General features: G+C 49.9%; 1 protein-coding gene across 1 annotated transcript; it reads left to right on the plus strand.

The window, feature by feature from the left end:
- The first annotated feature begins 33943 nt into the window (after window positions 1-33943).
- On the plus strand, window positions 33944-58896 carry INCENP (inner centromere protein). Its single transcript, XM_016200462.2, has 18 exons — window positions 33944-34051; window positions 36944-37093; window positions 37496-37609; window positions 38511-39313; window positions 42179-42230; window positions 43095-43149; window positions 43524-43641; window positions 44685-44736; window positions 45165-45282; window positions 45354-45488; window positions 49314-49423; window positions 49494-49614; window positions 49992-50114; window positions 50980-51146; window positions 52897-52975; window positions 53156-53248; window positions 54657-54807; window positions 56244-58896. The coding sequence occupies exons 2-18, from the start codon at window positions 36954-36956 to the stop codon at window positions 56456-56458; spliced, it is 2646 nt and encodes an 881-aa protein (XP_016055948.2). The 5' UTR covers window positions 33944-34051; window positions 36944-36953; the 3' UTR covers window positions 56459-58896.
- Window positions 58897-60948: the final 2052 nt, after the last annotated feature.

Below are 60948 nucleotides of genomic sequence, written 5' to 3' on the forward strand. Positions count from 1 at the left end.
GGTTTTGGACTGGAGGTGCCGAGTTTCAGGGCCTCCAGGACGTCCAGGTGGACAGGGCCAGCATGAAGTCGGACCCACAGGAATGAGGCTGGTCTGTTGCAAAAAGGAGGCTTTATGAGTCAATGTTGGCTTCGCGCTTGGTTAAACAGCAGCTGCAGAGAACGTCGGGCAAAACTGAGGGACAGCCTGGGCTGTAGGTCACTGGGGGAGGCCGGCTGGGAAGAGTGAAAGGAAACTCTTGTGCTGGGGTGTGTGTGTGTGTATGTGTTTGCTTAGGCCATTCCCCACTTTCTGGGCACCCAGGGTGTCAGAACTGCCAACTCCAAGCTTCTAGAGTCTTCTGAAGCAAGGGCCTGGTCTTTGGACCTTTGTTGACCAGCGTTCAGCCTCCCTCCCCTCTGGCCCTAGCTCCTGGTGACTTTGAGGAGGCGGGAGTTTGGCCGGCCTCCAGGGATTGCAGCCTTGGTGGGAGGAGCCACAGGCTGGAGAAGAGCCTGAGGGATTGTTTCTGGAGGATCCGCTAGCTCAGGTCCGTGGGGGTTGTGGTGGAAGCTGCTGTCCCACCGTGACTCAGCACTCTGCTGGTATGGAGGGATTGGGCACAGGCTCCAAAAGTGCTTTGTCAAGGAGGGAGGGGGAAGGCTTGGAGGGCTGTGACTTCACTATAGTGTGAGGGAGGGAAAGCACACCCGTTTCCTCATGTGGCTGGCTGCCCAGGCTGGATCAGGAACAAAGGGGTCTAGGTCACCAAGCCAGGCCCCACACCGTTTTTCTGGAAAGGGGTGGGTGTCGCTTTCCTACCTATCTCTTCCTCAGTGCCTTCCAGCCTCTTAGGGAGTTCTCAACAGATGTTGGGGCTCTCCCTTCTAGGAATTGTTGCTGTGGGGTTACAGTTTAGAATTCCACCGCTGGAAACATCATAGACACTCAGGATGTCAAGGCTTAGGAAGGACTTTAGAGTTTCCAAATCACCGTGTTTTACAGATAAAGAGGTGGGAGCCCCACAGAAGGCCAGGGCTTGTCCAAGGCCATAGTCACTGGCAGAAACACAAGCTACAGTGTAGGACCAGGCACATAATGGAATATGGCATGGTTGTTAAAAACAATACATTTGTTTCTGGGGTGTGTATGTGAAATGTTACATGAAAAAGCAGAGCCCAAAATGTCATGCAAAGCTGACTACAATAAAGAAAAACCACAGGGCTGGAAACATAGATGAGAATTGGGAGGGAATGGACTGAGTAAAGTTTTAACTGAATAACTGATGTTTTAAATGTCTGGGGTTCCCCCCTGAAGTTAAGTAGAGGGAAGTGTATAAGGAATTAAAGTTTAGAAATTCCGAAATTGAGAAAAACAGTACTGAGTACGTTTCTGGATGATGTAACCATGATTCAGAGAGCTTGTCCTAAAGCCATTTCTTGAAAACCCCTGGAGCAATGTAGACTCAAAGTCTAGGTATACCGGGTCCCCTTTTCCAGGAGGTTAAAGTCAAGAGCCTTGACCTGGGATGTTGGACAATAATAGAGAATGGAAGGCCCATCCCTTTAAGGCAACTCGGGACTTGCTGCCTCTGTGGAGTTCCCGAGGGGAGAGCCCAGCTCGCCACACCCCTGCCAGACCTCACTCCCTGGGCCCTGGCTGTTGTTTGCTTGTCTGCCTTCCCACTAGACTTTGAGCTCCATTTCACCCTGTGTCGTAGACCCTAGAGCAGCCCGGGGGCCCCTCCAGCTCCACAGCTTGCAGCCCCACGGCCGTGCCCGGGGATCATTAAGCCCTCGTGCCCTCGTGCCCAGTGGAATATCTGGTGTTTACCTTCTGACAGGAGGCCCTGGGAGGTCAAGGATCCTGCCTTTGATTCTCCTGCTGTGTCCTTCCAAATGACCTCCTGGGTATCTGCCCACATTCTAGACACTTCAAAGAGGTCACCTGGCCTTTCTAAACTTTGATTCCTATATTTATTTACTGTACCTGGAGCCAGCCCTCCCCCATGTTACCGTGGGTGCCACCCCCCCACTTTGGGTGCCCTGGTCACCACAGTTCATGTTGAACTCCATGACCTAGTACCCAGACATGTGGCTTGACCATGTCACACAATCCATGCCCAGCCATGCTCACTCTGGCCACGTTAGGAGAGGCCCTGCTCGGCAAAGTGGCCTCAGAAAGAGGCTGATGCTCTTGCTTTGGCAGGCCCAGCAGCCAGGGGTGGGGAGTGCCTTCTCGTGGAAATGCCGGCTTGGATGGGCCTAAGCCTTTCATGGTGTGGACACTTACTCTGCCTACTCGGGGGAGGCTGTGCCAGCAAGCCCAGTTCCTTGTCTGCTGGTGAAAGAGGAGTTGAGGGAGAAGCTTGAGCATCAGGCTGCACACACAGAGTTTGGGGGCGGGGATCCTAGCTTCCTTGTGGGTGGTGAAGAAGTGGGGGGCAAGACAGAGAAGCTCATTAGGAATCCAAGAGGTCAGCAGCCCGGAGGCAGAGGGGAACAGGAACAAAGGGCAGCTTAGGGCTGACCACGCCTGGACGCAGCAGAATGAAGCGGTTGGAGTGAGCTGCCAAGTGACTTTTCTGCCTCTAATGAAGGTCGCTTACATGCAGCCTGGGCAAGTTACTTTTTCCAGCCAAGCCAGCTGATGGGGCCCAGTAGTCAGCAGAGGGGAGTCCTCAGTGTCCCACGAGAAGGTCAGGGCCCAGAAGACCTCATGGTTATTCTGGGAGAGGTCCCAGTCAACCTGTGGCTGCTACCAGCATGCCAAGCTCCTTACTTGCTGCCTGCCCTTCCCAGCACTGAGGAATGCAAAGGTTAGCCCTGCCTTAGGGATAAGAGTGTAATTCCATGCGGCCCAGGCCCTGCCCATCAGCCTGTCACACTCCTCTGGACTTCCTCTCCAGCCATTCAGTCCCTGCCCAACAGCGGTCCCCTCACACCTTGGAACCTGGCACAGCTGGTCCCTCTGCCCTGCTGCTCGGCCCTGACTTTTCTGCCTGAAAAATGACCCAGCTTTCAACACCCAGCTCACATAACCTGGGTGAGGCCCCCCTCACCCCGGCTGCAGACTTCAGGGTTTCCATTCTTTGTGCCCTCCAGCGCTGCAAGGTACTCGGCCACTGCAGCGACCTGTCATGTACCTGCCTCCCGCCCCGGGAGGGGGGCTTCTGCCCTATTCTCCTGGCAGTGCCTCTCCCTTCCCCAGTTCAGTACCCAGCAAAGCGCCAGGCCCCAGGCTGCTGAGAACCACGGGTCAGATTTCATTCCAGGCCCAGCCCTTACTCACCTTTCCTGTTACTGAGGATGGGCCTCCCCCCACCCCTTGCCTCCCGGGTTTGCTTTTCCACCTTTGCTTAAGTAGCACCGGCTCTTTCTACCTCCCCCATGGACCATGCGGAGGACAAGTGATTCTTTCTGGGGTCTGAGACCTGAGGACTCCGTGACCAGCTGGGCCGCAGGGATAGTGATGCCATGGTCACGGGCTCCTTGCTCTGAGGCCTGGTTCCCTTTGCCTGCTGCTGTGGCAAAGGGAATGCGTGGGAGGTCACGAGGGGCCAGGGAGGAAGTGTCGCTTTTATATCTGAATCTCCGTTCTCCCAGGCCTCAAATCTCAGTTCTCAGGGACACCTACCTAATTATTTAGGTACATTTTTTTCTCCATCACATGCATACACAATAGCCTGAGTAACAATCCCAGTACCACCACCAAATAATCATTATTGACAACAGCTTCAAGTTTTGCTTTTGTAGTTTCCTTCTTTAAGCAAACCCCACTAGGAAGATCCAGTCACATAAATTCATGCGTGTCAGCTCCTTGGACAGTCCCTTTCTGTGTGTTTATGCTACCAGCTCGTTCCTCAGGAGCATGTACTTTGCTTTGCTTTCGAGTTTTAGGAATTGCCTTCTAAAACTTAGTTTTATGATGATGTAAAATACATGCATGGTCAAAGTCAAATCTGTAAATCAGGATATGTTCACAGGGACCTAGCAGCTTTTCTTTCTTCTACCCCATTCCTCCTTTTTGTTCAAGCCACCAGCGTTTACGTTTTAATTGTGAAAAGTCTATTTGTATTTCATATTTCTTTCTTAGCTGGTACATTATGCACGCTTCGCTCTGCCTTGTGTTTTTCTTTGACAGTGGTGCTGAGGATCACGTTGTATTGGTGTGCAGAGACCTTCCTCCTTCCTCTTTAAATTGTGGTAAAATACACATAACATAAAACTTACCACTTACATTTTTAAGTGTACAGTGCAGGTGTATGAAGTACATTCGCGTTGTGGTGCTACCACCTCCAGGGCTCTTTGAACTGAAACTCTGCATGAAACACCAACTTCCAGCTTCTCTCACCTGGCCCCTGGCAACCACTGTTTTGCTTCCTGGCTCTAGGAATGTGACTAGTCTAGGGAACCTCGTGTAAGAGGAGTCATACAGTATTTGCCCTTTTGTGATGGGCTTATTTAATTTAACATAATGTCCTCCTGGCTCATCCACATGTTGCATGCTACAGGTTTTCCTTCCTTTTCAAGGCTGAATAATGTCCCATCGCCGACCCATTCATCCATCAGCGGACACTCGGGTTCTCCCATGGTTTGGCTGTTGTGCATAACACTGCTATGAACGTAGGTGTGCACATATCTGTCTCTTCAAGACCCTGCTTTCAGTTCTTTTTCGTGTATACCCAAAAGTGGAATCCTGGATCATTTGGTAATTCTATTTTTAATTTTTTTTTAATGTCTTTATTGACTTCAGAGAGAGGGAAGGAGAGGGAGAGAGAGGCAGAAACATCAATAATGAGTCATTGATCAGCTGCCTCCTGCACGCCCCTGACTGGGAATCAGGCCCAAAACTGGGCTGTGCCCTGAGCAGGAATCGAACCTCGATCTCTTGGATCCTAGGTCAATGCTCAGCCACTGAGCCACGCCTGGCTGAGCTATTTTTAATTTTTGGAGGAGCTTTCATCATTCTTTGCATAGCTGTGAAGTACTCCATTGTGTAGATGTCCTATTGTTTATTCTACTGAACCTTGTTGAGAGATATTTGATTTTTTCCCAGGCTTTGGCTATTATAAATAGAGCTGCAGTAAATAGTCTTGTCCTGTGTCCGTCTGTGTTGTTTGCGGTGTATCTTTAGTATAGATTCCTAGAAAGGGATTGCAAGTTCTAAAAGCAAATAGACATGTGGTTTTGCCAGGTATTGCCAAATGCCCTTCCATGGAGACTGTACCATTCTACATTCCCACCAGGAGAGTGTAAGAATGGCTGTTTTCTCACAGCCTGGACAAGAGACTATCTTGTTAAACTTTTACATTTTGGCCAATGTGATCAGTAAGAAATAGTTCCTTGGGGGCAGTTTGCCTTTCTTTAACTGTCACTGAGGTTGAGCACCTTTCATATAGTTTTGAAATACTTGCCTCTCTTTTTCTGTAAACTTCATATTTTTAGTGCTTTTTTTCTTGCAGGCTGTTGATCTTTTAATTTATATTAGAAGCTCTTTATATTCTAAGAATATTAACCCTTTGTCTGTGATGTAGGTTGTGAATTTATTTATTTTTACCAGTCTGCCATTTGTCTTTTTTATTTTACTTGTTTATTTAAATTAACTTTTATTTTTTTTGCCATATAAAACTTCAATTCCTTGATATTAATCTTTCCCCTGTTTGCTTATGGATGTTGACTCAGAATTAGGAAAGCTTTCCCCACTCCCCAAATATAGAAAAATGTACCTACGCTTCCCTTTAGTTCCTGGATGGCTTCATTTCTGCACTTACTTTCCAGTCCCTTTGCAATAATTATCCTGGTATGCAGGATGAACGCCCCCAATTGTTTCTGATTCCACAGGGTCTCCAGTTAGCCCAACACTAACTATTAAGTCACCCATTCTTTCCCCACAATTTGTGATGCTGCCTTTATGATCTACGAGCTTTCCTGGGCTGGAATGGGGGCTGATTCTGGATTTTGTACACTGTTGTCCAGGGGAGCTGCTTCATCTCACTCATCCTCTCAGGACCCTCCCTGGGGAGTCCCACCTGCCAGCAAAGCCACTGCTCGAGGCTGAGGTCAAGCTTCAGTGGCAAATGCTCCTGAGAGGGAGATCTGTGAGGGTTTATATGCATCCACAGTCAGTGTGTAAGGATGTGTTTCTGGAGAATCACCTCCAGCATGGCCCCTGCTGCCGGCAACCCCTCTGTTGAGATTTACTTTCATGGGAAGCTGGGCACCCTAAGGGGGGGTGTCCTCCCCTGAGTTGTGTGCAGAGTGAGGAGGTGCCCAGGTGGTCTGGTTCTAGTCCAGCCTGCCCCGAGTGCAGGCCTCATCCAGATCCACGACCAGGCTGGCGATGCTCACCTGCTCTCCTGGACTGTCCCCTTGGGCCAGGAGGACCAGAAGCTCATAGTGAGCAGGGCTGGGGACCGGCCACCTGAGGTAGCCCCTTCCTCTGCTGGGCTGCAGCAGAACTGGGCTGTTCTTCCTTAGAACAAAGTCACCTCTGCGCATTTCTCCAACTCTGGGGAGTCATACCATGTCACCTAAGTGTGCTCCACTTTGATCCCCTCCCACCCTGTGGACCGGGCACCTGCTTCCTTTGCCTTTGCCCCCTGTGCCATGATCTCTGGCATTCTCTGTCCTGGCTCCTCACCAGCCTCGCTCTCCTGCCTGCCCGAATGGTGCCTGGTGCTGAGAACAGAGGGACAGGCATCTCCCAGACGTGGGGTCTGGCCCTCTCCCTGCTGCCCACAGTGGCTGGTGAGGAATGGCTCCTGAAGGACCGTGAAGAGAAACAATCGGAAACCTCCATGGCATGATGCAACCAAGCGGACATCACCCTGAGACTTGCAGGGCTTTGCATGAGTCTCCCTCTCTCTCCCCGTACTTATTGTGATTATTTTCATAGAGAAAACCAAGCCTCCGGGATCAAATCTCACAGTCCTGGTGTCTGCCGAAGGAAAGAGCAGTTGACACTGGGGCTCGAAGTTCCTACGCTCATCTGTCCTACCATGGAGACCCTGGCATTTACCAATAAAGTCAAATAAACTGCTGTGAGCCAAGCTGGTGATCAGACAGCTCAGTGGCCAGTGGAGGAGGGAAGCGGCTTTGGCTGAGCTGAACCGTTAGGTAAGGGGGCCAAGGGACGGCCTGGCAGGGAGCCACTGGCAGGTTAATCAGTACCTTGTCTGGCTCCACGTCTCCTGGGAGAAGAGATCAAGGCCCTTGGCCCTCAGCCCTAAGAGGTGTTTTGTGCCTACGTTGCGAAGAGGACTGTTTGGGTTTGTAAGTTTTCAAGGCATTTGTGTCCAAAAAGAAGCACCCGGACAGGAAGTTGCACCATCTCCATCCCGAGCACGTGGGAGTCAGCAGTCTGTACAGAGTGACCAGGACATTTGGCTCCACAAGGCGCTGAAAGGGGAACAGCAGGCTGGCTGTCCTTCTGAAAGCTCTGGGTTCCTGTTGAAAACCTAGCAGCAAAGAGCTCTGCTCTGTCACAGAGACACTTGAGGTAAATGTGTATCTACTTCATGCGGATGGATGAGACTTCCTGCTTCCCTGATCCATCTCTCCGTGATCATTTCCTTTCCAGGCAACAGATCGCAGGAGATTCCCCAGTGATCTCCCTTGCTCTCCTGGTTCTGGCCATTCAGTGTACCTCAGGGCTTCCGTATTTGCTGTTCCCTCTGCCTGGATGCTCTGCCCCTAAGTCTTTGCTGGCCTGGTCTCTTCCCAGCACTGACGGCTTGGCTCCAGCATCAGCTCCCAGAGGCTGCCCCTGAGCCCTACTCCTAGTAGCTCCTCCCCTAAGCCTGAGTCTCTCTTAGCCACTGCTCCTTTTCCTTTGTAGTAGTTCATAGGATTTCTGTTTAATACACTTACTTTCTTTTCCCAGTGTCCACTGGCTAGATTGTGAACTCCCTGAGAGCCAGGCCTCACGGTGGTGATCCTTGGCCTCTCCCAGTACCTCAAACCGTGCCTGTCGCATGGGTGGGTGGCATTTGGATTTGATGGAGAAGGGAAAAATGATTTTGAGAAAAAAGTTGACATATCCGCTTCCTCTTTATATGCATCTTGAGGGGCCAATCATGTGAAGAGACTTCCCTCCAGTCTCTGTCCCTTTCAGCCACAAGGAGGCTGACAGACCCCCTGAGGTGGGGTCAGGCAGAGGGGGTCCCCCAACAGAGGTGTATGTGGGGCAGCAGGATTCATATTGGCTCCTGTTCTCTACCTAAATCCAAACACTTCCAGCCCCATGAGCAGATCCACTGGAATCTGTTGAAAATTCTTCTCAGTCCGTATGCGGCTGGAACCCTGGAGCTCATGCCGGGATAGTGGAGGTCCCTTTGACTTGCTGAACTGAGGTGACGCAGGTGGGAACAAGTTGCAGGAGCCAGGTTTCCGTCTGTGTGGTGTGCGTTCCAGCTCCAAGTTCTACCATCCAAGTCCCTTGAGCTCTGCCTCGTGCCGGCCCGAGCTGGATTGAGCTCCATGGAGGCGGAATCTGAGATGAGGGTTTCTGTGCAAATGATACCTTGAGGGAGAATTCTCAGCATGAAAACTGGTAAAGAAGGAAGGAAAAAGCTGGATGGGGCAGAGCTGTTTGCAGCTCAAGTCTGACCTCAGCCTGGCGCCCCCGGGCTCTAGAGCGTGAGTAGCAGCACAAAGCTGTTCCCCTTGATGAGGCCCGGCCTCTGTAACCCCGTCTCACACAGTCACTGGCTGCAGGTCACCCCCTGGCAGGTGTAATGACTGTGTGGCTCCTGCCAGCCAAAGGCAGTTCTCTGGAGAAGGGTACAGCTGCTGGGGGTGGGTTCACCTGCTGGGGATGGAGATCTGGGCAAGGCATCTACAGTGTCTCCTAGAGCCTCTGACCTTGCCCTCTGCTGCCCCAGAATGAACCACACCCCTCCCTGGGGCCTCTGCCTCTGCCACCTCCCCTGGCTTCAAGGCCCCTTTCCCTCGCCTCTTGAAAGTCCTCCTCAAGCACGGCCACCATGCCCTTTGATTCATACTGTGCTGTTGACTCCATTCATGGCCTTCTGAGCCCCTTATCCCATTCTGGTGTATGGGACTTGTCTCCACATGTTCTTGGTGGCCAAGGACACCCCCATCTTTCCCTCTGTGTCTCTTAAAGGACCTTGAACAGAGCCGGGCATCTATGAAGTGACTCAGAATGGACACAACAGAACTCAGGGGACCCTGAGCTCAGGAGGCCACGGCCCAGGCCCTGCCCTGGGTCTCTAGGCTGTAGGCAGAGCTGGGCTTAGAACCCATGATGCCCCTTGAATCCCTCTGCTGCCCAGTCCAGACAAGAGTACAGGTTTTCTAACTCACTCGCCTGGTCTCAGGGTTCTGTGTTTTGGGTGTTAACGTTGTCAGGATTGTATCCTCTGCTCTTCTGGGTTGGAGAGCTCTGTGTGTGTAATCTTAATGCAGTTGACCCACTGCTTGGAATACCCAAGAACCAAAACCCCCTGAAAACTTGGGACACACACATATTGCAGAAGGCCAGAGCTTAAGTGTGTGGGATTTCCAGAGGAAGTGAAAGCTTGACTTCAGCACCAGCTGGGACACCCAGACTAGCTAGCCACAGCCTGTCCCCACAGCTAGCGTTGCCTCACAACCCAGAACAAGCTGACTTCCCCTGAGCCAAAAGCTCACAACACCCCCAGTGGACAACAGAATAGCCTCTTGTCAGCACCAAGGCTACCGTGTGTCACAAAGACTGATGCCTGGCCATGGACTTTGCACTTAGAAAGCAAAGAGGGTCTCTCTCTCTCTCTCTTTCTCTCTCTTTCTCTCTCTCTCTTTCTCTCTCTCTCTCTCTCTCTCTCTCTCTCTCTCTCTCTCTCTCTCTCTCTCTCTCTCGTGAGCAGTTGCCCTAGGACCCAGCCCTAGGACAGCCAGGAATGGACAGGACAGACAAAAGGCAAGACATTCCTGGGCAACTTGGAGGCAGTGTTGTATCTGCTCTCTAACAGCTAAGAAAGGACGTGCCCATCGGTGATAATTTTGAACAAGTCAAGGCAGCAGCTGGGCTATGCCTTCAAACCAGTCTGGAGAAAGAAAATTGTGCAAAGAAAGATGGTATTGAGGCCACACACGGCCTCGCTCTCCTGCTCAGCCACCCCCTCGCTCTCCAAAATTCTTCCCGCCCTCTCCCTGAGCACCAGCCTTCCTGTCCCGAGGTTGGGGTGTGGGGGAACGGAGAAGGCCGCCGGCTCTGCCTGGCCGCCGGCTGCAAACTGTAGGTCATGGAGCACAAGGGGATCTGGGCTCAGAGCCGTGTTTGTTATGAGTGGCGCCATCTGGGAGAACGGGAGGCTAATGCTGAAAAGCTGGAACTCCCCGACGGCGCGTAGGTACAGGCCCTACAGGGGAAAATCACAAGACACCGTGGGTGAGGGATTCGGGTTGTGCTGGGAGCAAGTGGTCAGAGGTGAGGTGAGGGTGGTGAATCCTTTCTTTAGGCCTTGAGGACAGTTCTAAGGTCTGGTCCAGCATCCCTCTGTCTGGTTTCATGTAAAAGTAGCCAGGGGGTTGTTCCACCTTAGGGCTCAGGAGCAGAAACATATCTTAGGTCGAGATGTTATCTTTAGCCTGCAGAAGTCCTGACCATGGGACCATTAGTCAGGTCTGGGCTGCTGCCTTCTGATTATGGGGGGAAAGGCTAGATCTCTGAGGGGGACATATATATATATATATATATATATATAGAGAGAGAGAGAGAGAGAGAGAGAGAGAGAGAGAGAGAATGTTTAAAGTAGAGCTAGAATTTAAAACTAAATTTAATCAAGGCTGTAAGAACCCTTGGTTTCACCAGTTGGAGCCTTCTGCCCCTGGGCCAGGGGTGGAAAAATGGAGATTTTTAGACAAGGGGACTTTTTTGTTTTCTTCTTATTTATGTGTCCCGTAAATCACCTTTGTTTCCTGTTTTGTTAAAGAATGTTTTGTCCGTTGGACCAGGCAGGTGGCTGAGGGACCACTGATAGGCTGCCTGCGAATGACTGACGTTCCACAGAAGTCCAGCGGACACTCTGTATTCACCGGGAACTGGCTGTCCCAGGAGCCCTGGTCTCTGGGCCTCTTCTCAGAAACAGAAGTAATCCCAGGTGGTGAGGGCCCACACCCAGAGTCAGCCAGTAGTGCCATTCTGGGAACTTCCAACGTAACAGGTCCTTGGAAATGCAATCCGGAGACCCGCAGGGCTGAGAGCAGCTCAAGGTCACAGGGTGCAGTGGGAGTGGGGGGCTGGGGGGATTCAGGTGAATCGGAGGAAGATCCCGCCTTGAGCAGTGCAGAGGAAGGAAAGGATCCAAGTTCCTAGGCCCTGCTGAGCTGCAGCAGCTCCCACCAGCCTGCTCCGCGGGGCTGGGCCGGTGAGGAGGGGCCAGGCCGCTCGAGTGGTGAAGGGGCCGATAGATGGGAGGCTGGGAGGCTGCTTCAGGAAGAGCTTTGTTTTCTTTCAACTCCCTGGGAGGCTGAGCTGCTGGGAAGTTCCCACCACTTACGGGCCTCCTGGCTTTCCTGGCACCTCTGTAGAGCCAGCCAGGAAAGGATCTGCCCACAGGTGCCTGGAGCTATAAATCCCCTCTCCTCGCTGCACTGTGCTGCCACCTCTCCCCGGGGTGACCGCTTCAATGACAATAGCAACGGGCAGGAGTAGGACTGTGATTGAGGGGCTGCTTTCAGAGTCCCGAGCAATTCTTACCTCTTTATCTCACTTAGTTCTCTCAACAAGTCTAAGGGTTCTGTTGGTTTTATAGATGAAATAGGAGTAGAGAGGCTGAGTAACCTCCAAGAGGTCACACCAGCCAACAAGTGACAGGGCCACATTCCCTCTCGGCCTTATTGACCTCTCCCCTACTTCAGGCCGATAGCCCAGCCTCCCGGATGGTAAAATCCATGCTCTACACAGCACACAGGCTGTGGGATCTGCCCCCCCCCCAAAAAAATGTTCAGGTCCTTCCTTATCCCAGGACCTGTGACTATGTTACCTTACATGGCAAAAGGGACCTTGCAGATGTGATTGAGGATCTTGAGTTGGAGGGATTATCTGGGTGGGAGAGGCAGGAGCCTGGGAGTCAGGAGACAGGAAGATGGAAGCGGAAGTTGGGGTGATGTGATCACGAGTCAAGGAACGTGGGCAGCCCTGGGGTCTCCAGAAGGAGCGTGGCCTTGTTATCACCTTGCTAGCCCCTGCAGGACTCATTTCAGACCTCTGACCTCCAGAACTGCAAGATAATAAACCTGTGTGGTTTGAAGCTGCTAAGTTTGTGGCGATTTGTTGCAGCAGCCACAGAAAATGAACATAGGCATGGTCAGCAACCACGCCACTGGTGGTGACACGTTTTCTCAAAGTAGGAACAAGAGACCCAGGAAGGCAGAGCTGGCATCCCCGGGTCCTGAATCCCCAGTCACGGGCCTCCACTAGAGCCAGTTAGCTCTGTGACTTCAGCAGGAAAGCAAGGATGCGAAAGGCGCATGGAACCGAGAGCCCGACCTGCGCGGTCCACACAGACACCCTACCGAGGCCTCAAACACCCAGCTCCTCCTGGGCTCCCGGTGCCAAGGTCCAGGGTTCACTGCCTAGGCCTTCTGTTCTGGGGGCGTCTGAGGTTCCACACTTACTGATCCAGTTACTTGTCACGGCAGCATTCTCAGCCGTGGGGTTCCTGCCAGAGATTTGAGAGGGAAAGGACAGAATGAGCAGAGGCAGGAAGGTGTTGACAGAAAAGGTGTCCACGGTTACGAGGGGTCAGGAGGGGCTGGCGTAGCTGTTGAGGGAGGCCAGGTTTTGTGTTGGGAAATAATCTCTGTTCCATTAAATTAAACCCATGACAACCCCACATGTCCCTTTAATGGCATGTCGGTGTCCCTCTCGTACCTGTTCAGCCTTCCCTGGGAAGTCTGTTGGGGCAATGGGGAGCAGGGGCTCAGAGTGTTTGTCTAGGGCAGGCGCCCTGAAAGACAAGGTAAGGAGGGAACAGCTGACAGGGTAGGAGGGCCTTGTAATTAAATGTGCTCAGAAATATGTGGGTCGGGGAGCAGGATGAGTTGAAGTGACAGGTTAACCGGAAGAGCCGAGGGAGGCAGCTCGTTCCCGGGAAATGAAAGACGCCAACAAGGATTCAGCGCGGCCGCCTTCCCCCGAGACAGAGACATGATGGGACCTCAGCAGGAGCAGTGGGGACTATTTGTTGCTCACATGCAGATCTGACCAAAGGACAATTTAGAGCCACTTTCGCATAGCCAGAGGGGGCTGCCCCCTCCCTTGTTCCCTGGTGGAAGGTAGGAAGCGGGTAAAGCAGGGGGGCTGCCCCCGGAGGGGCTGAGCCTTCGTGGAGGACTGGGTGGAGGAGAAGGGGGGACAGGGAGGGAAGGAACAGTGACATTGCACAGAGCCAGCTCCAACACGGCTTTAGAATGGATGGTCGGAGAGAAAAGGGCGAGAAAGGACAGTTGGATACGGTGTCATTGAACATGAGACGGCAAAAGGTAGAGAGGGGAGAGAAAAGCTGGAGGCGAGGGGGGAGGAGGGGAAACATGACGATTAGGAGTAGCCGAGATGGGGTGAAAACAAGATGATCACGCAGAAAGCAAAGGAGCTGAGAACAGCGGGTCACGGGAGACAACAAAGGCCCCCAAGCCAGCCGGGGCTCCGGGAAGCCGTCCCCAGGATTTGGTTACACAATGGGGACTAAGAACATCTGCCAAGCACAGTGACAAGCGCCCTGTGTCTGGCGGGGCTGGGAGACGGGCTGCACAGTCAACCAGCTGTTCACTGCATGCAGCGCCCTCGCACCGCGAGCCTTAATGAATTAGGTGGCTTTCGTCGCAGAGTGAGATGGCCAGGGTGTTTCACGTGAGCAGGGACGGAGGTAGCCGGGCCACCGAGATGACTGCAGGTCTCCATCGAGGCAGTTCTGGAGGCTGGAAAGTCAAATGGCAGCATCTGAGACAGCAGCACGGAATAAAAGTCAGAGCCTAGTTCAGTTACCTGTATTGTATCCTCTCTGATAGTTGTGCCTGACCGGACGGCAGTGTACCTTAAAGGGACAGTATCACGTGCAGGCTCCATGCTCTGCTGGCCTGGGTTCACATATCTGCTCTGCTACTAGTAAGGAGAACCCTGGCCTCGATTTTATGATCTGCAAAATGGGTACAATAATTATATAATACACACCTCATAGGGTTGTTGTGAATATTAAATGAGTGTGTACATGGTAAGAGCTTAGAACAGTGCCTGGTGTGTAGACAGTGTTCACTCCAGGGTAGTAATTATGATTTAATAAAGATCATAAGCACAGGAAGTAGATGGAGGCCCCTAAGATGTGGGAGAAGTTACTTTTGAGTCAGCTGCGTGTGTGACCTACATGGTGTCAGGGTTGGAGGCATGGGAAGGGGCTGCCTACTGAAGCTGGGGTTTGGGTGTGACCCTCCCTGGGGTCTGATAGCATTTCAGGTTGAACTAAGTCCAAGAGACCAAACCAAGAGCCTTGTCCGTTCACTAAGTAATTAACAATGCCTTCTCTGGGTGAATCATGCGAGGGGCCCTGGTTTGATAGCTCCCCTTCCCTGGAGATCTGTAATGCAGTCCAGCGACTTGACATTTGAAGAAACAAAATCAGATTTGTGTCCTGCCACTTCTAGCACTGTGACCTTCTTTGCCCTGTTTCCTCTGGTAGCTCAGAGAGCTGATATGAAGGTCCAGTGAGTACAGTGAGCAAAGGCAAACAAAGCTGGGTCCCTGATAACACCGTTTACGAAGCTGTTTGTGGATGGACCACAGCCCTGACGTGAAACGTGACCTCTGGAGGTCATAGAAAAACATCTGTAAGGTAACATATTTACGAACTAGAGGTGAAGGACTTCATAAAAAACTTCAGAAGCACAATCCAAAGGTCAATGTGAGCGGGATCCCTCCAAACAAAGGATGTCTTTAAAACAAAGGACACAGTATAATGAACAGGTAACAGATTGGGAAAAGATACTGCAATATCTGACGCCCAAAAGAGGCTAAGATCTGAAATCTGCAGGAACTCCTGTGTTCCAACAAGGCAGGGAGAAGAACCCAGTGGGAAAATGGGCAAAAAGTATGGACAGTTAAGTTTCAGATTAAGAAACCTAAAGGCCTAAGCAGATATGTGGAGAGATGTTTATTGGTTACAAGGAAACTGCAAATTAAGCCAACGAGGTATTACTTTCTACCTATTTGGCAAATATTTTAAAGCTGAATAAAGCCAAGTGGGTCAGGTAGGGGCTATAAGCTCCCTACACTACTGGTGGTAATAGGTGGGTGGTACAGACATCCTGCAGGTTTCATCTTATCCATCCATCCATCCTGCAGTCTCTCACGAAGTGGCCTCAGGACACATGCGTGAGAGTGGTCGTCATAGCACAGGGTTGCTTGTGGAAACAGGAAACAATATGAGCAGGCCTTCAATGGGGGAATGGACGGGTAAACACGGTGGCCGCATTCTGGATTGTCGCACGGCCGTGAGAAGGGGGTAGATACGCAAAGCCACACAGGCGGATCTCCCTAACACAGGCTGGAAGAAAAGGGCAGCGTGCTAATGTACATGAACATATCTGACATGAGTATAAATTAGAATAGCTGCATAGCAAACAACAACCTGAACTTGCCCAAACAGTCAAGAACATACGTGAAACACGTGAGGATGGGTTTTTTTTAAAAGATGGAAATAGCTATTTTAATAAGGGGTGCAAACCAAGGGTTTAGCACAGAAACTGGTGCGCAGTAAGCACCCCCTAAGTCTTAGCTATTATGAGGTAATTAGAATAGTCCATGAACGCTGTTGCCCAAGTAATGTAAGCTCCTTGAGGATGGGGCCCACCTAAAATTAAAAACTTCTACTCTGTGGGAAACAGTATCTAAAGAACAAGAAGACAAGCCACAAACTGGGAGGAAATATTTGCAACAGGCACATCTGATGAAGGACTGTGTCCAAAATACACAATCTTAAAACTCAACAGTAAGAAAACAAAAAAATTGATTAAAAAATGGACCGAAGACCGTACCAGATACCTCACCAGAAAAGATACACAGATGGCAAAGAAGCACATGAAAAGATGCTTCACATCATATGTCATCAGGGACATGCACATAAAACAACAGCGAGATACCGCCTTTCAGAATGGCTGGAACCCAGAACACTGACAGCACCAAATGCTGGCAAGGATGTGGAGCGACAGGAACTCTCGCTCGTTGCTGGTGGGAGTGCCAAAGGGTGCAGCTGTGGGTTTCTTACAAAATTAAAACACTCTAACCATACAATCCAGCAATTGCACTCCATGGTATTTACCCAAAGGAACTGAAAACTTGTCCACAGAAAAACCTGCACACAGACGTTTATGACAGCTTTATTCCTAATTGCCCAAACTTGGAAACAACCAAAATGTCCTTTAGTAGGTGAATGGATACATAAACTGTGGTCCATCCAGACACTGGGATATTATTCAGTGCTAAAAAGAAAGACTTGGAGGTGTCTTAAATGAATATTATAATGAAAGAAGTCGATCTGAAGAGGCTGTAGAGTATATGGTATGATTCTAGCTATATGACATTTTAGAAAAGGCAAAACTGTGATGATCAGTGGGTCCCAGGGGGAGGGTAAGGGGGAGATGAACAGACTGAGTGCAGAGGATTTTAGGGTGAAATGACTCTGTGAAACCATAATGGTGACTACATGTCATTACACATTTATCCAAGCGCGTACATAAAATGTATACCAGCAGGAGTGAACCCTGAGGTAAATTATGGACTTCAGGTGACTGATGTGTCAGTGTAGTTTCATTATTGGTAAACCTATCATTCTGGCGAGTGATGTTGATAATGGGGGTGCCTGCATGTGTGGGAGCAGGGGATGTTTTGGGAAATCTCTGTATCTTCCCCTCAATTTTGTTGTAAACCTAAAACTGCTCTAAACAGATAAAATCTTAGAAAATAAGAGACGGGCAGGATTCACCAGTCTCGCCTTGGCCATTTTTCAGGAGTCTAGAACAGGGTCTGGTGAGGAACGTGTCTTGAATGACCGAACAAAAGCTGGTTAGAGTCAGAGTGACCCAGCAGCAGTGGGTCACTGCACAAGTGCAAGAAACATTCTGGTCCCTCCTCAGGTATGAGTTAGGCTCGACCACCTCTCCTTCCTACAAAGATCTCGAAGCCCTAAATGTCACCTAGCTATCTATACGACACCCCCTTCCCCTACCACCCAGCAGTGGGAGAGTTGAAACTAGAATTCAACTGTTAAATTAGAATAACAACTCTAGGGTTAAAACTGGAAGTTTCCACCCCGTTTCTTGAACCCTGGAAGGGGAGGTGCCCTCGGGGTTTGATCATCCAGGAAGCAGGAGCATTCTGTAACCTGGGGGAAGTGAGTCAGCACCTTGCCACACGCGGATTTCAAAACAAGGGACAGCTGACCTCACGGAGTGAAGGAGCCCATCTGACAGCCTCATCATGACTTCAGGAGAGCTGCAGTCAGCAGACACCCACAGGATGTGTCAGGGTTTGTTGTGACCACACCCTTCCGAGCCATTCCAGACAAGTCAAAGGGGAAAGCCCGGACACCGTGACTGGCAGAAAAGTGACCATCTGGGGGGAGTATTGTATGTTTCACAAAACCATGTTTTCAGTGCATAAGGCAGGGCCTTCACGTCACTCTGTGTGCAAAGATCAAAACTGTGTCAGCTCAATGGCCCTGCCCCTGAGAGACAACCAGGCACCACCCGGCACACAACTGTCCCTTGTGAAGCCACCACTCTGTTGCTTCCTTGGCTCTGCTGTTTGGGCCTCTGCTGCAGCTCCTCCTTCAATAACAAGGCCACAGTCCTATTTGAACCTTAGAGCTGAGGTGCTGAACCTTAGTTGCACATTACAATGACCAGAGAGCTTTTAAAAATCCTAATCCCGCCCTGTGGTTAGAGCCTTGGCCCTGGAACTGAAGGGTTCCAGGTTCGATTCCAGACACGGGTGCGTACCTCAGTTGCAAGCTCAGTCTCCAGCCCCTGTCAGGGTGCGTGAGGGAGGCAACCAATGGATGTGTCTCTCTCACATTGATGTTTCTCTCTCTCTCTCTCCCTTCCACTCTCTCTGAAAAGCTATGGAAAAAATATCCTTTGGTGAGGATTTTAAAAAAATCCCAATCCCTGGTCGCACCCAGACAGATTAAACCAGAACTTTTCTGAGTCGGTGCGACATCCGCACCATTTTTCAAATGAAGAAACTGAGGCACAGAGAGGTAAAGTGGCTTGCCTGAGTAGTCAGCTAACAAGGGATGCAGTCTGGAGTCAACCCTGCATCTAGTGTCTAGGACCACTAGTTGGGACTCAGCTACTGTGTGTCCAAATTATTTCACAAATAGTAAACTGAGGACTTAAGGTGTTAAACAACTTGTCCCATAACTGTGGAGACCATATTATCTGAGCCTCCCAATCAAGATGTGTATGTAGTTTGATAGTTTTCATATTTCTTGGTAAAAAAAAAAGTCAAGTTGAGAGGTGAAATTTAAAAGCACCCCAAAAGGCAAGTGATAATAGATGATCTTGAGGGTTTAAAAGGGGGTCTCCCAGAGAGAGCTTTCTAAATAAGCATTGTTATTTTGGAGATCTCAGGCCTATCCCTCCTGTCCCTCAAGCTGTCAGGGAAGTCTTCATTCAGAGATTCACCAAACTTGGCTAAGTGAGTCTTTTGAGACTGACGTTACATTAGGAAGATGGCAGATTTCTGCTCCTTCATGACCTGGGACACAGCTTCCATCAGCCTGGTCACAGCCTGGCTCTGGGCCCTGACTGGTCTTATCATTTTCTGCCTTTGTGCACGAGGAGACTGGGGATGAGAGGGAATGTGAAATTAGCCCAACCATTACCCTCTATGGAAAGGACAGCACACACTCTCCCCTTGCCAGAGAGGACAAGGACATGCTCATTTAAAGGATTCCCACCTTCAGGTTTTACCCTGTTTTACAGTTTGCAAAGAGCTTCCATTTCCATTGCAACAGCCTCCTGGTAATTCCTCCTTTGGTTCCTGACAGCTAATTCATTTCGCACCTTGCTACCAGATAGCTCCTGGTCATGCCACTCTCATTCTCAGACACCCACAGTGGCTCCCCATTGCCTGCAGACCGTAAGCACAAATACCCCTGGCATTACACGTCCCCCATTATGGAGCCCCACATTTCCTTTCCAGCCTCACCCTCTGCCTTCTCCCTACATTCTAGGTAAGACACTTCACGTGCTGCCCAGCCGGGCCCACCTCGATGCCTTTGCTCTTGGCTCTCCCACTAAGTCCACTCCCTAAAAGCTTCCTCCTTTGTACACCCTTCCCTGTATAAAGGAGCCCTTCCCTGCTCCTTCTGGTCAGAATTAGCCATTCCTTCCTTGATGCCATTGGCGCAAACAGCTGCTGAGTTGGCTCAGCCCTCCTGACGCCCTGCCTTGGATTCCTATGAGGTGTTTGTAGTCCTTCCCCTATAGACAATAAGTTCCTCAAGGGCACTGACCATGAATTCACCTTTGTGTAGGGCAGAAACCCAAACTCTTCTATTTATAGGCAATATGATATCCTCTCTGGGTATAACATCCTTTCCTAGCCTTTTTTTTTTTTTTTTTATAACAATGTTTCTTAAAATGAGATGGGAGGAAGGTGGCATCAGTTGAAAGTCACCCTGTGCTGAACACTGCAGCTGCTGATGTTGCGAGGTACTCACCTAGTGTAGAACAGAGCAGGGAAAATGGTTAAGAACCACTGCTTGGCAGTCACACTGCTTGCAAAATCAGCCCTGTTTGGTCTCCTATTGGCTCAACTCAATGCAGATGGGATGTGGGACCTACAGAGCCACCAAAATTCCTTTCTCTAAGGTGATCTCCCAAGATCAAAGCCCAGCACGTTGTTCGGCTCTCGACACTGTTGGGAGAATTGGCCTTGTTGGGTTTAAATTCTCTCCTTTCTTGCCCTCCCCTCCTTCCCCTCTGCTGGTCCCTGTCTAAATCCCCTGTACTTTATTATATTTTGAGCCCAATTCACATTAGTGATGTTCTTGCTCCATCTGGGGACACTGTCCCCAGACAATTCACTTGTGGGGCATCAGTTGCTACCTAAATGCAAAGAGCCAAACCCTGGTCTATACTCGAGAAATTTCTGAGTTCTAGATCAGAATTTATGACTCCTAGCTAGCTGGGTGCCACTGCAGTGGAAGAACAAACTTTCTTCTATCCTCAAGGTTCTTTCCAGCTGGTTTAATAATTAAATAGAGAGGAGGCAGATTAGCAAGAGAAAATAACCAAATTTAATACATATGTATGTATGGGAACCCTTCACACATGGAGACAGACCCCCACATGCACGAGAGGTTCAGAGACAGAAAGGGAACATGGGTATATAAAACATTCTGAGCTAGGGATTAGTAGAGTGGCTTGGGGGCTTCAAAGGGTCATTGCAGAATGATAACAAGAGCAGATATTTAGTAAATAGGTCAGAAGAGGCCATCTCTTATTACGGATAAGGCCCCTAATTCAAGTTCTTCTAGGTAGTTAAGGGAGGGGCAGAAATTTCTCTTGCATTCACAGCCAAAGCTGCCTTTAGCTCATGAGACTGACAGGAGCCGGGGCCAAGCTGCCTAACCAGGCCCTGTCCTCCAGCAACATCATCGGCTTCTCCTCCTCAGGCTGCCGCAGCTCCACCACCGTGAACCTGAGCAAGTCTCTGAGCCTCCCACTCTCTTCCCCTTGCTCACCCCGCACCCCATTTCTGCAGTCCCCTCCCGTGACCCAGTGAGCACAGTTCAGACATCCTGCCCACCGCGAGTCCTTCCCTGGCTGACACCACCCCCCGGGCTCCCCCAGCAGACAACTAGGTGGCCCCACTTCATCTGATTTAATAATCAACGTGATACATACCCTAAATCTGTTTCCTCAATGAATTTTAGGCAACTCTTACCTTTGGGTTTTTTCTCTGGGGTGGTCCTGCCTACCACAGGTCATCGAGGGGGCATTGAAGGAAAGGCCAAGGAACTATTGGGCCCCTGCCGTGGGAGTCAGCAGGGCAGACACGAGCCTCAGTGTGGTAGTCAGGAAACTGAGGACACGAGGCTGAGCCCACAGGCAGGATCACCGGGAAAGACGGTTGGCCAAGCGGCCAAGCCAGAACTGGAAACCACAGGGTACGTGGGCTCCTCAAAAGAGTGAGGAAAGGCAGAGATGAGGTGAAGTGGTTTCCAGAGTACCTGGCACCCATGCTGTGCCAGAGGGGCAAAGCTAGAGGCTCCCGGGGCACCATCCTCCCTAGAATGGAAGCTGGGAACATGCCTTACTGTTGCTTAACAAAGAATAAGCCTCTGTTATCTCTCCTTCTGCCATGTTAGAGGTTGTTACAGCCACCTCTGCCCCAAGATAGGACCGGAGGCACTGTTCCTACTCAGTCTGAGTTCTTGGCTCTGTTCCTCCCTGTCCTCCAGATAAGTTGCAACACAGAGAGATAAACTGACTCAAAGAAAAGGTCAAGCCCTGGCCGGATGGCTCAGCTGGTTGGGGCATCGTCCCTGGTTAGGGTGTGCACCGGAGGCAACTGATCAATGTTTTTCCCGCTCTCTCTCCCTCCCTCTCTCCCCCTCTCTCTCTCTCAAGTCAATAAACATATCCTCAGGTGAGAATTTAAAAAAAGGCCAAACCATCCAGTTAATTCACTATTGAGATTCTAGGGGAAGAGAAAGGGAGTCTAGAAAGAGAAGAGAAAGGAGAAAGTAGAGCTGGGCCAAGGGAGGGGGGAGAGAATTAATTATAAACTAGTTTTTTATATTATTTTAAATAGTAAAGAATGTGTTTTATTAAAACAGCAAATTATCTCAAGGTGGGCTAGGCCATTGCTACGCAGCCTGTAGCCAGGGACAGGGACTGACTCGGACTGTGTACCAGTCCAAGAGGAAACACGCACAGAAGCTGAGAGACATTTTGTAGGAAGTTTCATAGCAATTTGAGGGAATAATTGTCTGACTGCTGAGTCTAATAATGAAAACAGGACTTGTATTTCGTCTTTAAAAAATTGTTTTTTTTCTAGTGTAAGGGAGACAAATTTTACCTCTACCCTCCTAGGGTTTGGGGGCTGGGCCTGAGAACTAAATTGACTCAAGACGGATTAACAGGAGAAAATCGTACACATTTATTTAATGCAGGTTTTAGGGAACACAGGAACCCTCATAAGGAAATGAAGACCTCAAGACCTGACAAAACCGAAATGTTTTTACACTGGGCTGAACAAAGAGAGGGGATTATAGAAAAGTAACTAGAACATATGGGGGCTCAAGGAAGATAATTTTTATTTTAATAAGGCCTGTTTGTATAGAATTCTCTCGGCTTCTACTTCGTGTCCCGATGATAAGAATGTTACTTTCCTCCTGGTGAGGCAAGATAGTAAGAAGGTAGGAAAATCCCTTGGCAAGTGGAATGGGGAAACTGAGACAGATAGCTGAACAAACTGGCTGAGCAATTTACAGCCAGATACAGAAGGTCACCAGGCAGAAAGCCCTGGGTGCCTAGCAATAGGCAAAACTGGTGCCGGGCCTTGCCCCCATGGTGGCCTTTCCTGCCCTGGCATATCGCAGGTCATGCGGTTTAGACCCCTGACCTTTCATATTGCTGGTCATTCTGTTTAGACCCCTGACCTTTCCTCCCTAGAGATAACATCTAGGCCTCAGTGGTATTTCAGCTCCAGGCCCAGAAAAGCAGCAAAACAAGGCAGGTGATGCCAGGACAAGCTGTGATGACTAAGGACCTCCTGCCCTGACCCCGACCCATCAGTGGAGAGCAGGACCTAAAAGGGTACACCTGGAAAAGCTGATGAATATTCTATTGAGATACTCCCCTGGAACCTCCCCTAAACTCTCCACCCTTAAAAGCTCTTAGGAGGGAGGACCCAATGAGCTCTCCCTCCCGGGAGCACCCCAGTGCAGTTCCCTTCCTCCAATTCTTCCCCCACAGGCATGCATCTCCTAAACTCTAAGGGTCCCCACAAGATTGGCAACTAGGGGAGCAGTGGGCAATGGCAGCTTCTCCAGGGCTAACCCCCCAAACCTGTCTCCAAGGCTCCCTTTTCTCTGGTTTTCCAGTGAGCTGACAGCAACCCCACCTAGTCTCTCTCCTGTTGCTTCTTCTACCTGAAGCCGTTCCTTTGTCTCACTGTCCCCCGATTTAATAAACACTCCCAAAATCACCTGGACTGGTGTAGTGAAGTCTTTCCTGCGCGAAGTCAAGAACCCACACCCCTACAGACAACTCCCGACCCAGCGCCTGTCCAGTGAAACTGGTGTTGGAGGACATCTTCCATCAGGGGGTTTTATCTCTTGCTTTTAGGGAAAAAAAGGTGAAGGTCAGAGCACCCTTCTCATACCTGCTGCTTTTTAAGTGTCTTAAGTTCAAAAGAATCCTTATCTCAAGGTAATTTCTAACATTCTGCAGAGGCATTGATTTGTGACATGTTGCAGTAAAGAAAAACTACCTGGTTCTTCAGCCCAGGGACTTTGAGAGGCACTGAGCCCAGCCGAGGAGGTGGTAGGGGGCAGAGCCCGGGCCTCAGGGGACTGTGCAGGGACAGACCCCTCACGGTCCTTTGAAGAACCTAGAACCGTGTCCCCCTGGCTGAGAACCGTGTCCCTGGAGAAGCAGGGGTGTGGGCTCTTAAAAGAGAGGAAAGGCCAGTGTTGGACAGAGAAGCAGTCACAAGCATGGATGAGGGGCTGTTACAAAGAACAAAGACGGGACAGGTCGCCACGGGCAGTCACAGAGAAGCTTGGAGCCCCGTTCTCAACACCACACCGAAAGGACAAGCCCAAGGGGCTGACACCCCCCGCCCCCTCCGCGCACCTCCACTGTGCCTGCGAACCCAACTACCTTGTGGGCGGGGCTGAGAGGAGACTGCACTCAGATGAGACTGAAGTTCTTAAGTATGACAAGTCTTAGTAACCTTAGTAGTCTAAGTGTGACTCTCAGCGCGGGTTCACTCGTGGGCCACATTGCCCCAAGACCTGAATGCCCTCTGAGACACTGTCAACATCTCCACGGTGTCGCAGCTGCTGAAGTCCGTTCAAAACGCCCTGCGTGGTGCTGGGGAGATTCTGCTGCCTGAGGCTCCCGTCTCTATGTTTTGCACAGGAGGCTGTCTTGACCCCAAATCCGACGAGGCCCTGTGAAGGAATCAAGCTTGGCGGTCTCTGCACACCTGCCTCTGCAGGCGAGGAAAAGCAATGAGTCATCCGGGAGCCCTGAACCCAGCCAGCGAGGGGACAAGGTGCTGAAAGCGTCCAACAACACGGTGACGCTGGACGCAGACCCCGTGCAACAGGTTTCTGGGAGCAGCACATGCTCTGTGTTCAAATTAAAGAGAGAAATCACTGTGTAAAGAGAGGCTCCTTTAAGACTGAGCGGGGTTGGAAGGCTGGTAGAAGTTTAATCGAGTTGTTTGTTTCGCTTTTTGGCTGGAAGGCGAAGGAAAGACCGCAACAGTGCAGGACTGGCCAGAATGACAAAGGGCTTCTTGGGTAATGAACGCACATTGATGGCTCAGGCCTATATCTCAGAGTTGTTTACGCCCCAAAGGGTTATAAAACCAGACTCAAAGAGCACCCTCGGTGTTGCCCATAATTGCGTAAATTGCGATAAGGACGTCACATTATAATCATGAGGATCAGGTAACCGGGTGATAACATCGCTGGTTACAACTAGCGGAGAAGCAGGAACCTCTGCATGCCCAAGGAGAACGGTGAGTGTCATCCTGACATAACACAAGACAGGCAGTTCCCCGTCTGGAATGTGGGGGCCGCCCCCATCTGTAGGTCAGCATGACCTGCCTTGCCTCCTGCACCAAGTGCTCCCGGCGTAGTCCCAGCTGGGAGGGAATGTGGGCGGCTGGGAGGCAGAGCTGGATTCTGTGCCCCCCAGAGAGGCCCCAGAGCAGAACCTCTGCAGCTGCCTGCCAAGTGGACCTGAGCATTGTTACATCACCTGATTTCTTTCTAGAACACTCCCTTGCATCCCTCTGTTCATATGCTAGAACTCTTTTTCTGGGGGGAAATCTAGGTGGTTTGCATTTTCAGAAACCCTCAAGGAGCAAAACCTACATATAAGGCCTAGAGGGGAGACAAACCAGATGCTCCGCCAGCTCCCTCCGGCTCCGCCCTCAGCCTGGGCCAGTCCCACGGGAGGCTCAGAGAGCTCTTGGTGGACCCTGCTACCCTGTGTCCTCTGCCTGCTCATTTAGTAGACATCAGTGTGGTGTCAGCAGAGCTGACGCTCCAGAGAGCTTCTGTCACCCAGTTCATCGCCTTCCTCCTGACTGGCCTGACTTCCTACATTCTCTGCCTTACCCAGACCAGGGGCCCAGAGTCCTTCTGGAATCTTCCTTCTCTTTTGTTCTCCTCCCCTCATCACCATCCCTGCTCCCCCACCATCTAATCAATCATCAATTCCTCTCAATCTCATCTTCTACAACCTCCAGTGTCAATCGTTGCTAACTGATGAATGTGGGTGCTGGGTGTATGGAGGGTCACACTACCCTCTCTGCTTGTGGGTGAGTCTGAATGTTTCTAAAACAGGAAGTGAAATTTAACAAAAGATAAATAACATTTCTCAACTGGATCCCTCTGCTCTGCTACTTCTGAATCCAGACTCTTACCGTCTCTTGCCAGGATGACTTCTTTGCAATCTCTTTGCCTCCCGGTCTTGCCCTGCTCAGCTCCGCGTCTCCATCTGCTCCTACCAACCACCCTTAGTTTGACAGACCTTCCTTCAGTGCTGAATGTAGATGGTGGCAGAGTTTCCTCCCGCTAGACAATAGTTTAAATTGCTTTTGTCCGGCCTGCGTGGCTCAGCAGTTCATTCTCCGTCAGAGCACATGGCCAGGTTGTGGGTTCGATCTTCAGTGGGGGGCATGCAGGAGGCAGCAGATCAATGACTCTCATCATTAATGTTTCTATCTCTCTCTCTCCCTCTCTCCTCCTCTCTTTGAAATCAATAAAGACATATTTTTTTAAAAATAAAGTGCTTTTAATTAAAGGAGTTATAAGATGTAAGACATAGATAAGCACTCTGCCAGGCATGTTGTACGCCAGGGCTGGGGGATCATACCTGGGTTCTAGTCCTAGCGCAGCCATCAGTCAGGCAGGAGGACAAGTCTGTGAGAATAAAATACACAAAGACAGCACTAGCCCTTGGCCAGTGCTTTCCCTTTCAGAGATTTGAAGAACATGATCATCTTGTTTGAACCTCAAAACAGACCCATGGGGAAGGTAGGGCATGTTTTAAGGTTATTTCGCCCAGTTCTTGCACAGGTGTGAATGAGCACCTTCCCCCGACTCCCTCCCCAGAGGAAGGCTGACACACGTCTGGCTCAAGCAAATTACCCACCTCATCTCAACCGACTCACTTGTCTGAAACACGTTCAAATGCCAGAGCCAACAGAGATAAGCAGCTTTGTCAGAAGAAAAGCAGACACATATGTCAACTTAATAAGATGTATTTTTAAAGACGTGTCTTTTTAACCATGCAACAGAAAAGAACTGATTCTTCGGCAGACCAACCTGAAGTTCACAGAGGTGACCTGATCTGCCCAAAGTGATTCTTGGTAATACTAGCAGTGTAAGAGTAAGTAGTAATAATAGCAGCAAAAAATACTTATTCTATATCTGGGGCAGCAAAAAGAGCCTTTCTCATTCAGTCCTTACAATGACCCTGTGATATGAATAGCATGTTCTTTGTATAGATGAGGAAACAGATTCAAAGTATCCTAAGTCCCGGAAATAGGAATGATCACTGCTCCGATGGACTCCATGGCCTATGGCCCATGGCCCTGTGACCAGTGCATTATGTGTCCCCTGGCTGAGCCACATTGTTTTCCAGTTGCTGTAAGAGCTGGGAAGACACTCAGGTCCCCGAACAGGGGCCTTTTCCGTTACACCCACCACCATCCTCTCAAATGGTAGGCAGGGGCCTTCCCAGCACTGGGAGAGCATGACCAGCAGAACCCAAACTGTGGGAAACTCTTCAGGTCTGCCATAGAGAAACTGTAGGGAAATCCATAAATTAAGGAGGCCTGAAAGACACACCCAATTAAAAAATGAATAAGACTAAATAAACGTTTTTAAAAAAATTATAATGACTGCCTTGACCGGACAGGTCAGTTGTTCAGAGTGTCTTCCTGATATGCCAAGGTTTCGGGTTCTATCCTTGGTCAGGGCATATACAGGAAGCAACCAATGATGCGTACATAAGTGGAGCAACAAATCAGTGTTTCTCTCTCTCCTCCTTCCTCTCTCTCTCTGTAAAATCAATCAATAAAAAATTTTTTAAATTGTAATTTGCATAAAACTTACCATTTAAACAATTTTTAAGTGTACAGTTTGGTGGCATTAAGTACATCCATCCAGAATGTTGTGCGATCATCACCACTATCCACTTCCAGAACATTTTTGGGTTTATGTTTTGCTCACTGAACCCCTCAACTGTTCATCAGACTCTGTGGAAAGCAGAGCACGGAGACTGCCTCCGCAGTCAGAGCCCCTGCACAGAAAGCCCACCTGGTGAGGGGGGAAGTTTTTTGTATTTTGTTTTAAATATATGTTTATTGATTTCAGAGAGAGAGGAAGGGAGAGAGAGAGGCATAGAAACACCAATGATGAGAGAGTCATTGATCAGCTGCCTCCTGCACACCCCCAACTGGGGATCGAGCCTGCAACCTGGGCATGCGCCCTGACCAGGAATCACACCTCCATCTCCTGGATCCTCGGTCGATGCTCAACCGCTGAACCACGCCAGCGGGGCGAGGGGGGAAGTTCTTCATTAGCACCTGCCCGGGATTTTTCCTAGGCTTTGCTGAGGCAAAATGAAAAGAAAAAGATGACATGCTGTCACGTTCCGGTGCCAGGAAGCCGAGTGGGAACAATTGGAGCTAGCCCTCCAACTAGAGGTGGGACATTTCAACAGTAGTAGAAAAGGTCCTAAGATTATACTTTGGAATCTTTGAATGTGTGAATCTCTTTTTTTAGGGGCCTTCAATTAATAACCTCATACATAACTGCTTTCTCATCTTCACTGACCACAGAAGGAATCAGGCAGAAAACTAACGAGTCTGTTTCACAGGTAGATGAGTTGAATGTCACATATAAGTGCTGACCCAAGTTAAAACCACACAGGGAAGGAACAGGGGAGGGAGTTCTAGTCTTTCATTTTAAAACAACATTTATAATTATATTTCAAATAGTATGTTTGATAATTATAATTATGTATTTTAGCCCTCTCTGCTGCATTCCCTGTGGAATGCTCCCCCTTTGAACACTTACTGCTAATCTCTAAATCATGGGTGGGGAACCTTTTTTCTGCCAAGGGCCACTTGGATATTTATAACATCATTTGAAGGCCATACAAAATTATCAGCTTAAAAATTAGCTATGAAAAAACTCATAGATTTATTGAATTTCAAGTCCCGCCTGCCTTGGCAGGGCCAGGCCAAATGATTTCTCGGGCCTTACACGGCCCTCGTTCCGGACATTCCCCACCCCTGCTTTAAATGGTCATCGATGGGAAACATCATTCCAATTGGTTCTGCCTAAAAGACTTTACCAAGAGGTCACCAAAATAGAAGGCACAACCAAAAGAATATGGAAGAGTGTTCATTTCCGCTGGGAACCAAATAAATGCATATTGAACATGAGCTACTATTTGTATCTATTTAATTAGTAAAGATTTTGAAGCATAACAATGGTTGCAATAGGCACTGTTGTGGCAAATATACACTTTCATAGATTTCCAGTGGGTAACAGCAACAAAAACCAAAACCTTAGTATCCTCAAACTCAACAAGGCATATTTAACTAAAATGTGCCACCCACAAGAAGGAAGTTCATAGGCAGTAGAAGTGAGACTCACAGAGTGGTAACATGGTAAAATATACACACACAAGTGTTCGGATACCATGATGACAGCTGTTCATAAAAAAAATACCCAGGAAGAGCTAAGTAATAGAAGGAAGTGGAGCGACAGTGGAATCCAGTGCTGAGATTATGGTGACCACTTTCTACTTCTGTTTTCCCCAGAGTTTCTTTAACAAGGATGTTATTTTAGTATTTTCTTTTATATGTTAAAAAATGTTTGAATTATGTAAAAATCTAGTGCTCAAACATCTCAGCTCTTAAGGTGACAAGAGCCTAAGTTGCAGGGACAGCTGAACCGTCCACAACTTTCTAGAAGATTCCAGAACATCCACCAGGGCTACGCATCCTACCCGGGTGAACAGGCTAGACCTGTCTTTGGGAAAAACTGTACTAAGCCACCAGAGCTTCAATCTTCTAGCAGAGACCTTATGATCCTAAACAACTTTTCTTCTTATTTCAACTTCTTCCCCCTTTTCAGCCCACCCAGAATGTTTCCTTTCAGCTTCTCTGAGGCAATGAGATCTTTGGGCATAATATCAAGTTCAAGAGAGAGGTTGTGGCAAGAGCGCCTGTACATTTCAAGCAGTTATGGTTTCCTGTTTTCCTGTAGGGAGATCAGAAGCACACAGTGCAGGGAGAGCCCTGAATGCCCCTATTATCCAGGAAGAGACCCAGAGCGATGTTTACCTATTAGAAGGGAGGCAGCGTGCTGTAAGGGACAGCAAAGCACAGCATTATCTATCAATCACACAGGACATGGGTCCAGTCTTATGACTGAAAAAATCATAGGAATTATTATTCCCTGACTTGTATACACCCAGTACATTCCATGAAGGGGTGAAGGTGGTTTTAAAGCATCTTTTCTCAGGCAATATATGTAAGACACAGATAAAGTGAAGTGCAGGCACCACGGTGAGGAACATGCAGTCCGTCAAAACTGATATTGTTTAAAAAGAAGTTCCAGCATAGTCCTAGCAGACATTGCTAATACTTGTATGGTGTCCTGCAAAGCTGGAGACTGGGAGTAGGCAGTTTGCCAAAAAGCCACTGAATAAATAAAAGCAGGAGTTCTGGTTTCTCAGTTTCTCTTTGGGATTATTACCCTCTCCCTTCGCCACCTTTTCTGCATTTGCCGAATGTGAGTGTTGTGCGGGGCCCACGCGACGACGGTCTCCACCATGGACCTAGCACTTAACCTACATTTTACTGTTTTACTGGTCCCACGTGTTTGCATTCACAGAAGAAAACCCCCCACCCCCGTTCTACTTTTAGTGCATTTTAGGCCTCAAGAATGTACTATAGGAATAGAAGTTCGAGTCTTCTCCCAGGAAGTTCGGCTTTAAATGACACACTTTCCATCGCTCACTGTTTTCTGACCCAGCCTGGAAATCTTCAGCCTCCATACTCTCCTGAAAGGAGCCATTCACGGGCAGAAGAGCTCTCTTGTGGAGGAACTTGGGTAACTCTGCCCAGTTCCTTAAAACAGTGGTGCCCTGGCGGATCTGTAGGCTGGATTCAGTGGGTGACCAAGATTTTACTGATTTGTACAAAGTGAGAAAAACAAGAACAATGCAAGTTTTTCATTAAGAAATTTATCTTGCTGTGATATATTCTGAGATTGTGTACTCTCTACTTTTTGAGTAAAAATGTCTTCTTTTATAATAGTAGGATCATAAAAAGTGATGTTTAAAATAAAAACATGAAAAAAAACACCAAAAAAGCCACACAATAAAATTAACCCAGTGCAGATGCCCAAACATTTTTGTTAATTTTATTGCTTTGTGAAATCCTGAAGTACAGAGAACCACCGTTTTAATGGATTTAATCAGAGATTTAATTTGAGCCAATGGATTTAACAATGTGGGGGTTCAGAACAAGTCACCCCAAGATGTACCACTTTGGCATGTGAAATACTTTGAGCTTAAGGCAACCAAGACCCTGCAGGCTCATGAGAAACTTTTCCCTCTCCCTTAAAGAATTTAAATTAGGGGCCTCGCCCACAATAAGAGTTATCACCAGAAATAACTTTTGATAACCAATCTATAGGGCAGAGCGAACTTCTTATCACTGAGCATCTGCTCTTTGTACCGTCCTGCAATACCTTCCTCCCCTCTGAAGCCCAGGGCACCCTATCCCATCCTTAGCTCAGGATTTCCTTTTTGTCTTTGAACCTCTCATGTTTGGAGTCCCTGATTCTGTCATGTATGTGGGGTTCCCATATATAGTATGTAATTGATTTGGTCTATTTGATTATTAAACTAGTCGAAAGAACCTCGAGGATAAAGAAAAGTTTCTTTCTCCCCCCCACAATAAGATTTAATCGAATCTCATTCTGATGAGGAAGGTTTTGAGTAATCCATTTCTGCACATACAAAACACCAACCTCCTTGGAAGCAACCAAGATGTCCTTCAGTAGGTGAATGGAATCAATAAACTGTAGGCCATCCAGACTGGGAAATACTGTTCAACACTAAAAAGAAATGAGCCATCAAGCCTTGAGAAGACAGGAAGGGAATCTAAATGCATTTGCTAAGTGAAAGAAGTCAATCTGAAAAGGCTGTATGCTGTATGAATCCAACTATATGACATTCTGGAAATGGTAAAACTTTAGAGGCAGTGAAAAGATCGGTGGTTGCCAGATGTTGGGAGGAGGGAGGGATGAACAGGCAGAGCACAGAGGGTTTTTACGGCAGCGGAACAGTATTCTGTATGATGCTATAATGGTAGATACATATCATTATAAATTTATCTAAATCCATAGCATGTACAATGCCAAGAGTGAAGCCTAACGTAAGCTATAGACTCTGGGTGATAATGAGGTTTCAGTGTAAGTCCATCAACTGTAATAAATGTACCACTCTGGTTGGGGATGTTCACAAAGGGAAGGCTATGAATGTATGGGGGCAGGGGGTATATGGGAAATCCCCGTACCTTCCATTTAATTTTGCTGTGTACCTAAAAATGCTCTAAAAAATTAAATCTATTTTTAAAATGTCACTTGGGGTGGTGAACACACAATACAGTGCACATATGATATGTTGTAGAATTGTGCACCTGAAACCTGTATAATTTTGTTAACCAATGTCACCCCAATACATTCAATAAAAGGGGAAAAATAAAGCATTCTAGAATTTTGACAATTAAAAAAAACCTCAGCCAGATGTAATATTTTTTTGATGACTTTGCAGACAAATCAGAATTCCAAATGCTTCAGGTCCACCTTTCTGAGCATCAGTGTTCCTTGAACAGTACAGTTGATGCAGAAGGTAAGAGTGACTTGGTTAAATCTGGAGCAGCCCATGACATTCCCTGGGTTGTATTTTAAAATAAAACCCTAAAAGTTGTTCTTCCCCCTCCCCAAAAGGTCAATCCACCAAGCAAACAATGCTTTGTTACAACCACCATGGGGGAGCAGAGATCACTGGTCAGATATAACTGAGACCAGAACATCAGACTGTTAGGCCTCAAAGAACTTCAGAGATTGCCTCTCATTATGGAACTGAGAAACTGCCTTGGAAGGTTTCTGGTCCTGGGCTCCCACTCACTTGCCCTGTGACCTTGAACTAGCCACTCACTACTCTGGTCTGCTTCCTCAACTGCAAAGAGCCCTTCTAGGCCTGAAATTTTGTGACAATGATGCCCAAGTTCAACATAGTAGGAAAAAGTGATGGTTTCTCATGGGTAAAGGGTTAAATCTGGGGAAATTCAGACTGATGCAGAAAGCAACCAAACACTCATTTTTTTCTTATTGCCCGAAATGGACATGACTTATAAGTTATTAGTCTACAGTAGCTTAGTATTTGGGGGGAAAACTGAGAAGAGATTCCTAATCTCCCCTCTGCCCCCTCCCCCCCCTTTCCCCTCACATGAACTGGCATCTCCTAAGGCGAGGCTTCTGCTCAAAGGGCAGTGGATCCAAACGCAGACAGTTACTGCCTCCCAGTGGGCACAGCACGGGGCTCATTTCCAGAGTCAGCGCTGATAACAGGATTTCCCAGGTGCTGCAAGAACTCATCTTTAGAGCTGCAGGGACCTTAGAGAAGCCACCTGTTTCACTTCCTTCACTTTGCAGATGGGGATGTTGACGCTCAAAGTCACACACTGGGGTGCAGGGGCCATCTGTCCCAAGTCTGGGGCCATTCCGCTACGTGGCACTGCGGCGTCACAGGCTGCACGGACTCCACCTGTCTCCGCAGACTTCCTGAGTGCTGGGAACTGCTATTACCTGTGGCAGCGAAAGGAGGATGCCAGCCCTTGTCGAGAACTTTGGCAGCGGGAGGCCGCCCTGGGCACAGCCACGAGGCCTAACCGGGCGAGCACACGGGAACGCCTGGGGACGTGAAGGAAGAGCTCGGTATCGGAGCAAACCGCCGTAAGACCGGACAGCGGCATGGAACAGGCGTTCCCTCGCAGCTCTCAGAAGGGACCAACCCTGACCACGCCTTGATCTCGGACTTCTGTCCTCAGAACTGTGAGACAACACGATTCTGTCACTGAGGCCACTCTTTGTGACACTTTGCTACAGCAGCCCTAGCAAACTAATAGAGATTTTGTAGAGCTTTCCCTGTCAAACACCTTCCAGTTGTCAGTCACACTTCCCGTACGGAAGGCAAAGTGGAAGACTCCCTGGTCTAGCGCGACCTCCGAGGTCCACAGGTGTCGCCTCACTGAGACTCCAGGCGCGACGCCCACGCCCAGCCGGGCTTTCGCAGTGCACGCTGGGGCTTGTAGTTCCGGCGTGCGGAGCCCTGCGCGCGCAGCCGCAACCGCGGGGCGACATCCTCTTCCGGCCTCGGGCCGCGGCTCCCGGAAGTTGAGCAAGTTAAAGTTTCAACGCTTCCTTTCCCCGCCTCTTAGACCCACAGATGCCAATCCAAGTAGCCAATAGGCCGCCTGACTGGCGCTTTCTGTTACCTGATTGGCTGAGAGTTTTGCTTCCGCCCAGACAAACTTGCCGGGGATTGGTGGAGCCTTCAGTTTTGAAAATCGTAGGTTTCGCCCGCGCTGCAAGGCTCCATTGCTTCCCCGGTGCCGTAAGCCTGAGAGTCCGGCAGCTCAGGGTCTGGGCGGGCCGGGGGGGCTCGTGTAGGGGAGGCCGCGGGACTTGGATCTGAGGAGCACTTAGGAGACGCGGTGCAACCGAGTGAGTGCCCGGGACGGCCGGTGGAGGAGTGGGGTGGTTAGCCATTTATTATTCCTTCCGCCAACTCCGGGCCGGGGGCGTGACTCTCTGTCCCCTTTCGGCCTGGGAATGGACTGGTCACCTCTTCCACGTGGGAGATGACCTTCTTTGGTCCCGGGGCCTGAGATGACCCCCCCCCGCCCCCCTTCCATCTAGGCCACCGGGGTCCGAGAAAATAACCCTGTCCCCTCCCGGTGCCTCGCACCCTTGCGTGTCTTGGAGGCCGTTTTATTGACCTGGACGCGGAGGAAGCGCACAGCGACCGGGTCGTGTGACAGAATTATGCCAGATGGCGTTTCTGTACAGTTAACCTTCGCCCAACACCTCCGCCCTCAGCTGAGCAACATTTTAAACTAACCATTTCCGATGCCGGTGCCGCCCCTTATTACTTCCCAGGCACGTTCGCCGTCAGGGGTTCAGTTCTATCCAGACTCCGTGGCCTTAGATTGCGGGTGCCCCGAGCCCAAACTGGACGCCGGCCTTTCAGAGGCTGAAATCGAGTAGGCGGCGTAGCTTGTGCTTTAGAGCACAGTTGAAATCCAGGCCCCAAGGTGACGGAGTTAATTTCTCTTTGCCTCAGTTTCCTCATTCGCACATGGGAAGCCTTGAGGTTGAGGTGAGAATCAAATGAGACAGATGATGCCTGACCGGGGCATGGAGTAGGGCTCGGTAGATGGGAGCAGCTCCCTAACTTCTTGCACTCTCAAAAGAACAGGCATTGCAAAGGAGGGCGGTGGGGGCTCTGCTCTGGTGTGTGGTGTGAGGGAAGTACTGGAAGGGAAAGATGAGCCCTCTTCTCTATCCGTGGGATGCGGGGTGCTCTGGGTTTGTGCACAGGTTTTGACAGGGGCTGAAGACATTTTTGCTGCTCTTCCCAGGAGCCTCATTCTTGGTACACTGATTCCTCCTTTTTCTCAGGGTCACCTTTGTTCTAACTTATGGTGACCCCTTTTAAAGCTGAGGACTGCCAAAAACAAACTTCCCCATGGAAGAAGCCCAAACACTTTTTTGTACTTGTGAAAGAAGCTGTCACCCACTCTCCGATTTTGAACAAATACTTAAAAAAACCCCACAACACATAGCAAGTTGTTGCCTTTGTTTTGGTTTTGGCATCCTTAAACAATTATCTCTTTCCTGGCCTGGAACTGGGGTCTTGCCCTTTGCCAGGGCTGAGCTCTGGGACAGAGAGGGGGCAGGAGGGAGCCAGAGGGATGGCAATGGAGAGGCCATGATTGGCTGGCTGCAGAGCTGTCTCTGTGCAAAGCCTCTGTGATCCTGCCCAATTGGCCCTGCCCTGATTAGTGCTGCTTTTGGCATCTAGGAACAGGAACTTTGGATATGGCATGCCCAAACCTGTGCAGAATGAGCTTATTTGGTGTCCCTGTGGGGGGTAGGGTGGGAAGTGAACCTGTAGGGTGTTTATTTCAAGGTGTTGAGTTGATAGGTGGATTCATTCTTTCAACAAGTATTTCTCTCATGCCAGGCACTGGGCTGGGCTCTGGACTTTAAGCTATAAGTGAAACAAAAGGGCTTGCCCTCAGGGAACCATGTTTAGTGGGCAGAGAGAGTCAGTAAGCAAACAAATATACAGTCACCCAAGTGCCATGCAGAGAATTGAAATTGAGGGATGGGATCATGGCTGGTGGTCAGCTCTTCCCTGAGTTGCTGAGATCCAAATGATGACGAGAGAGCTGTACAAATATAGGAGACAGAGGTTCCAGACAGAGGGCAGGGTTTGTTTGAGGAATAAAGGCTGTGTGCCCTGGAAATCAGATCCCAGGAAGTCCCATGAGGCTGCAGCATGACCTGCTGTTAAGCTCAGTTGAGTGTTAAGGGTTGACTTAGCCTAGACCCTTCTTCTAGGAGTTTCTATCTTAGGTGGGAGGCTGAACTTTGCGTGGTTCTTGGTTTTGAAGGTATAGATCAGGGTGGTGGGTCACTGCCATGGCATGAGACATGCGGTCATTATTATAACTTCTGACCTTCACCCATTCACTTGTTCTTTCATTCACCCAGTCGGAATATTTACTGAGCCCCTGCTTCCTTGCCTGGGACTTTGGTGATGATATTATAACCTAGTCTTGAGGATACCTGAGCTGCTGGTTTTTAAGAAATTAAGAGAAAACTGGTTTTGTATTTCTCCCCTGCCCAGTATTTCTACACAACTTACTGCTTATCTGCTCCCCTCATGCTTCCTTATCCATTTCTAGGGCATTTCAGCTTAAGAGAGAGAGAAGGTGTGGGGGCCTCTTGGAGAAAAGCAGCCTGCCCCCTACTTTCTTATTGACTCCTTTGGAACGCAGAACCCCTTCCATTCACTGGCCTCTTGAAGAGGCAGTTGGATTCAATATTCTTTGGCTTGAGGCCTGGGGTCAGCTCGTGTCGCTCAGGGTGACTGTGTCTGAGCCCTTGCTCACCCACAGGGAGGAAGAGGAGAGCCCACAGGAGAGTAAGAGCAAGGCTGTGTTTGGGCAAGTAGACAGGGTACCCATGGTGGCCATAGTTTCTCCCTGATTCAGGAAGGCAGTTGGCTATGCCTTGTCATTTTAAGCCCCAGAAAAGGCCAAAAGGAGGACTGTTGAAACCAGAATTAGCTTGGAAGTGTGGACTTATGGAGACAGGCTGTTAATGGGTGGGTAGAGGGAAGGTGCTAGAAGAGTGTGAGTAGGACGGGCCCTTCCTTTTGCAAAAATGACGCTAGTGGATTGGCACTTGGAATTCTGGACCTCTGGCTAATAGCTATTAGCAAGGAGGGGCTCTGGTTCAGGCACTTGGTGTCTTGTGGTGGTTAGGGGATGGGGAAGGTTCTAGTCCCTAGCCCTGAGCCCCTGTGCCTCTTGTCTTTTTCATCAGACAGAACACCATGGGGACGACAGCTCCAGGGCCCATTCACCTGCTGGAGCTATGTGACCAGAAGCTCATGGAGTTTGTCTGCAATGTGGACAATAAGGACTTGGTGTGGCTTGAGGAGATCAAGGAGGAGGCCAAGCGCATGTTCACCAGGTGAGGGTGGGGGCTGCCTGGCTGCTACAGTGTGGGGGCATAGCAACCCAGTGAGGACTGGCCAGGCCAGATGGACAGGCTGCCAGGGGTCTCTCCTGAGTGCCCAGTTTGCTGGGGGCCCGACCTAGTATATTGGGAAGAGGAAGGAGAAGTATTGGGCTGGGTCTCAAGTGATGCAGCTGCACATGTTAGCCTGGCAACCTTGCTCCCCTGCCACATCCCTGCGAGGAAGCCCCAAGTGCCTGGCAGGGGACTTGCACATGGCCTTGAAGAGCTCACTAGGTACTGGTCACCCCAGCTTGACCTGTCACTGCCAGGAAATGGGTAGGGGCTGGGCTGGGGAGGGGAGGGGGCCAGTGGTTTCCAGGCATCCACAAATATCACCCTTCTTGTACCAAATAGAGAATTCAGCAAAGAGCCTGAGCTAATGCCCAAAACACCTTCTCAGAAGAACCGACGGAAGAAGAAACGGATTTCTTATGTTCAGGATGAAAACAGAGATCCCATCCGGAAAAGGTAGGAGGGGTCGGGGGCTGCCACTAGCCAGGGGAGGGTCAACTGGGCAGGGTCTGGAAGCTTGGTACTCTCTAGGAGAGTATGATTTCCAGGTGGTAATTGGGAGCAGAGGCCTGTAGGAGTGGTGGTGGGTGCCATGTGGGCCATGCTGAAGGGTGAAATATCAAAGGAAAACAAAGCATGACCCAAGGCCATGGAGTCCAGAGGGTGTGTGTCTGTGTGTGTTGGGCTAGGGGTGTTTGATCTGGGCCTTGGACGATGGGAAGGGTTTCCAGAGGTGGGAGAAGAAAATTCAATTTTCTGCTTGGGGGAGAGCTGCTAGAGTTGTGGACCAGAGGGTCTGTTGCTTAGTCCCTGTGCTCTGCTTCATATGCTACCCATGGAAATACCGTGGGCGGCAGACTATCAGCAAAGGAGGCTGGGTCTTGGGGTCAGGAGGTCCTGGGCACATACCCCAGTTCTTCCCCTTAGTAGCTATATGTCCTATGTTAATTTTCCATCTCTCTCAGCCTGTTTCCTCAAATCTAGAGTGAGAATGGTCCCTGCCTCTCAGGACCTTCTTGTGGATTAAGTGATAACATGAGCAAAGCCTGTAGCAGGGTGATTGGCACAGTGTGAGCTCAGTCAGCTAGAGGTTTCTATGCATTTAATCTTCCCAGTGGTGCAGTGAAGACTGGCATTATCCCCAATTTATAGGTTGGGAGACTAAGGCTCAGAGAGGGTGGCCCAGGGTCTCATGGCAAGGAGTGGACTAGAACTCTGGTCTTCTGCCTTCAAGCCTTTCTCTTTATACGCCACCTGAGCCAGCAGCTCCTGGGGAGGCTGGTGCCCCCACTCAAATTTTAGGGTGCCTCCCTGCCCTGCTGGGTCTTCTCAGCTTCTGCGCTGTGGCCTTTGGCAGGTTGTCCCGCAGAAAGACTCGGAGCAGCCGGTTGAGCTCCCGGCACCTGCACAGCAAAGACAAGGTGGAGCAGCTGGCCATGGTGGTCGGGGAGAATGACTCCATCCCGCGGAGGGTGACACGTGCAGCGGCTGCAGCTGCAGCAGCCACCATGGCCTCTGCTTCGCCCACCTCCGAGTCACCCACAGTGCTGACCAGGAAGCCCAAGAATAGTGTTGCCCAGGGCCAGCTGGTGCCGGTGGTGGAGATAGGCGTCAGTGAGCGCTGCAGTGCTGAGCAGTGCCTCAGCCAGCTCAGTTCTGCTCGGGCTCTGTCCCCGGCTCCATCCCCAACCCTGGCTCCAGCCACAGCTCCCACCTCCCAGATCATCTTGACATGGGATGAGGAATCAACACTCAAGAAGTCAGAGGCCGGGAGACAGGAGTCTGTCGCCATAAGCTCCTTGATGGCTACACCCCAGGACCCCAAGGGCCGAGGGGTCAAAGCAGACCGGTCTGTCTCCAAGCTCAGGATTGCACGGACCTCCCCAGTCCGGCAGGACTCACCTGGCTCTCCAGCCTCCCCATGGCAGGCGCAGGTGCTGGCTCCCATCCTGCCGGATAACTTCTCCACGCCCAAGGGCTCCCTTGTGGACCGGCAGTCAGTGCGGCGCAGCTTCATTGCCCCGTCCTCCCCGGGTCCCCAGAACTCTGTGGCCCAGAAGTACTCCATGGTGGCCAAAACGGAGAGCGCCGTCCGCAGGTCAAGCAGAAGAATTGCCAAGAAGGCCACCACAGAGCCGGCTGCCTCTGCCCGCATCATCTGTGAGTCTGGGGGCTCAGTAGTGGGTGAGGTGGTGGGGGGTTCCTTGGTGCCCAGCTTAGCCAGAGGGGTTCTGGGGGACCATCTAATATTCTAGCAAAGAGCTGTCCATAGACCTTTCTGTGGTGATGTAAATGTCCATATTTGCTAGCCACAAAATGTACCTGCTGTGATTGAGGAACTGAATTTTTACTTTTATTACATTTTACTTAGTTTAGATTTAAATAGCCTCACTTAGCTATTGTTTATTATATTATATTGGACAGTGCAGATCTTAGCCAACCCTCTTGTTTTAGTGGAAACTGAGGTCCAGGGAGGTTGACCATGTGTCCCTGTGGTAATGCCACTCTGAGACTCAAACCCACGCTCTTTACCCAGGCCAGGGTGTTCTGCTTTCCTCCTGCAGAGGCTCTCTTAGGTTCACCACATTCGTGGACCGTTCCTGGTAGTGAAACTGTTTAGTCTGAAGATACTGAGGTGAAGAGATGTGAATAGTCACCGGAGCCGACTCATTCTGGGAGGGACAGATAAGTGGATTTGCGTGCCAGTTCACGCATTTACCTCCCCTGTGACCTTGGGCAGGTTACAGGAACTTCTTTATGGGCCTCAGTTCCTCATCTGTCAGCTGGGCTGATATTAGCATCAGCTGAAAGGGTTGGGGTTTCTATAGTTAACCCACGGAGGGTGCTTAGAAAGGTGTTTACCATGTACAAAGGGCCCTGTAACTTTAGCAGTTTTTATCATCATTGGATCCCAGCTCAGAGGACTGTTGTCCCAGTGGGAGCCACAGAGGAGCACAGGCAGCTCTAAGAGTCAGGGCTGGCTACAAGGAGGAGGTGGGGTCCTGCCAGGTGAAACAAATGTGGGGAAAGGTATTCCTGGCAGAGGGAACAGCTTGTGCGAAGACCCTGAGGCATGAAATGGCAAGAAATGGCTGGGCCTCATGTGCCACACAGAGGTTTGGGCTTGATCCCACTAAAGTGGAGGATGTGGCCCTTGATGTTTATTGGGAGGTTCCTGGCACTGTATAAAATGACCAAGAGGAGGGAGGGAAGGACGCAGGGAGGTCAGGCAGGAGGCTGCTACAAGGGTCCAGCCAGAGGACAGAGAGGGAGATGGATTGATGGAGAGGACAGGCTAGGTTTTATATTAATGTGCATTAAAATTATAGTTGACATCTGCCTGGCACTTTAAGATTTATAAAACTCAAGGTTACCTCATTTGGTTCCCACAACAGCTCTGTTAGCCTGTTAGAATTTCCCCATTTCACAGAGAAGGAAACAGGCTTAATGAGGTCACTGAGTCTATAAACTGGCCAGCAACCGCTTGCTGAGGAGGCCTGGTGGAAAGCCCCAGGGTAGGGCTCAGTTAGGCAGGTGAAGGTACCTCACCTTGCCAGGTTTCTTCCCCACCTGGGGAAAGGCTTGATCTGAGCCATGGGGCTTGGGGATACTAAATCTGGGACACATGCAGGTGTGTGGTCTGACCCACGGTCTGTTTTCGGATCTTCAGAAGGGCCCAGGTGGTGACCTGCCTTGGAGATTTCCTCAGGCCTGAATTGGATTCTAGCAAGAGGCCCCATGGGGCTGGCAAGCCTGGAGCTCCAGGGAGAGAGTGGGAGAGACTCTAGAGCTCGTTCTTACCTTTGGATCTGAATCCAGATCCCTAGCACTTAAGCCATTCCAATTGCTCCTCCCCCTCAGCCTTCTCATTTGATTTGCATTTGGCTCAAGCCTGTCTGACTCCTCTCCACCTTGTTGTGGAAGGAAGAAAGTCAAGAAGACAGTTCTGGTCTCATCAGAAAAATCTTTAGGTATTAGGAAGCTATGAAGCTCATGGTGGCAGATATCCTTTTTCCAAAATTCTATTTGTGGCTTTCTTTTGGCTCAATTTTTTAGTATTGACAACAAATACTGTTAGTTGTTTTAAGTGACTGTATCACTTTGTTCATTTTTAAGAAAATGTCTGCCAAATACCCAAGCTTGAATAACCACAGTTTGTCAGTTGTTCCTTCAGTTAAAAACAGTGTTTCGTGAGAAGAGTGACTAGTTTAGCTGGGAATTCACACATGAGTGCTCTTCACAAAAACTTGGGCATTCTACGAGCTTCCTGTTTTACCACAGAGAATCTTATTATTATTATTTAACATATATTGATTTTAGAGAGAGGAAGGGAGAAGGAAAGAAAGAAAGAGAAACATCAATGATGAGAGAGTCATTGATCAGCTGCCCCTGGCACCCCCCCCACTGGGGGTGGAGCCCACAATCCGGGCATGTGCCCTGACCAGAAATCGAACCACAACCTCCTGGATCATAGGTTGATGCTCAACTGCTGAGCCACACCAGCAGGGCACCACACAAAATCTTACAAAGATGTGTACTTCAGTTTAAATTTATTAAAGTGACTATTTCTACTCCTTCATCAAGGACATTCTTAAGTGAAATGACATTTCTGTTCTGTGAGTATGGAGAGGGTCTATCTGGTGAAGAGAGGAGTCTCTGAGGTGGGGAGGGCCTGGCTTCAGTCTAGGAGTGGCCAAGCTCCCACCCGCCTGGTTTCGGACATCTCAGAGTGGCACCTGGCTGGGGGTTTTTTGTGTGTTTTTTAAAAATATGTTTTTATTGGTTTCAGAGAGAGGAAAGGAGAGGGAGAGAGAGAGAGAAACATCAATGATGTGAGAGTCATTGATCGGCTGCCTCCTGCACGCCCCCTACCGGGAATCGAGCCCACAACCCGGGCATGTGCTGTGACTGAGAATTGAACAGTGATCTCCTGGTTCATGGATTGATGTTCAACCACTGTGAAATGTTGGCCTGGCACCTGGACAGTTTCTGAGGTCATCTTTTGTTACTTTGTTTTTCCATCAGGTCACAGTTACCTGGAGAGGCTCCTGAATGTTGAGGTGCCGCAGAAAGTCAGGTGAGTCAGGGTTGGGCAGGGTACTCTGGAACCAGGTTGTCTTGGTGCACCCCAGGATTGGAAGCATTTCCTATGCCTGACCCTTCCCTCCTCCTGGGGGCTGCCTACTGCTGCAGCCCTGCTCCTGCTCCAGTCTAACCAGGAAGCAAGTGGCATGGTGTCAAGTCTTCTTACGTTGCTTGTCAGTATCACTTGTCAGGTCTGGTGTTGCCTGGACCCCTCGAAGCCTTATTCTGGGATGTGGACTCCATAGGTTGTCAGATCCAAAGGTCTGTAGATAAGCTAGTGCAGCCATGAGGAACCACATTCAAATTGGGGTGGGTAGAATGGTAGCAGCATGGGGGCTGTGCTGCTCCCTGCTCCAGGATTACACCCCAGCACTGCTTTGGGCCATCGCTTCCTGTCCTAGAGGCTACATCCTGCCATCACTAAAACTAGGCCTGCACCCTTGCTTTGGAACAGAGGGTCAGTGCTAGGGAGGTGAGATGGTAACTGTGCAGAGCTGCTGGCTCTGCTGGCCCCGTGGTGAATGGAGAGCAGGCCTCAAAAGAGGTGTGGCTTATCCAGGCCCAAGGGATTGAGGCAGAGCTGGGAAAGGGCTCACAGCCTGAATCAAAGCCGCGATGGGGGTGAGATGAAGCCAAATTCAGAAGCTGACATCCCTCATCTACTGAGGCAGCAGACACACCAGGGAGCCACTGGCTCTGGCTGTTGTCCTCCCATCCTGCCTGGGACTGTGGGTTTGTGGCCCAGGCCAGGCTATCTGCCATGCACCTTTTGTGGTCTCTACCCCAGGGGTCAGGGGCAGAGCTCGTGTGGGGACGATTTGGACTGGGTGGGTCTCACAAGGTCTCCTGCTTTCAGCCCCGAGGAGGACCCCAGCAAGGTGACTGAGCCTGTGGAGGGAGCTGAGCTGGAGGTAAGGTAGACAGGCGAGGGGCAGGGGGGCTACAGGGCCTTGAGCTTGTACTCTGTGCTGTTAGTTCCAGGTGCAGACCCTTAAAGTCTTTTTTATTTTATTTTTAAATTTTATTTTATTTTATTTTATTCTATTTGAGAGGACATTTGTTAAAGCTGGGGACAGTGAAACAAGGAAGGGCCTAGGTTAACAGAAGAGAGACTACACGTGGAAATGAGCCTGAGCTGGGCTGCTTTGGCTCACTAAGAAGTCAGAGGAAAGGGGGACTTGGGGACAGGGTCAGGGGGTTTGCCTGGGACAAACTGCCACTGCCTATTGCTGCCCTGGTTGCAGACCTCATGGGCAGACCCTTAAAATCTTGGTTCTTCCCCCAGGTCCCTAAGAATGAAGGAAGTACCTTGTTATCCTGCAGTGCCACTAAGATTGCCATTAGCACGCCCGGCTTGCAGCCTGTGGCCGGTGGCCAGGAAACGCCTTCTGTAGGGCAGCGAGGTGAGTCTTCTTGACCTGCCATGTGCAGATACCCAGGCCATGCAGGCCTTGGGGGCCTCGGCCTTTCTCTCTGGGGAGAGGGAAGCCACATTTTCTGGGCTGATAGGCTGAAGGCACATGAGACCCAGGGCTACACAGATCTCCTTTGAGTCTGCAGTTTTCATTTCCCACCTTTTGGTTGGAGCTCCTGCCAAGTGTCATGTGAGTGGCCATAGCTAGTTGGTGTAGGAAACAGGGAGAGGTGGGGGGAAGACCTGAATTGGGTCACGGCCTTGAACTCTACTCCAGGGGGCAGCAGGAGGAACTGTATGCTGGGGTCTTGTTTTATCCTTGGTTCTGGCTCATTTCTCACCTCTGGGGGTCCCTATCTACTGAGATTGGTAGTGCCATAGGCCCTGAACTCTGGCATCCCCAGTCTGCCAGAGAGGCCCTGGGTCCAGCTCATGTCTCCCTGGTGGGAAGAGCCACGGTACTTGTCAGGTCTTGAACATGGCTCCCCCAGTGACGGTGGGTCAGGGACAATGGCCATGCCAGCCCCATAGCCACCTGGGGGGCTGCAAGGACTTGCTGGAATAAAGGGCGGGGAGAGGTCAGCAGTGAAACAAAATGGACTGACCCCCTCCCCCATGTGGACCCTGTATAGGAGCCCTCCCCTCCTCCTGTCACATTGGCTCCAGCTGAAAGGACCAGGAGGAGTGGGATTTCCAAGCTTATCAATGGGTCAGTTAGAGCTTGCACCTTCCATAGGCTTTCACTCCTGAAAGGTACCCTCTAGCTCTTTGTAGGGGTGGCCAGGTTGTGGTTTGTCCTGTAGTTCTTGTCACAGAAGCCAGACTTGGGGGTGAGTGGTCTGTAGATTGGGATCGTGTGCTGGGCTCTGGATGTCCACAGACCTGTCAAGGCCAGTCAGTGCTGAGGCCAATGCTTCTGGACGCCCCCTGGCCTGGAGGAGAGCCTTGCTCCTTCCATGGCTGCCGCCAGTGGGACCTTCCTGACTCCTCCATGCTGCCCCTGCAGCCTCACTGAAACTGCTCTCTTCATAGAGGCCAAGATCAACCAAGCAGATGGACCCAAGGAGCCACCCCAGAGTGTCAGGTTTGTGTCTGGGAAGGGGTGTGTGGGCCACTATTCTGAGGGGCCCAGAGGGGCAGGAACCTTGAGTCCTCTTGGGGAGGATGGGTGTGAGGTCATGGCCTCCGTTTCCTCTCAGCAGGAGTGGGGCCTGGTGCTGACTTAGTGAGGGAGGCAGTTTGATGCTGCGGGGCAAGCCTGGCCTGGGAGTGAGTGACCAGATCCTAGACCCCATCCTTCTGTGGCCTCCTAGCCCTGTGACCTTGGACTGATCACTTCCCTTTCTCTGACTGGGCTGTGGAGGGTCGGTCAGGGAGACCCCACCTCTGCAGCATAGAGTCCTATGGGCTGGTCCCAGTTCTCTTCATAGGGGTGACCTTTTATGGGGTGTGGCTAGGGCTCTGGAGGGGGTCCCCAAGGTCAGCCCTGTGATGTTGCTGCCACCCCTGCAGGAGGAAGCGCAGCTACAAGCAGGCTGTGAGTGAGCTGGATGAAGAGCAGCAGCTGGAGGAGGAGGAGCTGCAGCCTCCCCGGAGCAAGACCCCTTCCCCACCCTGTCCAGCCAGCAAGGTGAGTGGGCATCTGCCCTCCCTCAGTGCCTCTTCGCTGCCCACGAGTCCTGACCCTGCTTCCGTCTGCAGGTGGTGCGGCCTCTCCGGACCTTCCTGCACACCGTGCAGAGGAACCAGATGCTCATGACCCCAACCTCGGCCTCCCGCAGCAGTGTCATGAAATCCTTCATTAAGCGCAACACTCCCCTGCGCGTGGACCCTAAGGTGAGGGAGCCGTGCCCCAAGCTGAGCTTTGCTGTAGTTGGGCTGCATGGCTGGAGGCTCCTAGGTGTCCCCTGTGCTTCTGGGAGCAGCGTGGGTCTGGGCCAAGACAGGCATGGCCTGCTACTGGTCAGTGGCCAGCCCACGCCTCTCCTGAGCTGCCTCGACATTTGGGGACTGTCCTGCTTCTTGGGCTCTGTACTGTGGCCTAGAGGTTGGCCAACTCCGTGTGACCCCTGGGTCTTGGGCCCTAGGCTGGGAAGTCACAGAATTGGCCCAGCAGGCCCCCACTCTGCCCACCCATCCCACACCCCCAGTGCCTTGAGGGTTAAGGTGAGGGACACACTTGTGACTCCTTCACTCACTGGGGATGAGGGCTGAGTGAGATAAGGGTACAGGCCCGAGCAGACTCGCTGGCATAGCCAGGAGCCTGGCCAGCTTTCTGGGGCATCCCTTGGCCTGCCATTAACTCGGCTTTTCCTTGTCTCCTCTCCACAGTGCAGCTTCGTTGTAAGTAAAACCTTTCCCATCCTTGTAACCTTGCTCTGCTTAGCACTTAGCTACTGTAACTGTCCTTGCAAAACTGACAGCACTTACAGAGGCACTAACACTCAAGTGGGAGCTGTAAGGGAGGTGGGAGGTGAACTGGGGCGCTGGGTGGCAGCTGCAGGCTCAGGCCATTCTGGACCAGGCCTCCTCCCTGCCTCTCTGCATTTGACTCTCCTACCAGGAGGAGTCTTGGAGCCTCCTTGAGGCAGAAGGAAGCAAAGGGTGTGTGACCTGCAGCTGTCACCAGGGCTACAGCTTGAAGTTCCCCACAGTCACCACCCTCTCTCCTCCCCAGCCCTGGGCTTCCTCTTAGGGTCTGAGCTGAGATTCACTGGGTCACACACCTGAGCTACTACCTTGAGGGGAGGGTGGAGCAATGGGTGGTTGAAGGCCAGGCAGGTAACTGAGGATGGAACTGTCAGCAGTGTCCTCTGCCACAGAAGCTGTTCTCTTCTCAGACACCTCAGGGCTGAGCTGGGCTACCAGCCATGAACAAGGAGCCACGGAGAGCTGGGATCTGCTAGGCCTGAGTCCTGGCTCTCTGGGGCTTCTGAGTTGCAAAGCTGCAGCTGCTTCATTCCTTAAGTTTCCGCTGTTGCTTTGAAGGGCCTCCTGCTAGGAGGACTTCTGCTTCCACCAAAGGCCCGAGGGCCTCGGCAGCACTGCAATGGGGCTTGGCAGATCAAGGGGCTTCCCAGCAGTTGGTCAGGTGGGCCCTGAACTTGTCTCTCCTGCAAGGACGCTGGTCCCCTCTATGTGGCCATGGGACACCTTCCAATATGCCAGCAAGCAGACTGGGAGGCCTTACATGCTTGTTTTTCTACCAGGCCCCTGCTAGGCACCTAGGCCCATAGCACTGAACCAGACTCAGACTATTCACCCTATAGGGAACTCCTGTGCCCCATCCAGACTGAGTGGGGCTTTGCAGGGCTCATGGGGATGACTGAGAGGTCCAGGAAACTGCCTTTTCCTGCTGTAGGGAGCCCAGGTCCCTGCCCAGGGCATCTGATGGGGGTAGGACAGTCCTCAGGAGACCAGGGGTCCTCGGTAGGTCACAAGGGCCTTGGGGCTTTGGACTAATTTCCTAATGTTTGCAAGTAACTTTGCTTGCCCCCTCATAGAGATGGGATGAACCAGAGTAATGTGTGTCCAGCGTCCAGCACAGGGCTTGGCATGAAGGGAGACTGCTCAGTTGAAGATCCTGGAGGCAGAAGGGGCTGCACAAGCTTTTGGTTTCCTTCCACCTTCTGATTTGGCCTTTACGGTAGCCTCTGGGGAGTAGGGACTATCCAGCACACCTTTAAGGGTTGGGGCAGAGAGGAAGTTCATAGTGCAACAGGATAAGTTCTCTGACCTATGCTGGGAAATTTTAGCACTGAAGTTTGGGGACAAAAACCTGTCTTGCTGAGCCCTGTTGAAAGCAGGAGTCTGTTGGGCTCTTGGCGCAGAAAGAGATAGTGGTGGGCATCCTCTGGGCTACCCAGTTTTCACTTCCAAGGTGCTTCCCTCAGAAGAGCAGGTGGGTGTGATGGTTGGAGGATCAGCCTCCTGCTGGTCTTATCTGTGTCTGGGCCATTGGAGAGTGACAGCCAGCTGAAGGCCACCTATTCCCTCCCCATGGGGGCCTCCCAAAGGCCAGCACCCTCCTCTGGGGCCTTCCTGCACCCCACTCAGCCTCTGTGCCTCATGGTCACCTCTTTCCTTCTACTTCTTTCTCCATCTTAAAACAAAAACAGGTACTTTTATGTTAAAAAATTATGCAGTAAAGTTTATGTCTAAAATTCTATGGTAAAGTCTATACTTTGTAAATGTTCACTTGAACACTTTTTAGTATTCCATTTTAATTTGTCTATTGTGATTTTGACTCTTTTCCAGTTTGTTACTGGTCACTCTAGGCAATACACACTTAACTTTCTGTCACTTTAGAATCGATATCAGTTCAATTCCTCTGTGGAACTCTTACACTCTCCCCACTGCGTGCCACTCTTGCCTTACATGTTACATCTTCGTATATTGACTACCCCATCAGACAGTGTTATGATTTTTGCTTTCAACTGTCATTCATGTAAGGAACTCAAGAAGAATAGTGTATGTTTACCAAGATATTGATCATTTTTATTCTTTCATTCTTGATGTTTCTTTCGTGTGTCCTTCTGGTATCATTTCTTTTTTGTCTAGAGACAAAAAAGGTCTTTGAGGAGTCTGCTGGCAACAAATTGTCTAGTTTTTTTTCACTTGAGAAAGTCTCTTTCACTTCATTTCTAAAGGATATTGTCACAATACAGAGCTCTTAGTTAACAGTTCTTTCAACTTGTAACAAATTTTGTACCACTTCCATCTGGCATCCATAGTTTCTGATGAAAAGTTTTCAGACATTCAAATCATTGACCCCCCCCCTCACCCCCTCCCCTCCCCTTCTAGATAATGTGTCTTTTTTGTGTGTCTGCTTTTGAGAATTTCTCCCTTTGTATTAAGTTTTCAGCAGTGTCATTATGATGTGGCTAGAAATGGGTTTCCTTGCATTTGCCCTGCTTGGGTTTCAATGACCTTCATGAGTCTGTAAAATTTATATCTTTTATCGAATTTGGAGTTCTTCCAAGCCATTATTTTTCCATGTTTTTTTCCTGCATTGCACTCTTCCCATTGTGGGATGACAATGGCACAAATGACAGACCTTTTGGTGTCATCTCACAGTTACCTCAGACTCTATTAATTTTTCCTCAATATTTTTTCTCTGTGTTCAGCTTGGATACATGTTATTAATTTATCTTTATGTTTTACTGATGTCTGTCTTCTCCATCTGCTCTTGGACCCACCCACTGGATTTATTTCAGTTATTGTATTATTCTAAAATTTCCGTTTTGTTCTTTAGATCTTTTCTACTTGTTGAGATTTTCTATTTTTCCAGTTGTCTTAAGCATGTTTGAGATTACTTGTTAAAGCATACACAAGTGAGAAAGTTATAAAGCATAGTAATAAGTCTCCAGTCTTCTTCATTCTCCTTTCCAATGCGCTTGTATATAGTTATCAGCAGAGCATACATCCAGTTTTGAGCCTTTTTTGGTACTGCCCACGATTTGGCAGGGCTGAGTGGAGGGCACTCATGATGCAGGCCCAGTCCTCAAACTGGGTGGGAGTGGAGGCTGTTTGGAGGCAGCTGTGCCCTCAGAAGCAGCCTGACGCTGCTGTCCACCTGGCTGGAGCCCATGGCCCTGGGATCGTCCTGGGCCAGCCATGCCCCCTGGGCCAGCCCCCTCGCTCACACGCCCTCCCACCCAGGAGAAGGAGCGGCAGCGCCTGGAGACCCTGCGGCGGAAGGAGGAGGCGGAGCAGCTCCGCAGGCAGAAGGTGGAGGAGGACAAGCGGCGGCGGCTGGAGGAGGTGAAGCTGTAAGTGGCCCAGCCCCAGCCCGTGGTCGCCCAGGCCGGCCGGGCTCCCCTGATTGTCCTGTGCCCTCAGGAAGCGCGAGGAGCGCCTCCGCAAGGTGCTGCAGGCCCGGGAGCGGGTGGAGCAGCTGAAGGAGGAGAAGAAGAAGCAGATCGAGCAGAAGTTTGCTCAGCTGGATGAGAAGACGGAGAAGGTGTGAGCCGGGGCTGGTGGTGGCCAGTGTCGGGGGGCTATTCCCGGCCGGGCCCTGCAGGTCGAACTTGGCCCGAGGGTTAGAACCAGACCCCTCAGGAAGGTGTGGGCTTGAGGCCCTTGACCCCTGTCCTGTCTGTCCAGGGGCCCTGGAGTTGGTCCAAGCTCAGCCGAGGGGGGAAGGTCTCAGCAGCAGCCCTTCGCGAGTGGCTGGGCCAGTGCTCTCGGTCAGGACTGGCATCCAGGCGCCCCCTCCCCTGGGCTGTGAGGAGCAAGGCGGGCTTGCAGGGGCCTGGGGTGCCTGTCCCAGCTCTGGGAGCCACTCTATAGGGTTGAGTGAGGAGGGATCTGATGGCCATGTGTGGGTGGGCTCTGCAGGCCAAGGAGGAGCGACTGGCAGGGGAGAAGGCCAAGAAGAAGGCAGCAGCTAAGAAGATGGAGGAGGTGGAAGTGCGCAGGAGGCAGGAGGAGGAGGCACGGAGGCTCAGGTGGTTGCAGCAGGTGCGAACACAGGTGGACGGCTGGCGCATCAGGAAGGAAGGGGGGCTGGGGGGGCACTGCCTCTGCCCCCGAAGACTGGCGGGTATGCCCCATTTCGTTGGGTTAATCCTGGTGGGTCCTGTGGCTTCAAGCCCCAACGACGTTCAACAAATGCCTTGGAGATGGGGATGGTGACAGTAACCTGCTTTTGTGTTTCTGTAGAGGTGGCACTTTGAGGGTTAAGTACATGGACTCTAAGCCAGACTTCCAGTCTCAGCTCTGCCCTTTGTTAGCTGTGTGACCCCAGACAGGTTAATTGACCTCTCTGTGCTTTGAGCCCTTCAGGTAGCAGTGGTATCTACTTGATAAGGCTATTGTGAGGATGTGATATTCTGCCTGTAAGAGTAGGGACCTACCTCTTCATTGGAGCTGTCGATCTTATAAACCCAGGAAACACAAATCTGTCTGGGGTTATACTAGTGGCTAAAATTTATTTTCTACATGCCAGGCACTGTTCTAGGTATGTCAGCAACTTCATGAGGTGTAGGTATCACTGTTGTTTCCATTTGATGGATGAGGAAACTGAGGCCAGAGGATTTAAATGATAGCCCGGTGCCCACAGTGAGCACATCTGGTCTAGTCTGTACCCTTAACTCCTAAATCTACTGCAGCAGCAAAAGAGGTTGTTGCCAGATGCCTTTTCAGGCTGGTGGCGATGATGCTGTGGCGTCTGGCATGGGTGACCCTGGCTCAGTCCAAGTGTCTCTGGTGTGATCGGCCCCGGGCTGTGGGGAGGGAGCAGCCTCCCGTCAATGCGCCCTCCTCCCCACACCTCTTGCACCTCTACAGCCTGGCCTGAGGCCCTGACCTTGCTCTGCGTCCACAGGAGGAGGAGGAGAGGAGACACCAAGAGCTGCTGCAAAAGAAGAAGGAGGAGGAGGAGCAGGAGCGGCTGCGGAAGGCGGCTGAGGCCAAGAGGCTGGCGGAGCAGCGCGAGCAGGAGCGGCACGAGCAGGAGCGACGGAGGGAGCAGGAGCGGCTCCAGGCCGAGAGGTGAGGGAGCCCCGAGGGTCAGGCGGTGGGCCAGCCCCTGGGGGCCAAGGCGCCATTCTGCCCGTGTGCTTGTGTGGACGAGAGATGGCGCCGTCCTCTAGAAGCGGCTCCCCTTCTCTTGGGGTTTGCAAAAGGGGGTCACGCTTCCCTTGGCTCCAAACTCCGGGGTCTGCAGCCGGTGGGACATTGCAGATGTAATGGGCGGAGTCACTTGAGACTCAGAGCTGCCTCCAGCCGGTGTGCTACCCCCTTTGGTTCATTTAGTCCTCAGCTGACGTGGCGGGGGCTCAACAGGATCCCCATGGGCATTTGGGCAGGAGTTCTTTACGGTGCATTGCAGGCCCTCCCCACTACATGTGCCTCCTCTGTGGTGATGAGATCCCCCATCTCCCCCGCCCCCAGCATTCCTGGACTGCCTCCCTTGGGGACTGTGGCAGAGAGCCCTGAGGTCTTACAGTGCTCAGAGGCTGAGGTCTATGCTCAGCGGCAAGATTCCCACATTGAGCTCTACAAGCCTTACTCTGGGGCCTGCCCTGAGCTCGGTCATGCCAGATCCTGAGGCTGCAATGAGGACAAGCCACAGGCACTGCTGGCCAGGATGGGTGGGATCCACGTCTCGATGAACCTGCTGTGTGTGGATGTAGAGAGCTGTGCCCATGTATGTGGGAATATCCAAACAGGCCTGGCAACTGCCTCTTGCCTCCACCTCCTGGAAACACTAGGAAACGCTTCCTGTGTCTGTCTTTGGATGGCTTTGGGCCCAGTGGAAAGTGGGGAGTAGAAGCCATCAGGCTGAACTGCATCGGGGCCATCTCCGTGTTGCTTTTTTTTTTCTTTTAAAATTTATTGATTTTAGAGAGAAACATCGATTTGTTGTTCCACTTATTTATGCATCATTGGTTGAGTCTTGCATGTGCCCTGCCTGAGGATCAAACCTGCATCCTTGGTGTATCGGGATGATGCTCTAACCAACTGAGCTACCTGGCCAGGGCTCCCTGTGCTTCTTTATTGACACAAAGGTGTCTTGGTCCTGTGGCAGAGTCAGAGACTAGAGTCTGGAAGTGGAACAAAGGGTGGATGGGTGATAGTTGACGTGGTTTTAGAATTGCATGTGTGCCGGGCAATGCCAGGAGCTTTAGGGGGTGACGACGTGATGATCATAATAGCTGGCAGCTTTGGTGGTACTGAGCTCCAAGCTCTACACGTTTTCCTTGTTGAATCCTCACCTGAAGGCCCTGTGGCATAGGAACCAGCAGCTCCACTTACCAGAACGGGAGACAGGTGCAGAGAGGTTAAATGACTTGTTCAGGTCATGAGCTAATAAGTGGAGGTGACTCCAAAGCTGGACTACAGCCCAGCCCTGCTTCATGCCAGGCTTGAGCCCAACAGCCACCCTGTGGGCCAGGACAATCGGAGGGACTTAGATTTTTCTCATCTAATTCTTGTGGTGACTCTGGAGGAGAGGTTTTGATCCCCATTGTACAGCAGACAAGACTGATGCTGAGCCCTAAGTTGTGTAGACGCGTAGGGGTCAGATTTGGTGAACTCCAAAGCCGGGTGCTCCCCGCACCCCGTCTGTGTGCTTTCCAGCTGTTTGGGCACAGGCGCAGCTGTGGGCTCGTGGCTGCTGTGCCTATTCTGCTGTTTTGTCTTCTACAGCCAGTGCCAATGGGCCTGGCTTCCCCGGCAGGGATGGAAACTGAGCCAGGGCTCAGCTTCCTGCCCTGACAGGCTCTTGCTTGGTCCTCAGGGAGCTGCAGGAGAGGGAGAAAGCCCTACAGCTCCAGAAAGAGAAGCTGCAGAGGGAACTGGAGGAGAAGAAGAGAAAGGTACAGGGATCTGGGTGTGTGGGGCTCGCTCGGGGTCTGTGCTGAGCTTTGGGCTGGGGAGCCCTGATCTAGTGGCTCCTGGGGTGGGAGCTGCCTTGCTTGCCTGGCCGCGTGCGGCTGGCCTGGGGGTGGGGGAGAGCACATTCACATGGGCCCTAACACTGGGTTCACTGGTCCCAGGAAGAGCAGCAGCACCTACAGGAGGAGCAGGAGAAGAAGGCCAAGGAGGCTGCAGTGGCCAGCAAAGGCCTGAACACGACCGTGGACGTGCAGGTGAGTCCTGGACCCCAGAGCAGAGAGGGGCCCCCAACTCCAATTATTCTCTTCCCAGTACCTGGAGGCACAGATCTTATCTAAGGACCATAGGAAAGAGGAAGGATGCACTTGGCCCAATAGTTTTTACTATTTTTGACACGTGCGTTCTTTCTTATTATCAAAATAGAATTTGTTGTTTAAAAAAAAAAAGAAACTAAACTTTATAAAAGGAGATAAAGCAGAAGAAAGATGTCACAGATGAACACTGATTCCGGTGTACACCTCTCTCTATTTTTACACATACAATCATTTATACACAGTTTTAACCCTTTGCAGTCGTATTAAATTTGGACATGGGTGTCGTACTGGTCGGAATTAAGAGCTTGCAGAGAAATTATGAACTGATACATGAATGAATAGAGTTAAGATTCGTACGGTTCCTTGCTGTGGTGGCTGAGAGCAGACATACAACCGGAACGGTAAAAAAGCTTTGTTGGCTGAGAGTAGACATACGACCACAAAGGGTTAAGTTGGCACAGACTGTACATACTGTCCCAGTCTGCTCAGGCTGCTTTAACAAAGTTCCATAGACCAGGTGGCTTAAACAAACATTTATTTGGGACTGGGAACTCCACGTTCAAGATGCCAGCAGATTCTTTGTCTGCTGGGAGCCCTCTTCCTGGTTCACAGTCTTCTCGCTTGCACGGTGGAAGGGGAGACGGAGCTCACTGGAGTGTCTTAAAGGCACTAATCCCATTCATGTGGGCTCCACCCTCATGACCTAAGCACCTCCCAAAATGCCCCCCTCCTAATACCATCATGTTGAGGACTTGACATAGGAATTGGGGGACACCAACACTTACTCTATAATACATACTATTTCGCAGCTTGATTTTTTTCTCCCCTTTTTTTCCTTTTTAGTATATATAGCATATTGTAGACATCTATCTATTTCAGCACTTGTAAATCTCTTGTCGTTGAGTGTTGTGTATCAGCTAGTTGTACCAGACTTTCTTTAACCAGCGCCTGTTGACAACTCTTTAGGTGACTTCCAGTTTAATGCTTTCCAAACAAAATGTACTATGACGCAGGGTGTTCAGTGCAGCATAGGTTAAAGTGTCGGAAAGTGGGAAGTGAGCTGAACATTCACCTACGTGGATGTTTAAGTTTCAAATCGTGGGGTTTCCAGTGGAGTCCTGGGGAACTGTTCACAGAGGGCATGCTGGCCTAGAAATAGTTTGCAACTTACTTTAACATGAAAAAGGAAGATACAGAGTAGTGTATGTGGGGTGACTTTTTAAGCAACCCTGAGCCTTTTGATTTTTCCTGTGAAATGAGGGGAGGTGCCCCAAGCCCCAGCACTCCTCCATTGTAGGAGGTGCCAGAGTGGGGAAGGGGAGCTGACGGCCTTGTTTATCTTCCCCAGTCTTCAGCTTGTACCTCATATCAAATGACTCCACAAGGGCACAGGGCTCCCCCCAAGATCAACCCGGACAACTATGGGATGGATTTGAATAGCGATGACTCCACCGATGACGAGTCCCATCCCCGGAAGCCCATTCCCTCCTGGGCCAGAGGTAAGCAGGGCCCAGAGCTCCCTGGAGACCTGGGTCCTTACTTGTGACTTCTGGGGCCCTGGAGGAGTGGCTCAGTGGATGCACGTGTTGGGAGACTGTGCTCATGGGCTGGAAACTTGATGTGTTGGCCTGACAGGCCTGTTTCGGGACTTGGGATGCACTCAGGGAAGGATGGGCACTCTGTGGCCAGTGGACTCATCTTTGGATCAGATGTTGGACACCTTTGTTCTCAACAAATGTATTAAATTGCATCTGGCTGTGGGCACTGTGGTGCTTTGTGTTCCGGCTCAGGCTCTAGGCCCCTCCTGGGAGTCCTGCCTGGGAGGCCATATGAGACTTGGACCCAAATAAGCAGCCTGGGGTGGGAATAGAGCTAAGAGTGGTAATGGGATTTAGCAGTACACTGCGAGCTTAGTCTGGGCGTTCCAGTGAGCTGAGGGAGGCAGGAAAGAAAGCCCTGCGGTAGTGGCAGGGCACTTGAGCAGGATTTGCCCCTGGAGTTTACAGGCCCCAACTCTAAGCCCCAGCGTTTAAACAGGAGCGTGGCTGAGCGTGACTGCTCCGAAGCCTGCTGGCAGTAGGGTAGGGCCAGTGCATACAGTGGTGCTCTACAGAGTTTGCAGGGCTGGGGGTCAGGGCGGGCTGCAGTCTCACTCCCCAGGGGTCTTGCTCTACAGAAGACAGCATGCTCTTATGAGTGCCACCTCATTTGAACCCCATGTAACCAGAATCTGACTTAATCTCCCCAACTACTAGCATCAAGTCACTTGAGAGGTGTCAACAAGCAGAGGTCAGTGTGGCCAGGGAGCTAGATGGCTGGCAAAGCCCCCTAATTGTAGTTGACATTCACCAGCTTACTTAACCCCAGTTTTCTCATCTGTGAAAAGGGCATGATAATAGTGCCCAGCTGAGAAGGGTTATTAAGGATGAAGTTAGTATATGGGAGACCTGGTGCAGAGCAAGCTGGGCACGGTTTCCACCTGATCCTCCCTGTTGACAAGGGTATGCCACCCCCAGCCTCATCCCTGAGGCCCCCTCAGTCTGCACCTTCTACCTTGGAGCCTGTGCAGCTCTGGAGCTAGACTTGGCTCGAAACCCCGGCTCTGCCAGTTGCTAGCGATGTGCCTTCGGGCATATCTTGCTGTTATAAGATGGGGAGAATGAAGGCTCTGGCTCCCAGGTGGGTGTGTGGATAAGGAGAGTCGGCCCCTATGAGCTTCTGAGGACCTGTGTTCACAGGCTCCCAGACGGTGGCAACAGGAACATGCAGGGAGAGCATTGTCGGTGTTTGGTGGTGGGGCGGGAGGAGCGGGGCCCAGAGGAGCTGGCATGGCAGGAGGTGCGGGCATGCTGGTGCAGAGAGGCTGCAGGGCTCTGGGTGGGGCGGGGGCATGGGGAACCCCAGGGCAGTGACCCGGCCCGGTGCTCCCCTACAGGCACCCAGCTCAGCCAGGCCATCATCCACCAGTACTACCACCCCCCGAACCTGCTTGAGCTCTTCGGCACCATTCTGCAGCTGGACTTGGAGGACATCTTCAAGAAGAGCAAGCCTCGCTACCACAAGCGCACTAGCTCCGCCGTGTGGAACTCGCCGCCCCTGCAGGGCGCCCGGGTCCCCAGCAGCCTGGCCTATAGCCTGAAGAAGTTCTGAGGCATGCCTGCTGGCCTTCGCATTCTCGGCCCGTCTGTCTCAGGCCATCTGTGTCTGTCCATCTCTCTGTTGGTCTGGTGTTCTCCCTTGCGTTCTGTCACCGAGGGGTTGGTCACATGTATATATACATAAACGTCCTCTGTGTGCTGAAGGTGGGAAGTGGCCCCGGCCTGTTTGGGGGCTGCACTTGTTGGGTGTTGGGGAAGTGACAGCCCAGCCTCACCAGCCTGCTGGCAGCACTCTGTAAATAGGTTGCCTTCATTTTAGCCTCTGGTGTTTGAGAGCTAGATTAATAAAGTTTATTCATTCATGCCTGCTGTGGGTTTTGTAAAGACCAGGGGCTTTGGCAGACGCTGGACCCTGGCCCTGCAGCCAGATGTCTCAGGCCACCAGATGGGCTCCTTGTCCTTGTGTTTCAAGGTCATCTGGGTCCCACCCCCAGAGGTAATGATGCAGTGGGTGATTGTGGTGCCATCCTGAGCAACCCTGAGAAACACTTCTGCTACTCATGATGGGCAGGTGAAGAAGATACTTCTGTTTTTCTCTGGAGCCCCCTGTTTGCTAAGGGGGGTGCTTATTCACTGGGAGAGACCTAGGGTTGAGGTCAGGACAACTGGGCTCTTTGTACGCCTCTGCCGCTTAAGGCAGTCCCTCAGCCCCTTGCTGCATGGATGGTGATGGGTTGAGCTGCATAAGTAGGATTAGAAAGGAGATTTCTCTTGAAAGTACCTTGGGGCCAGTGTTTGCAAGCAGTTGAGATATTTCCCCAACAAAATCAGAAAGCTGCTAATTAACTGCTTAGTGCTAATGGATGCTGGCCCTGGTCCTGCCCCAGAGCTGCTAGCTGAGTTCTAACTGTGTAAGGGCCAGCTCCTTTTCCTCTGCTGCTCTAGCCCCCACATCAGGTCAGTGGGCAAATCAAGCCACAGCCAGTTTCTGTAAAGTTTGATTGGAACCCACCCAATAGAAACAAATGCCCATTGTCTCCGCTGCTCTGCTGAGGGCAGAGTGAAGTAGTTGCAACAGAGGCCTTATGGCCCACAAAGCTGAACATGCTATGAGCCTTACAGAAGACCTCTGCTGACTCCTGCTTTACAGCTAAACAGAGGCTAAATTCAGGGGTGCTTGAAAAAGGAGGAACTAGTGACCATACATGGTATGCTGACATCTAGAGGATTCCACCCATACCAAGGAAAGCATCTTACACTTCATTCAAATTTGGTGCATGGTTCAAATTTGATCCATATATTCTCTGACTAGAAACTTCTGTTGAGTCAACTGGCGATTGTGTTTTCCTGAAGTCGCAATGTTAAAATATTACTTCTTGTGAGCATATTTATATAGTGCGTTTGAGAAAAATTCACTCAGTGAAAAGGTATTTCTAGTTGCTCCATGTCTTCACCAGCACTTGGTATTGTCAGTATTTTTTATTTTAGCCATTTTAATAGATGTGGTGAAATCTCACCATGGTTTTAATTTACATTTCACTACTGGAATGATGGCAAATTTCTTTTCATGTGCTTATTTGCCATCTGTGTATCTTCATTGATGACGTGTCCAAATCTTATGTTCATTTTTATTTTTTAATTTCTTTTGCCTTTTTTATTATTTTTGGGTTTTTTCTTTTTTAAATTGGGTAATTTTCTCACTGTTGAGCTTAGAATCTTTATGTATTACAGATACAGATCAGTTGCTGGTTATATACTTTGCAATATTTTCTCCTAGTCTGCAGCTTGTCTCTTCATTCACTTAACAGTGTTTCTCATAGAGCAACAGTTTTTATTTGGGTGAAGTCCATTTTATTTTTTTTCTTTTATGGGTTGTGCTTTTTGGTGGCATGTCTAAGAAATCTTTGTCTAGCCTCAGTTCTTGAAGATTTCCTTCTGTTTTATAGTTTAACATTTAATTTAGATTTATGATCTATTTTGCATTAATTTATTTTAAGTGTGAGGCTTATGTTTCCTGTTTGGTTTGGGGGCATATGGATGGATGTCCAGTTGTTCCAGTACCCTTTATTGAAAAGACTGTTCTTTTTCCACTGAATTTCTTTTGTATCTTTGTTAAGAATCAATTAGCCATTTTAGTATGGGTTTATTTCTGGACTTTGTGTTCTCATCTATTGATATGGGCAAGATTACTGTAGCTTTTTGTGTAAGCCTTAAAAAGCTGGTAGTGTGATTTCTGCAACTTTATTCTTTCAAAATTATTTTGGCTTTTCTATCAGTTTTGCCTTCCTATATAAATTTTAGAATCAGCTTATCTATGCAAAAGCCCTGCTGAGATTGCATTAAATCTATAAATAAGTTTGGGGAGAAATCACATATTTATGATGGTGAATCTTCTAAACCGTGAACATGACATGTGTCTCCACATTTGCATTTTTTTGCTTTCTTTCATCAGCATTGTATAGTTTCAACATACAGATTTTGTACAAAGTTCTATTGGATTTAGAGCTAAGTATTTTCTTGGAGTTATTATGAATGGTGGTGTTTTTCTAATTTTGGTTTCTACTTGTCATTGCTGGTGTATGGACATACAGTTGATTTTTGTGTGTTGACCTTGTATCTGGTGATGCAATGAAAGCAATAGTAGAAGGAAAGTTACTGAACTAGATGCTATGTTAGGAAGAAAGTCTCAAATCAGTGGTCCCAGTTTCCACTTAAGTAAAAGCAAATAAAAGTAGAAGCAGAAGAAGGGAAATAACAAAGGTAAAACAGAAATCAATGGCATTGAAAAAAAAGTAATAGAAAAAATTTAAACCAAAAGCTGGCTCTGAGAAGCTCAAAAACAATTCATATACCTGTGCCAAAACTGAACAGGATAGAAAGAAATGACCAATGCCAAGAATGAGAGAGGTGATACCACTACAGATTCTACAAATATTATGAACAACGATGGCAATAAATTTAAACATTTAGGCCCTGGCCAGTGTATCTCAGTTGGTTGGAGTGTCCTCCCAAGCACCAGAAGGTCACAGGTTTGATTCCCAGTCAGGGCACATACCTAGGTTGTGGGTTCAATCCCTGGTTGGGTCACATATGGTTGGCAACCGATCAATGTATTTCTCTCACATCAATGTTTCTCTCCCTCCTCTAAAATCAATAAATTAAACAAAAAATTAAACATTAAGGTAAAATGAGCACAAATTCCTTGAAAGATACAAGAATATCTTAGTTCACTCAAGAAGAAATAGAAAACCTAAATAGCCGTATTTACGAAAGAAATTGAATTTGTAGTTTAAAATCTTATAAAGAATACTCTAGGCCTAAATTACTTTAGTAGTCAATGTTACCACCTACTCAAGGAAGAAATACTACCAATTCTATACTACCTCTTCCAGGAAATTGAAGAGGAAAGAATACGTTCCTGCTCCATCCATGAGGCCAAGATTTTTGTGATCCCTAAACCAGACAAAGATATTGTAAGAAAGGAAAACCAGACACTTATTCCTCATGTACATCAGCATAAAACTCTTAATAAATTTTTTAGCAAATCAAATCCAACAAATGATCTTATATAAAAAGGAATAATACACCTTAACCAAATAGAGTTTATCCCAATAATGTAGATTAAACATTCGAAAATCAACTAATACAACTTACCATATCAATACAGGAAGAAAACCATGTGATTTAATAGATACTGTAAGTGCACTTGACAATTCAGCTCTAATTTATGATAAAAGCTCTAAGCAAATTTGAATTTAAAGGGAATTTCCTTGGTTTGATAAAGCACATTTACAAATGTAGTCTCCCTACACTTTTCAACTCATCACATGTTTGATTCTGTTTCAGATGTCTGATTTTTGCATTTCGTCTAGATTTTCTACTTATTCTTGGGTGAAGTGTTGGTCTCATACAAGCTACGTGATCATAAGCAGAAGTGGACGTTTGAAGGGCTTCTTTACTGGCGCTGGATGTCTTTCATAATTTTGGAATTTTCTCATGGATTATCAATTCAAATATTTATTATCCCACTAGTTTCACTTATTTCCTTTGTGGATCCTAATTATTCATCTGTCAGACCTTTTAAATTGATCATGGAGTAAAGAGTCAGGCACAATCAGGTCAACCTGTGGGACTGGCTTACAGTAGAAACGTCCACTGATTTTTTCTTAGACTGAACACAACTCTAAGGTCTGAGCCACCAGGTGGCACCATTTCACGCAGAATCTGGAATCTCCCTGAACACTTGCAGTCTACCATCAATCACCAGGGGAGCCTTTAATATTTGTCTCTGGACGCAACAACCAAAGTTACTCCAAATGACAATTTCACTTGGATTTGTACTAGTTCACAGCAACTGACAATCTCTTCTTGACAAAAGAAAGCTCTTCAGAGTCACGCCAGGTGTATTAAATGGCTGCCTCTTTCAGTGTCACACCCGCAGAGCAGCAGACGAGAAATTGAGGGTAACATGGGCTGCTGAAGCCATGAGACGCAAGCCACGTGGGGCTCACATTGAGGCGTGACCACTGAGGGCAGAGGAAA

The sequence above is a fragment of the Miniopterus natalensis genome, chromosome 11 (genome assembly GCF_054644295.1).
Source record: "Miniopterus natalensis isolate mMinNat1 chromosome 11, mMinNat1.hap1, whole genome shotgun sequence".
Taxonomy (NCBI): domain Eukaryota; kingdom Metazoa; phylum Chordata; class Mammalia; order Chiroptera; family Miniopteridae; genus Miniopterus; species Miniopterus natalensis.

Coding starts and splice junctions, on each gene's coding strand:
- INCENP (XM_016200462.2), top strand. CDS start 36,954: ATGGGGACGACAGCTCCAGGGCCCATTCACCTGCTGGAGCTATGTGAC. Junction 49,424..49,493: donor CGGCTGGAGGAGGTGAAGCT/GTAAGTGGCCCA, acceptor CTGTGCCCTCAG/GAAGCGCGAGGAGCGCCTCC. Junction 54,808..56,243: donor CATTCCCTCCTGGGCCAGAG/GTAAGCAGGGCC, acceptor GCTCCCCTACAG/GCACCCAGCTCAGCCAGGCC.